The sequence below is a fragment of the Herpailurus yagouaroundi genome, unplaced genomic scaffold, assembly GCF_014898765.1.
Source record: "Herpailurus yagouaroundi ecotype Mexico unplaced genomic scaffold, PumYag 77, whole genome shotgun sequence".
Classification (NCBI taxonomy): Eukaryota; Metazoa; Chordata; class Mammalia; order Carnivora; family Felidae; genus Herpailurus; species Herpailurus yagouaroundi.
The window spans coordinates 42,490,406-42,561,971 of record NW_024412388.1 but is presented as its reverse complement, the minus strand read 5'-3'; the positions used below and the strand labels follow the sequence as shown (position 1 = coordinate 42,561,971).

The following is a 71,566-nucleotide window of genomic DNA, read 5'->3' as shown; positions in this document are numbered from 1 at the left end:
GCACCTAATCTGGTATTTGTACTGTTATCCACTAAATCCATAGGGCTGCCTCTGACAAAGGGAGCCAGTGGGGAAGTGGGCAGATTGAATCTTACAGCCAGTAAAGTTCAAGGTAGACTTATAGCTAATTGATGGATTCCAGAGCTCAAGTGGGCTTTAACTCTTGGTGCCAAATGCTTCCTGTGTTTCTCAGGTGTGCCAGGAGCTTTCCAGGCTCAGCTTCTTGTGTGCGTGGCAGGATGGGCTGAAGGTGGGGTGGGGTGGTGAAGAGCCATAGTTAGAAGGTGCTGCTCAGGGCCAGTTTCATGAATATGCCACCTGTGCATTTTCATAGAACCTTATGCTTGGTTTAATTCTCTACTGTCACTGCCTTAAAATTCTTAATAATTTCTTAACAAGGACCTCTGCATTTTCATTTTAATTTCACTGGGTCCTACAGATTATGTGGTTTCTTTATGTAGGTGCTGTGCTCTGGGGTGGGAAGCAGCAGCCCCCAACCTGCAATTGTCCTGGGACTTGTCAGAAGCTTATCGATCCCTATGGGCCAATGACTAAGTCATCAACAGACAGGAATGAGGCCGGACCAAGCCCCATCATGCAGGTCTGGCCTGTGAATGAAAATCTCTAAGAGACTGGAATGGGGCAAGGAAGAAGACAGGCTTTCAGGAGATTCTAGGGGCATGTTCTGAGGGGGATTTCAGCTCAGTGAGAGAAAGTGTTTCCTAATATTAAGTCAAAATATAATCATAATGCTTAAAATATACCTCATTAAAGATGTAAAAAATATCATAATAATGGCAGCTAACATCAACTGGGTACTTACTATGTACAAGGAGTTATGCTAAGTACTTCATTGAAAATGTGAGGGATCAGGGCTCCTGCCTGGCTCAGTCAGTAGAGCATACACTCTTGATATTAGGGTCGTGAGTTCAAACCCCAAACTGAGCATAGAGCTTATTGGGAAAAAAAAAAAAAAGAAGAAGAAGAAGGCTAGCAGAGTAGTCAAGAACACAGGCTCTGGAGATGTACTGCCTGGGTTCACTTCTGGCTCCACCACTGATGGGCTGTATGATCTGGGGCAAATTACTTGACCTCTTTGTGCCTTCTTTTCATCAACTGGAAAATGGGGATAAAAATGGTACCTACCTCCTGCGGTTATTTTTATTAAATGAGTTTACATGTGGAAAACACTTAGAACAGTATGGGACGTATGCTAAGCACTGTATGTGTTTATTGTTTTATTTAATGGCCAGCATAATCCTGTGGTATAGGTATTGTTCAGCATTATTTTCATTTAACAGATAGATAAACTGAACCTTAGAAGAGGTAGATGGCTTGCTGACTACAGAGTTGGTAAGTGGTGGAGCCAACAACTGTCAAGGAAGTTTCAAGGAGAACCCCCCCTTAGGAGTTAGGTCAGACATGGTGACCATTATGCCCAGTGCATAGACCAGAGTAAGCATCTGGTGAGTTTTTGGTAAACTAATCAAGTTTTACTAAAGTGATACTAAATCAAGTATTTATTATTTTTTTTCTCTCTGAGATTCTCAGGGAAATGTGCACTCTGCCTGGAGAAGGATTCAGGAACCCTACTGCTTGGGATTTCTTACCGATTGTTGGCCTTAGCATAGTTAAGTATCAAGTGTGTCTCCCTCCAAGCCTTCTGAAATAATTGCTGTTTGCTTCCTCCTTTCATCCTGTGGGCACTACCCAGGCTCCAGTCTCATCATCTCTCTGGACTCTGAACCCAGTACCACTATATACTAATCCTGGTCTCTCACACCTGCAGAGCACTTCACAGTGCACAGTGTTTTCACATTCAGCGATTCATTGGTCTGTGTGGCAAACAGCTCAGTGCTCATGCCAGGCCTCTGCACAGACCCCAGCTGGGCAGGGCTACCCCCCAACAGCAGGGCAGACTGCGTGGGAGGCATGTACAGTCTGGACACTGAGGGAGCTTGTGAGCTGTTATTCTCTAGCTGGTGTGTGGGGATCCTCTAAACCAAGGAGTGGACTGAGAGGCGAAAACTCTCAGCAGGGTATGTTCACGGCCACTCACACTTACGACCTCAGACTCAGATCCAGTGCTCGGGAAGAACTATCTGAAGACAGGCAGTCTCTTAGCAACTCTAGAAGTTTAGAAGGTATGCCTTCAATGAAATTGGAACTACAGAGGGCTGGGGTCCTAACCCTCATCCCTGCCAGAGAATATCTTTCCCAAATTGCTATCAGCTTATAGCCAGGATTGCTGTAGGATAGGACATACAGTGGAGTGCCAGCATACCTATATTTAACAGCAATTAGAGCAAACACTCTGTGCCAGGTACTCTTTCAAGTGTTCTATGAATATTAACCCTTAATTCTCACAACAACCCTATGGGATAGGTACTATTTTTTTGACTTACAGAAATTCAATTTTACTTGTGAGTGAAAAGAGACAGATGGGAAGAGAAGGACCAATAACATATTAAATATTAATTCATTCACTCAGCATATTCCCCAGAAGACTGTGTTAGGGGAGAGGTAAATCTGTTGTTCCTTCCATTGGTATCAGCTCTTACATGCCTCATAAAATCCTTGGTGTGTGCTCATTTTGCCACACCGTATGTGATTCCAGTGTTTAAGGCAAGGCAGTCTCTTCAGATACACCACCAAAGAAACAGCAGTCTTTTCTGTTGCTAGGGGATAATTGGCTGTGCTATTGAGAGGTGGGTTCTGTACTTTACTTCTTGAATGAATGTAAGGCTTTCCAAGGATAATTTTATTTAATTTTTATATTTATTTAATTATTTTATATATTATCTTATATTTATTTTATTTATATATTTTATTTATTTTTAATATTTTATTTGAAAAAGAGAAAGAAAGTGAGTGGGGGAGAGTGGCAGAGAGAAAAAGAGAATCTTAAGCAGGCTTCACGCTCAGCAATCCCGCAATCCTGGGATCATGACCTGAGCCGAAATCGAGAGTCGGACACTCAACCGACTGAGTCACCCAGGTGCCCCTCCAAGGATAATTTTAATTATACATGCTACTTTAGAATCTTACCATAGGTAATCTCTGACTGACCAATAGCTCACAAATAAGGTAATCAACCATCTCAGTTTGTCTGGGACCAAAGAGGCTCATGGGGCACAAGACTTTCAGTGTTAAAACTGAGAAAGTGCCAGGCCAACTGGGATGAGTTGGTCACTCTACTACAGAACACATCTCTGGGTCTATTGTGAGGGAGCCCTGTTGAGGCCATGGTCCATTACATCATTCTTTAGGAGGATCTCAAGAGAAACTCTGGTCTTCATACCAAGAATAGTTGTATGTCCCCTAAAGAGTAAGTGGTTTGTTTTTATCTCATGAACACTGTGAACTGTGTAAGTGAACAGGTTTCCCTTTTTGCCTTGGCTGCTGGAAGTCTTAGAGCTAAATATGTGGGATACAAATTTAGCTGTTGTAGGTCACTATGTTCTGCACTTTTTGCATCATTCCAGGCTCCGCTTTGTCCCTACCATGTTTGTTTGGTTTTTTTTCAGTCTTATCCTATCTTAAACTTAGATCTTGTTTTATTTTAAATGTCTTTCTGGATTAAGGCAGGGTAAAATTAAGCAGTTCTTAGCTTAGAGTCCATGGATCCTGCTGAGGGTTATTGAAAATCTGAAATGATACACAAAATGATATGTATGTATACATTTTTTTCCTGGGGAAGAAGGAGCCAGAGATTTTAAGAAATTTCTTAAAAGAGTTTGTGTTCTCCAAAATTTTAAGAGCCAGTGGTGTAAGTGAACCAAGAGACAAATAAATGGTTATAGTAGAAGGAAGTTGGAGGATTGAAAGTTCCAGTTGTGGTGCTGGTATTTGAAAATGTTGGAGTGCTGGTATGGAGGAATGTTGGTGGAGCAGAATGTTGGAATGGCAGAGAGAGGAATGTTGCAGGGGTGGAATGTCACCCATAGGGAATGGCAAGGTGACAGAATGTAGTGTGCTGGAACATCCGTGTGTTAGAATATTAGTATGTTCTGGAATGTTGATGTCACTGGGTCCCTAAAACACCACCTTCTAGATGTCCTGGCATCCTTCTTGCTTAGTTTTACCTCAGTGTTGAGCCTCTGATTCAGACTCTGATTCCCATATCCCCAGCTTAGTGGCCTATAAGGGCCCAGTAAAGACCTAGTTGGCTGCTAGAGCTTCTCACTTATGGGCATCTGGCTGGCTCTTGGGCTTCTGTCAGCTTCACACTGAGATGTCAGGGCCTGCACAGAGACCATGCCAGCCTGTGGCTACTGTATGTCCTTTCTTCTAGGGTAGCCTGACTAAGCTGCTGGCCAGCAAGCTGCCTGCAGATGGGGCTCTCACTACTGGAGTTCACCTTCTGGGGACATTAGACTGAAGGCAACTCAGGATCCTTGTAGTCGGTCAGGAGCAGGGGAAGCCAGGTCAGAGTTAGTTGGGGGAGAGTTGAGGCTTCATTATCAAAGAAACTAGATCCAAAGGCCAAATCCAGGAGTTGGGATGGAACAGAGACTGATATCCCTCGGCCTGGAGTTTAGAGTGGGAATAGAAGAGGAACTGGGGAGAGGGCTGCGTTCCTGGGTGTTCTCTCCTCCTTTTTCTCCATCCATTCATTCAGTTAGCTAACATTTGCTGACTCTTCTCTGCGGCAGACTTTTCCATACCCTGGAGTTAACAGTCTCTAATGCAGGAGACAGGGGCATATTCAATGACAACCCAGTGTGGTCACTGATGTAACATACATAGGAAAGCTGTAGGGGCTGCAGGAGGCCAGAGTAGGTTCCAACCCAGCGTGAGAATCAAAAATTTTTCCTAGGGAAATGCTATCTGAGCTGACTCTGGATGGAGTCAGGAGGGGTAGGAGGAGGGGCATCTGTGTGGAGAGAAGTCTGCTTCAAGGGCCAAGGCACGTGGAAATTTCCCAGTGTCTAGGTGTGGGCCTTAGATGAAGGCGCTAATGATCACAGACTGTCCAGCTCTTTGGGCCACACAAGTTTGATCTTGTCCAGGTCTAACCTAATTGCCTTCAGATCCCTCTCTCCAACTATTCTAATAACCCACAAATTTAAGTCTGTGTCAATCAGTTCCAACCAGGATGAGATAACTGGCTCTCAATGTTTGGAGACATTTCCTGATTATGAGAGAACAGGATTTTCTGAAGGTTCAAAGCCTCCTCCTTCTCAGCCGTCCTGCTGCTTTTTTCTGGGCCCACACCTAAGCCTTATCCCAACAGCTGAGTGCGCCATTTAACTACCCTTCTGTCCATTTTAGTTACCTCAAGTTTAAAATGAGCTCCGTAATGGTGTGAGCAAAGCTCACTAAACTGGGAGGCAAGACAACTGTATTCAAACCCTGGCTCTTGTACAGAGGCTTTATAGACAGTGCTGTGTGAGGTTGGGCAGGGCACCTCCTCTCTCTGGGCCTCAGCTTTCCCATCAATAAAAAGGGAGAAGGGTTGCAGAGTCTTGAGGCCTCTTCCTGCCTTGGCATTTGTGTCTGTATTGAATCTTGAATGTCCTGCTTTCAGCTTGCTGCTTTGAAATAAAGGCCATGTGTTAGAGCAGACCCTGGGAACAGGAGACCTGGATATGATTTGGGCTCTGACTTGTTTTGGAAGTCACAAGTTCTGAGCTTGGAACAGTCACTAAACCTCTCTGAGGCCCTGTGTTCTCATTTTGGTAAACTGAAGTAATACCTAACTCACAGGGTTTTGTGAGGCTCCCATGAACTAAATAAAGGCAATATGATGATGACGGTGATGATAATCTGTCTACACTGGAGTCCGTCTCTTGGGGTAAACTACAATTGTGAGTGTTGTTAGTGGCCAACTCTAGAATCCTAGGGAATATGAACAAGTCTTTGAAAGCCTTCCCCATGGCTGAGCAAACATTTCCCAGCAATAGCTACTACTCCGGGGGAAAAGGGAGTTAATATTTCCTGACTACCTACATCCATTCTTTTTATTCCATTCCTGCAAGGTGAGTGTTAGTGACCTGCTGGGTGACCAGTAAATAAACCCTTCAGAGACAAAGTCTCTGTAAAATGTAATATTACCTGATTCCAAGATTGCTAAAGGCTTGAGGCACCTGTATGGCTCAGTTGTTTGGGCATCCAACTTCAGCTCAGGTCATGATCTTGCGGTTTGTGGGTTCAAGCCCCACATTGGCTCTGTGCTGACAACTCAGAGCCTGAAGCCTGCTTTGGATTCCGTGTCTCCCTCTCTCCCTGCCCTTCCCCCACTCACACTCTGTCTCTCTCTCAAAAATAAACATTAAAAAATTTTTTTGAAAAAAGATTGCTAAAGGCTTTAGTGGACATTGGATGTTTTTGGCTGCCCAACATCCAGATACTTTTGTCTGTTTGGAGGAATTCCAAGCTATACAGAAGCTGAAGGGGGCAGTAACTCTTCCCCTGACCCATGTGGGTCTGGACTGAGCCAAGCTGATGCCCTCACCTGAGCCTTGAGTCTGGTGGGAGTTAGGCAGAGGGGTGAGGACAGAGATTATGTCGGGAGGCTGAGGTGAAGACAAGAGCGCAGCAGTGCCATGGTGAGCAGCAAGTGGCAAGTAGCATGAGGTGAAGTCTGTCCTAAAAAGTTCCTGTGGAGGACTTTGGCTATGCCCAGTTACCCCTGAATTCTATCTGGCTCTCTAGTCTCCTCATCATTTCAGTGAACCATCCAACAGCCTTCCAATAAAGCTCCTTTTTGCTTAGGTTTGCCAGGGATGGTTTCAGTTGTTTGCAACTGAGAATCCTGACTGATATAGAGTAAACCATGTAGCATGCCAGACACAATGCCCATTATATACTAAGCACTCAAAAAAACCACACACACACAAACACACACACAGAAACTAAGGTTCAGAGAAGTAAAATGATCTGCCTGAGGTCACATAGCTAGGCAGTGGTGCTGGTATGGGGCTAACCATGAACATCTTTGTAGCACATTGTATTTAGATATCAGTTTACAGCACAGCATGTAATTCTTGAACAATTTATTGTTGATACATTTGTTCAGAAGCTTCAGAACACCCTGTGAGGCCCACAGGGCCATAATACTCTCTTTAGACAAAGAGGAAGGTGTTAGCTTAATGTAACCCTATTATCAGTAGTGGCCTGGGAGCTGGATCTCACGTCTGCGGCCCAGAGCCGGTATCCTTGTGGTGTCCACATATATAAGCTCACATGTACCCATGTTGTGCACCTAGTGAAGCAGCCCCATCGGACTACATGGGAACCTGGTGCATTAGCCACCTGGGGTGAGTCAGCAGCCAGCTGCCTGTGAGGCCATCAGAGAGGAACACCATGTACCAGAACCTGCAGAAAGGAATGCTCCTGTAGCTACATGCTAATGGGTGTGAGGGAATAGGGGGGGATGGTGCTTGGGGTATGGGGTAAGGGGGGCTACAGGTGGAACCATCCTAGACTGGGGCCTCTTCTGCTGGGCCTACTAATTGAGGGAAGTCTTGATTCCTGCAGTGTTGGCAAAGTGGTTTAATTGGACCTAATGGAAAAATATGTGTGATGAATATGGATCATACAGGTGATGAGGCCCCAAGGCAAGTTGGCTGGAGGAAGGGTGATAAGCTGAAGACAGGTCTGAGGGGAATTAGGCTGTGGTTCCGTGGGTGAGCCCAGACACTGGACAGCAAGGACAGCTGCTCCTCCCCAGGGGCCTAGAATGCTGACCTGGGTCTTCACCCTGCCTGGCTTCAGACCTTGCCTTCACACCCGCATGGAATCAGAGAATGTCAGACTCGCAGGGTTCTGGGATTAGAATCAGGCTCAGGATTCTAGAATCATAGACCTTTAGCCTCACACATGTTAATCATGGAAAAGTTCAGAATCTAACAATCTGAAAGTTGGAGGCCCTTGGGAAAAAATTTAGGCGATCCTTCTTCAGCCTTCATTTAATAACAATAACACATCTGGTGAGCTTAGCTTATCACACCTTCCCAAGTCCTTTCACATCAGCACAGCCATCACACAGGAGGGAGTGGTATTCTTTCAGGTTGAGTAATGTGCACAAGATCAAAATGAGCAGGTTGGGACTGGAACTCAGCTTTGCAGGATGAATTCTCTTTTCCATATGCCAAGGTTTTGATACCCTTGTCTGTTAAAGTTATAGGAGCACTTAACTACTTGGCAGAATGTGTCAAAATTCTCAGGTGTTTGTTGTGTAAACTCTGCATGGTCCTGGACTGGCTTTCTTAATGCATTCTGGAAAATCGCAAGGCTCTAAGATGTGATGCTCTTTTGTTGCATCTGCATAGTCAGGGCGGGTACGTTCTGCAGTAGCTTGTTGGCAGGTTTTATCATCCAGCACTATTTCAGTTCACCAAGGACTTCAACAGCTTACCCAAGAATAGATTTGAAGTCACCAATGTAAGGACTGAACTTCACGTCACTCCAGGTTTAGTCAGAACATGTTCTGAATTTCTTAGAATAGAAAGTTAAACTACCAAAAATGCGGAAAGAAGGAAAAAGGAACAACAGGACTCTCTGGATAGGAGGGATGGTTGTGGTGAGGTCAAGGTGCGCCCCGTGCAGGAAATGAAGTGTGTTTGGGATTCTGCCACTAAAAGGCTGTGGGTAGGCTGGGGCAGGTCTCTCCCCTTCTCCGGGTCTCAGTTTTCCCCGATTTCAAACGGGGATAATAATTCCTGTCCTGGGGAAGTTCGGGCTTATCAGCCCGGAGGCGAGTTAGGGGGGAGATCTGCAGCCACAGAAGAAAAGAGCTGAGAGAGATGGAGAAGGGGGAGGGGTTCAGAACAGCAGGGAGCTGTGAGGGGCTTACGGTCTCCATGGTAACGCACAGCAGCCTTGAGGGAAGGCGGGGCTTGGGAACCCTCGGCTGGAGGTTTTGAAAATGAACGTTTCACAAAGGAAGCTCCCTCCGCTCCGGAGAAAGGCCGCCGAGATACACGTCTCGGCCCTGGAACTGCCCTCAGCGAGGGCTGCGCCGTGATTCTTGCCCCCTGTTGTCAGACTTGGAGAATAAGGCCCAGGGAGAGGACGAGCGTAGCCAGCAAGTCACTGGCAGGGCCCGCGTTTGAACCCAGCTGTCCTGACCTCTAATCGGTGCCCTTCTCTGTACCAGAACATTGTTTCTCTGAACCTTGGTTTTCCCGATTGTATAATGAGACAGCTGATAGGAATAGGTCTCAGAGGGCCCTTTGAGCTCTGACAGTTTTCAATGAAACTATTAGCAAACACACCGGAGATGGTGAATGCTAAGATGAGGATCATGTGATCTGATCCCACATGGGGCCACCATGTGGCCCACACATTGTCTGATTTGTCTCTGAATCCCCCACCCCAACAAATGTGGGGTGAGCACTGGTATTTGTGGAACTGATGTAGAGAAATGTTGGGATTTGGAGCTGACGGCCAAGGAAGAATTCTTGAGATGATTTTGGTGCAAAAAGATGGTTTTGTTAAAGCACAGGGACAGGACCCATGGGCGGAAAGAGTTGCACTGGGGTCATGAGGAGTGGCTGATTATATACTTTCAAGTTGGGAGGGGGTTAGGAACAGCCCAGGCTCAAAGATATTTTGGAAACAAATTTTCCAGGACCCTGAGGCGGCTAGCTATTGTTAGGAAAAGGTCATTTATTATAGTTTAGTAAAACCTCAGTTATGAGACTCTTCAGATGTATATGAGTGGGCCATATGCTTGGAGTATGTTTGCCAACATGCATCTTGTGGGGTGGAGATAAAGGAAGTTTCCAAAGGAATTTCTATGTTTCAAGTAGACTCATAGGATCCTGGGGGGTCAGCCTATGATTGCCTTTTTGCCCTTAGCAAATTGTCAAATGGAGGCAGCTGAACTTCTAGAGGAATGTCCTCTGCCTGTCTCAAGGACTTGTCAGTGGGCTGTAAGTTGTAAGGAAATTTCTTTTCTTTTGCCTTTGTTTCCTACATCAGAACGAGTATTTATGCAGATGGACACATTCATTCTTTTGTTCCACAGGGTTTAAAGAGCACCTACTCTGTGGCAGGTACTATGATAGCTCACAGAAGTGCTCACTCACTGAGGCCTGGAGTGTTCTGGAAGCCTTGTTGGAGGAGGGCTTCCCAGCCAAGTATGACTTTTCCTCATCCTGTCTCCAGAAGGATGATTTCATTCTCAAGTTTCCTACTGAGCAGTGGGGTATGCAGCTGGACTAAGACCTTTTCTTGGAAAAACTCAGGAAGTTCTGTTGAAGAAGAGGGTGAGGCAGGTGGTCCCTGTCAGCTTCTCCTGAGAGGTCCCACTTTATTTTTTTCTTTCCCAGTTGGCTTATTGGAGAGGTGTGTTGAGGCCATGCCTCTTCCTCATCCCTCACCTGGTATGGCAAAACAAACACTGAACCAAGAGTCAGAAACCTGGATTCAAATTCTGACTATTTCCAGCTGAGTGTGTGGCCTTCCGCAGGTTGTTTTCCTTCCCTGGTCGTCATTTGCTAAGATAGATAGGTAAATAGATAGATTGGTAGATAGATAGATAGATAGATAGATAGATAGATAGATAATCTTCATAGTGGTGTAATGAGAATGAAGTAGGAAAATGGCTATGAAATCCTTCCTACCTCCTCACCAGAATCCTATTTATCATTTACTGTGAGCCAAACATTTTACAAACATTATCTATAAACTGAGCAGCAATCCTGCAATGTTGGTATTTGTTATCCAAATTTAACACATAAGGAAACAGACTCTTCTGGAGAAGTGAAGAAATTTGTTGAAGGCCATACATCTAGGAAGCCACAGGATCAGGATCCAGACCATAGTCTTTCTGATCAAAGTATAACTTTAACAGCAAATTCCTTGGAATCTCCATTCCAAATGACATTCCTCCACCAAATGACATTTATTGAGTATATACTGTGAATTAAGTGGCAGCTGGGGATAGATTAAGGAATAAGACAGTATCATTCAGGGTGTCAGAAGGAAATAGATGGCATTCTCAAACTGGGTAATCTGAAAAGGGTTTATATATATGTATGTGTGTGTGTGTGTGTGTGTGTGTGTGTGTATAATATATACATATATATTATATATATACACACACTATATATATATATACATACACATATTAGAGAGAGAGAAACAGCATGAGAGGGGGAGAAGGGCAGAGGGAGAGAGAGAGAATCTTGAGCCGTCTCCACACTCAGTGCAGAGCCCACTGCGGAGCTGGATCTCATGAACCGTGAGATCATGACCTGAGGCGAAATCAAGAGTCAGACGGTCAACCGACTGAGTCACCCAGGAGCCCTTTGAGAAGAGTTTAATAAAGAGATTATTTAATAGAGGGACAAGGAATAGGGAAATACTCCAGGGCAAGTCGTGTTAGGGCACTGGTAACTACCCTTAGGCCTAAAGGAGCAAGGGTGGGAGTAATTGCTAGAATCTGGAGACAAAGAAAGCTGTTGTAAGGGCTACCTGATTGGAATTATATCCCTTGTTACAGGAATTACATCCCTTGGTCCAGAGATGCAGCCCATGGTGAACCTTCAGGAAGGAAGCTAGGAAAATATGTATTCTCCTAGGACTTCAGTTGGCCAGACCCTACCAAATTCCAGAGAGCAACCTAGCCTCTTTGTGTAACCCTCTTAAGGTACAGAGCAAGGTGGAGAAGGGAAGAGAGTGGATCTGGAGTGGTAAATGGAAGATATTCAGCACAAAGACAGTTTTTTTCCTCTAAGGAGGAGCTCACAGACCAATGGAGAAGACGTATACACATGTTCACAATTGTGACAAAATATGTGAAAAGACCTGTATTAGTAATCTCTTGCTATGTAACGAAGTACCCCAAAACAAATGGCTTAAAACAATAACCATTTATTTGCTCATGATTCTGTGAATTGGCACTTTGGGCTTAGCTAGTGATTCTCCCCTAGTTGATCTCACCTGGGGCCACTCATGTAGTTTCACTCATCTGGTCCCTCAACTGGGAGCTGGTTGCTCTAGGGGACCTCAGTGGAGAGCTCATATATCTTCTACATGGTCTCATCTTCCAGCTGGCTAGCCTAGGCTCCTTATGTAGTGACACTGCATTCCAAGAACGTGAAAGAGGAAGCTGCAAAGTCTCCTGAGGCCTAGACTCAAAAGTGGCACAATGTCACTTCTGCCACTTGCTATTTGTCAAAGCAAATCAATCACAAAGTTAGCGAGAAACAAAGGATGGGGAAAACACATGCCACTGCTTGACTGAAGATGTGAGAGAGTTCCACTGCACTAATGTAATACCATGGTATACAATGTAATACCATGTAATACCATGTAGTAATACAGTTAGCATAACCATCTTTCAACTGATGAATGAACAAAGCACTTTCCACTATACTGTAACTGTCTATTTAAGTTATCAGTGTTCTCCAATAGCCTGAGAACTCCTTGAGGACAGGAATTTTGACTGATTCATTACCTTGTTCTTAGTGCTCAGGATGAGGCCTGGCACACAAAAGATATTAAGTTTATGTTTGTTGAATGACTATGGTTGGGATAGGGCTGGTGAATGTTCTACCTTGTCCAAAGCCCTTGGAGCCACAAGTAGTATTCTGTCTCTCTGTCTCTGTCTCTGTCTCTGTCTCTCTCTCTCTCTCTTTTTTTTTTTTTTTGCTTTTTTTAAAGTTTATTTATTTTGAGAGAGACAGAGACAGTGTGAGTGGGGAAGGTGGGGAAGGTGCAGAGAGAGAAGAGAGAAAGAGAATCGCAAGCAGGCTCCACACTCTGAGCGCAGAGCCTGATGTGGTGCTCAAACTCATAAAACTGTGAGATCATGACCTGAGCCGAAAGAGTCAGATGCTTAACCGACTAACCCACCCAATTGCCCCAGTAGTATTTTCTTTAAATATAAAGTTGACATTATAGAACACTTTCTATACCTCACTGAGACCCTTCAAATATTACCATGATCCATCAAGGTCAAACTCAACACCTACTTTCTCCAAAAAGGCTTCCAGACTGCTTATTTTCTTCTATTGTAGATTCTCTGCAATTCTAATGGCTCTTAACCCACAGCTCTGCATTTGCTTTTGAATTCTCTGACTGCTCCCTTGGGGTTTTATGGGTGAAACTTACTTTTCATCCCTAGTGGTGAGTCCCCAAGGGATGAGCTGCATCTTCTACCCTAAAGGGCTCATCACAGTGCTGAGCCCACAGGATGTCCTCAGTCAATATTCCCTGAGTGGACTGGCAAAGAGTTTGGATGGCTTTGATCCTGTGAGGTATGAAGAAGGCATGCAAGGAGCCATTCATACCCTTGTTAGTGCTCTGCACATGAGAGTCTCCCAGGTCTCTAGGACAGAGCAAAACAATGCTCTTCTGGGCTCTGGTCTATGGCCTGGGCCTTGGTTGTACCAGGCTCTGGCCCCTAAGCTAAGTGGGCAAAGACCAGGAAGAACGGAGTCATATATGACAGTGGAATGGCCTCCTCCCCCTGATAAGAGTCCAGGGCCTGAGGCACTTCTTGTGGACATGGGAGCCATCACTGTCCTTCACACTTCTGAGGTTTCAGGAACCAAAGGGACTGGTGTTCAATAGGCCCCCAAGGCAGAGCTCCTGGGTAACAAATTTTACTTCAGTGTCTTGAAGAATATGAAAGCAAGCTATCACATAAGGTGCCAAGTTCCTTCCCATGCTAAACTCTTTGCCATCACTTCCCTTGCCCTCAGGATAAAGCCTGAGTCCCTTAATATGGCCAAGGCTTCAGGACATGGCCCACTTAGCCTTCCAACTTCATCTCTCACCATCCCACCTTGATTCTAGTGTCTACTCAAAGTGAACTATTTATTGTCCCTTGAAACACCATATGCTCATTCCTAGCTCTGGACCTTTGTGTATACTGTTCCCTGTGCCTTCCTTGAATGCTGTTCCCCGTCTTGTACCACAAACCCCCTTTCACCTGTCACTGGGTCCTTCAAGACTTAATTCAGGCCTCGCTTCCTCCAAGAAGCTTCCCGAAGCCCTTAGCTGTGTTAGGGATCTCCTGTAGATGCCATAGCCATGAGCTCCTGAGGACAGGGACTGGGACTTCATTTAGCCCAGATCCTGGCAGAGAATTGTGGTCAGTCAATGTTGAAGGAATAAACAAATGAGAATGTTTGAGGAGAGGTTGGAAAACCAACTGATAGGAGTATTTTAAAGGCGAGTGCAAAGTTCTAGTATTTCTGAGTTCTAAGATTCAGCAGTTCCCTAATTCTTCGCTGAAGATTCAGACTTGGGCTCCCCTTCATTTAGAGCCCACTCCCCAGCTAGCCACCTTCACCCTATGGCTTCCGAGTGTTTGTTCTCAGGCAGGCACACACGCATGTTCTGAACATAACCAGGAAAGCAATTTACAAGAGATAATTGCTGGTCGATGTGTGCTTGGGAGCAGCGGTGAGCTCAGACTATTTCTGTCTGTGCGTCAGCCCACCCAGCTTCCTTCCTCCTCAACTGCCCTGGGGGGGGGGGGGGCTCCCACTGCAGAGGGTGGGCAGTTTGTTTCTGACCTCAGACTCAGACAAGCCAACCCCAGTGAAAGCCAGCTCTGAGGATTGATTAAATTCAAAAGGGAGAACCTTAAACATGGGGGATGGGAAGAGCTTTATGGGGCCTGGGATGTACAGGTCAGCAAAGGCAACACACAGTCTGTTTTCCACCTATCCGCAACCCATCCATACAGAGTCCTGCTGGGGGATGTTCTCCTAGACCTTCAGGGCCCTGCTCAGTGTGAGGCTGGCTCTTAATCTCTCCAGCTGATTCCTCTTTGTTTTTCCTGGCCAGTCATGCTCAAAAAGGTGGACCCAGACCAGCAGCAGCAGCATCACCTGGAACCAGTTAAAATTGTGGGGACTTCTTCCAGAACTACAGATTCAGACACTCCAAGGTAGGAAAGAGGTGGGAGAGAGGCAGACCCAGCAATCTGTGCTTTAACAAGCCATCCGTCTGATTCTGATGCAGTCTGAAGTTTGAGAACCACTGCTTAGGCCACTGATGACCACTTGAGTTTTTAGAATTTACCGATTATGTCCCCCTGTCAGACCATGAGCAGCCTAAAGGCTGTATTGGATTCTCCCTTGTAACCTCCCAGAAGATCGAGCACAGAAAGTTCAGAGGAAAACTGAAATTTACTGATGGGGATACTAAGGAGAGAGACAGGATCTGTCCTGTGAAAGGTCATACAAAACGTCAGTGACTAAACCTCCCGTCTGTCACCCACTCCCACTTACACACACAAAAAAAGTACCCTAAGCTCTCGCTCCAACATATGACTTGCAGTTCCTGAGATGTGCTAGGCTCTCTCTGTTTTGGTACAGGTTGTACTCTGAACATTATGTCTTCTGACCTTGTCTCACCTGGAAACTTTGACTCATCTTTGATGATTCAGCTCAGACATCACTTATTCCTCACTCAAACTGCATAAGGGGCCACCATTGGGCCCACTGCCCTTTTGTGTGCTCTCCTTGCTCTCCATGTGAGCCCCTTGAGGTAGCAGCTGTGGCTGATTCCTTTTTGTTTCCAGTAACCTGCACAGTTCTTGGCACAGAATAGATGGATGTACATACAGTAAGTGGACAGAGATGCTGGGTTCAGAGTGCTAATAATAAAAGACACATACATACCCAAAATAAAATACACATGCATGCATGCATGTGCACTCACATAGACATATACGCAGGCACATGTGCATGCACACATACCTACCTATGTGTGTATACATACACACAGGACAACAAATGAAGACCAGAACCGAGGTCTCTTGACTTTCAGTCTAGGGCACTTCTGAAGGTGACTCACTCTGCCTTGCCACTCCACCATGTGCCCTTGGCTGGCTCAGGCCCCATGAACAAATATCTAAGAGTGGCTATTTCACTGTTGCCAAATCTAGCAGCAGTTCATGTCACTCTCAGAAATGTCAAGAGCTGCTTTCAGTGGCCACCGAATCTCCTCGATGCTTACCTTGTGCTCCCAAGGCAAAGCCTAAAGCCACTTGCAAAGTTAAGATAAAGAGAACAGCCAGGAGAGGAGTGGAAGTCAGCCATCCCCCCTAAGATCCCTTAACAATAAAATTAATAATAATAATAATAATAATAATAATAATAATAATAATATAATGGCAATAGCTAATACATAGTGCTTTCCATTTGCCAACACTGTTCTAAGTACTTTGTATGGACTAAGTGATTTAATCTTCCCCCAAACTCTATAAGGCAGGTCCTACTATTATACCTGCTTGCATAGATGAGAGAACTGAGGCACAAATGTCACCTAGGAAGTAAGGGCAGGGACAGGATTTGAACCAGATATTTGGTTCCAGAGTCCCTGCTCTTACTCATTATATTGAAAAACACCCAACTGTAGTTTCAAAAGTCTTTGTAGCACTTTCATATTTATGAAGGCAGAACATAACCATCATCTCATTGAACACTCACCATAACCCAGCAAGGGAACGGAGGCTCAGGGAGAGTTAGGGACTTTATCAAGACCACATGAGGACAGGAGGTGGCTGCGTCTACACTGTGCAGCCTGTGTTCAGTCTGTTAACCATACATTCCCTCTCTTGTTTATTCACTCTTTCATCCAACTAAGAAATTAAATGATATTAAATGTGGCTGGGCCCCGTGTACTCTACACTCCCTCTCATTCTGTTCCTTGGGGCAGAGCTGCAGGAGAGGTAGAAGTCACCTGCTTCTGGGTCCCAGCCATCTTTCCGGGGCATCCTAGGTATACCTGCTCTGTGACAGGAAGACCAAGTCAGACTTCTCTTGCTCCCTAAGTTGGGTAAGGGGCTCCTCTGAGCCTCCAGAGGCCTCAAGCTTCCCTCTGATTGCATGGAGTTATTACCGACCATTTCTCTGGGACTCATGTCTAAACTGTCTTTGGCCCACAGTAGTCCAGGCACAGCAATATAAATGGGTGCAAAGCAAGGCCTGGGTGGGATTTCTGGGGAAAGCCCTCATGTATCCCACTGGACTCCAAGGTCCCTTTGATCATCCCCACCCCCATCTTTTATGGAAAAGAGGCTCCAGAAAAGGATGATGTAGAGACATTTATTCGATGTTTATGGGGCTGGTCCACGTGGGTCTAGATTTGGGACAGGGGCCTCCTCAGGGCTGCCTGGAATGTCGCTGACAGTCACTGTGGCCATGAAGCAGTGCTGGAGAAAGCACTTGGGGTCCATAGCCTGCTCCTCATTGCAGTCCAGCCGTGGGTTCAGGAAAGGGTGATTCTGCCCAAGAGCGCTCACTCCTGGCACTTCCATCAAAGTGCCTGTATTCCCACCTTGGCAGTCAGGGGGCGCCTCCTCCTTGGGGTCTGGAAAACAGCAGGCTGAAGGTATGGGGTTTCCTCATGCAGACCTTCCTCCCCCACAGTCCCATACACCCTGGCTAACTTCCCTGAGTGCTTACCTGGGGTAGGACTATGCTTATAGTCTTAAATTCATCATTTGCTTAACAAATATTTATTAACAACATACTACATCATTCACTAGGAGCTATCAGTGTTTGTTTTTTTTTTTTTTTAATTTTTTTTAACATTTATTTATTTATTTATTTATTTATTTTTAAATTTTTTTTTTCAACGTTTTATTTATTTTTGGGACAGAGAGAGACAGAGCATGAATGGGGGAGGGGCAGAGAGAGAGGGAGACACAGAATTGGAAACAGGCTCCAGGCTCTGAGCCATCAGCCCAGAGCCCGACGCGGGGCTCGAACTCCTGGACCGCGAGATCGTGACCTGGCTGAAGTCGGACGCCTAACCGACCGCGCCACCCAGGCGCCCCAACATTTATTTATTTTTGAGACAGAGAGAGACAGAGCATGAACAGGGGAGGGGCAGAGAGAGAGGGAGACACAGAATCTGAAACAGGCTCCAGGCTCTGAGCTGTCAGCACAGAGCCCGACGCAGGGCTCAAACTCACGGACCGTGAGATCATGACCTGAGCCAAAGTCGGACACTTAACCGACTGAGCCACCCAGGCGCCCTGAGCTATCAGTATTTCTAATGAAGTTAAAGTCTACTCGGGGAGACGGACAATAAACAATTGTTAGGAAAAATGAAGACTTGACCTTGACCATAAACCCATAAGATAGGTACTACTGAAAACTCATTTTATAGATGAAGATACAGGCTGACTACATAGCTAGCATGCAGAGAAGTGCTGGAAAATTTTAAAAGATACATTATTCTCTTCTTTAAGAATAGATTCCACGACTCTCTTCAGCTACTGCTTTATTCTCTCTTTTTTTTTTTTTAATTTTTTTTTTTTCAATGTTTATTTATTTTTGGGACAGAGAGAGACAGAGCATGAACGGGGGAGGGGCAGAGAGAGAGGGAGACACAGAATCAGAAACAGGCTCCAGGCTCTGAGCCATCAGCCCAGAGCCTGACGCGGGGCTCGAACTCCCAGACCGTGAGATCGTGACCTGGCTGAAGTCGGACGCTTAACCGACTGCGCCACCCAGGCGCCCCTATTCTCTCTTCTTATATATGAGCTTGAAAGGAGGCTCGCTTGGCCTTAGTATTCCCTATTTCCCATTCATGACTTATTCTGCTGTAATTGACTTAGGTACTTCCCCCAACTTGCCTCAAAATGTTTTGTCACTAAATCCCATGGTCACTTACAAATCCTTATCTCCCTTGACTTATCAGGAGCATTTGACACAATTGAGCATTCCTGCTTTTTTTAATAAAAAGTGCATCAAGTGTTCAGGGGCACCTGGCTGGCTCGTTGGTAGGGCAGGTGGCTTTTGATCTTGGGGTTGTGGGTTCGAGCCCCATGTTGGAGGTAGAGATTACTAAAAAAAAAAAAAAAAAAAAAAAAAAAAAAGTGTATCAAGTATTCAAGCCAGAAATGTGAGTCCTGCAGATTCCACCAATCACCATCTTCCATATTCACCCATTTCTTTACATCTTCAAGGCCACCACCCTCAGTCACATCTTCTTCCTCCTAGACCAGTGGAACAGCTTCCAGTTAGACCCCCTCCAATCTATCCTCTAGTTTGTGGCCAGAGAGAGCTTTCTAAAGTCAAGTGAGTCCACGTACTGTTTTTTCTCAAAAGCCTTCAATGTCTTCCCATTACCTGCGTCCTTGGGGTCGTGTTCAAGGATCTTTATATACTGGCCCAATCCCCCTTCTCTTTAGCTTCATTACTCTCACCCTTCCCTTAAGAATTCTACACTTTGGAAGGGGCGTCTGCGTGGCGCAGTCGGTTAAGCGTCCGACTTCAGCCAGGTCACGATCTCGCGGTCAGTGAGTTCGAGCCCCGCGTCAGGCTCTGGGCTGATGGCTCAGAGCCTGGAGCCTGTTTCGGATTCTGTGTCTCCCTCTCTCTCTGCCCCTTCCCCATTCATGCTCTGTCTCTCTCTGTCCCAAAAATAAATAAACGTTGAAAAAAAAATTTTTTTTAAAAAAAAGAATTCTACACTTTGGGTTACCAAGGTTTTCATTGTTCCCTAAACAGTTTCATTCCTTCACATCTCTGGTTTTTTGCTTATGCTATGTCTTCTGCTTGGAATGACATTTTATACCTTATCTGTCTAGAAAACACCTATGCTTTAAAAGACCCACTGATGGGGGATGTCCAGGAAGAATGATGCCTTCAAAACTAAGGGAAGAGTGAGTTTCAAGAAGGAGGTTGTATTGGACATTGGAGTTGGCTACCTAACATACATCCCACCTCTTCCCACCTGTTAATAGCAATTATATTTGGGTGGTATTGGCCCCATCCCAGCTCCAGTTGTGGGGCCTGGGTGGTCTGAGCCAATCGGGTAATCCCATTCCTTTGCCACATGGATTGGCAATGGGTGCATAGCATTTCCCTGGGCACAGTGATTGGTTTAGGGTTGGACACATGACCTTAACGGTCCAGTAAGAGTAGAGCTCACACCTTCCCCCTGGAAAGAAGGGATAGTTCCCTCTTTCTTCTCCTGGCTAGAAGGAAACAAAAAGCTAGTGGTCCCAGGGACTGCTGGTAGTCAACTTACTACCATAAGAAAAGTCAGCCTGAGGAGTAAGCCAACACAAAATAGAGGGTAGAGCCGAGAGAATCTTAGAGGATGGAGACACAAGCCTAAGGACATAGTGAACTTCTATTCAAACCATCCAGAAAGCCCACCTGACTTTTGGACTTCTCACCCACAGAGCCAATAGATTTCCTTTGTTTTCTTTTGACCTTTCTATTTTTTAACTAATTTAAGACTCATAAGAAGTTACAAAAATAGTAGAGAGTTGCAGTTTACCCTTCACCTAGCTTTCCCCAATGGTAAAATCTTAAATAACCACAGAATAACTTCAAAACTAGGAGACTGAGGGGCGCCTGGGTGGCGCAGTCGGTTAAGCGTCCGACTTCAGCCAGGTCACGATCTCGCGGTCCGTGAGTTCGAGCCCCGCGTCAGGCTCTGGGCTGATGGCTCAGAGCCTGGAGCCTGTTTCCGATTCTGTGTCTCCCTCTCTCTCTGCCCCTCCCCCGTTCATGCTCTGTCTCTCTCTGTCCCAAAAATAAATAAACGTTGAAAAAAAAAATTTAAAAACTAGGAGACTGACATGGATACAATATGATGAACTAAACTACAAATCCTGTTCAATTTTTACCAGTTTTTATATGTACTTTTTTTTTTTTTTGGTGTATGGTACTATCAGAGTTTATCACATACATAGTTATATAATCACTGCCACAGTCAGGATAAAGAACTGTTTCATTACCACAGAAAAAACTTCTTCATGCTATGTCTTTATAGTCAGACCTTCCTCCTAAACCTAACTCCTGGTAACCACCAACCTTTTCTCCATTACTATAATTTTGTCATTCCAGAAGTGTTATATAAATAGAAGTATATAGTATACCACCTTTTGAGATTGGCTTTTTTTATTTGACATAATACCCTTGAGATCCATTTAATTGTTGTGCATATCAATAGTGCATTCCTTTTTATGGCTGCATATGTGCCATTGTATAGTTGTACCATCTGCTCATTGAAGGACATCTGAGTTTTTTCTAGTTTTCATCAATTACAAATAAAGCTGCTATGAACATTCATGTATAGGCTTTGTGCAGACGTACATTTTCATTTCTCTAGGATAAACACCTAGGAGTGTGATTGCTGATTTGTATGGTATAGTGGGCTGAATGGTGGCCCCCAAAGATATCAGGTCCTAATCTCTGGAACCTGTGAATGTTACCTTATATGGTAAAGTTTTGCAGATGTGATAAAATTAAGGGTTTTGAGATGAGGATATTATCCTGAATTATCTGGGTGGGCCCTAAATGCCAACACAACTGCCTTTATAAGAGAAAGGCAGAGGGAGACGGACACACGCAGAGTGATGTGAAGACACATGTAGAGTGTGTGATTGGAGTGATACAGCTACAAGCAAAGGAATGCTGGCAGTCACCAGAAACTGGACAAGGCAGGGAATAGATTCTCCCCTGGAGCCTTTGATTTCAATCTAGTGAAACTGATTTGGAATGTGAGATAATTAATACATCTCTGTTATGCTAAGCCACCAAGTTTGTGGTCATTTGTTACAGGGGCTGTAGGAAACTAATACATATAGTAAGTGTATGTTTAACCAAGCTGATGGATGATGAGAATGGCTGATTAATGATCTCCCACCAACACCTTTTAGAGGGAAAATTGAACTCTTGTCTCTCATTTCCCCCCCTTTTTTTTGTCTCTTACTAAACGTACCTAGGTCGGAATATCACCTCTACACTTACCTCATTCACCTCATCTGCAAAATAGGGTTGATAATAACCATTTGGCAGAGTAGTTGAGCTGGTTAAATGGGATAAGGTGTTTAAAGCATAGCACCTAGCACAACAGTAGGAACTCAGTCACCCTTCTGATCAAGCTAGTTCCTCACAAAGTACCAGAGTAAGAAAGTTATGGTCTTTGTTGCATCCTGAGTTTGGGTGATGGGATTGGTGTGGGTGTGATGGGATAGTACAGAATGCCTGAGCAGCAGAAAGAACCTATTTTCAGAAACTCAGGTCCATTCCCACTGTGCTCTTACTAAGGTTCTCACTCCCTACACTGCCCGTGTCCCCATAGTCAGATATCATGGCCCCAAGATACAGTGCAATAATCGTAGTCTTTAGAGTCTGGGAGATTGGGCTTGATACCTCACCAACACAAGCTCACTAGCTGTGTGGACTTGGCTAATTCACTTCCCTTGGCTAAGCCTTGGTTCCTTCTGCTGTAAAGTGGGGCTGATGATCTCTCCACATGTCCTACCAGAGAGGGAGACAGAAGTGAAAAGTCTTTCTTTGTGAAGGGTAAAGCTCTGATGAATGTAAGATAGTGGGCTTATAAACTGTCTCAGATGCAGATGGGGTGTCTGAGTGGCTCAGTCAGTTAAGCATCTGACTTCAGTTCAGGTCATGATCTCACGTTTCATGGGTTCAAGCCCCGTGTTGGGCTCTGTCCTGACAGCTCAAAGCCTGGAGCCTACTTTGGATTCTGTGTTTCCCTCTCTCTCTGCCCTTCCTCCACTCATGTTCTGTCTCTCTCTCAAAAATAAATAAACATTAATTTTTTTTTTAAACTGTCTCAGATGCTGGAGAAATGAGAAGCTCCTGGTTAAACACTGTGCATTCAGAGGAAGGAGAGCATAGCACTTAATGAAGAAGGGGAGGAGCTAAGAGTTGAGTTTGGGCAAAATGCAGAGAGAGCTGAAAGCTATCACTTAATAAAAGGTCAGGAAATGCATTTTCCATCTTAAAAATAAGCAAGGGGCGCATGGCTGTCTCACTCTGTTAGAGCATGTGACCTTTGATCTCAGGGTTGTGAGTTCAAGCCCCACATTGGGTGTAGAGATTACTCAAAAATAAAATCTTAAAAGAAGAAGAAGAAGAAGAAGAAGAAGAAGAAGAAGAAGAAGAAGCAGCAGCAGCAGCAGCAGCAGCAGCAGCAAAAAGCAAGAACACAACTGCCTCAAACCCTAGCGACTGAATAATCTACCTGGTGGCTGAGCAGTGAAAAGTAGGAGGGTGGTTTTCATTCACACGGCCAAAGAATGAACTATATCTCCTTTGAGTCAGAAAGGTTTGGGGGATAAAACAAGGAGAGGTAAGAGAAGCAGGTCACAAGCAGGAACACCTCACACACCTGGCCTGGCAACACAGAAAGAGTAGGACTTGGGAGGCAGAAAGACACATGTATTTGAATTCCAGTTCTACAGTTTACAAGCTGTAAATCCTTGGGCCAGTCATCTAACCTCTCTGAGACCTGGTGTTCACATCTGTAAAAGGGGTCCCACAACCACAAGATCATGACCTGAGCCAAAATCAAGAGTCAGACACTCAACTGACTGAGCCACCCAGGCACCCCGCAGTAGTTATATTCTATAAAGTCATCACAAACACTGAATTAATGAATACTGAATCATTGCTCCTGGGGAAATGCTAGGTTAGGTTCCTGTGAGCCTCTGGTCACAACAGTTTTGTCATCTGACCAATACATGAATTTATTTTGTGTGTGTTTCTGTTTGAAGACACATTATTTAATATACATTGTTGATTCATTAACATTGAACTCATGACCAACAGCATTATAACTCCTGCCAAAACAAAGTTTAAAACACATGTGTTTTCTCCACAGGGCACAGCAGCCTTCTTATGCTTAGGAACAGTAGACAATAATACTTTGGCACTATATTTGGGGGCATTTTAAACAGTGAAATTAACAAAAATCACAAAAATGCAAAAAACATGGCACTAAATATATACTTGTTTACAGTATGAGAGCTGAAAACAAGAAGGCAGAGTGTAGCCTTGTTTAACCTCAGCTGGGTATGTGCGTGATGGGCAACTCAAACTTTTTGCTGCTCTGCACATGTCCACATCCACAAATGACCTCAAAAACACTGTAAGTATTGATTTTGAGGTTACAGATAAATTTTAGCAAGTACACAATTTCACAAATATCAAATCTGTGAATAATGAGGATTGTCTATATGTGTGTATTTATTTTTATGTTTCTAATAACTTTGCAGTCCACCACTTGTTTTGTAATGTTATTTATAATGTCTTTTGTCTTTTTAAAAACAATTTTTGTAAGTTCATTTATTTATTTTGAGAGAGACAGAGAGAGCATGAGCAGGGGAGGGGCAGAGAGAGAGGGGAAGAGACAGAATCCCAAGCAGGCTGCACGCTGCCAGTGCAGAGCCTGACACAGGGCTTGAACTCACAAAACTGTGAGTTCAACCTGAGCCAAAACCGAGAGTTGGACGCTTAACTGACTGAGACACTCAGGCATCCCACTTTTATCTTATTTTTATTTCATGTCTATTTGGATTTGATGAAGGCAAATTTGCCAATTTTTCCCTTAAGAAAATTTTTTTAAGTGTTTAATTCAAATTCCTACATTTTAATCAGTCTGTTTCTGGACTCTTTTTAAATCTAGGGTTTTTCAACATTGGCACTATTTAATTTTGGGTTGCATAACTCTTTGTTGTGGAGTGTTGTCCTCTGTATTGTAGGATGTTTAACAGCATCCCTGGTCTCTATCAAGAGATACCTTCCCCAGTTGGAACAACCAAAAATGTCTCCAGACATTGCCAAATGTCCCTGGGGGGCAAATGTACAAATTAGCACTGCATTGCTAATTCTGTCTGTTAATTGCTGTGCCAATATCAAGCAGACAATATATCTTCTTAAAATGTCTGTTATCTGATAGGGTAAGTCCCTCATCTCTTTCTTTTCCCTTTTTTTTTTTTAATTTTTTACTGTTTATTTATTTTTAAGAGAGAGAGAGACAGAGTGTGAGCAGGGAAGGGGCACAGCGAGAGGGAGACACAGAATCTAAAGCAGGCTCCAGACTCCAAGCTGTTAGCACAGAGCCTAATGTGGGGCTTGAACTCACGAACCATAAGATCATGACCTGAACCAAAACCAAGAGTCGGATGCTCACCTGAATGAGCCACCCAGGTGCCCCTCTTCTTTCTTTTCCAAAATTGTTTTGTTTAGTCTCTCCCTTTACTCTTCTACATTAATTTTAGAACTAATTTGACAAATTCCATGAAACATTTTGTTGGGATTTTTATTTATAGATTAATTTTTTAAGATCTGATATGTCTATGATATTGAGCCTTCCTATCTACATACATGCTATATCTCATGAGATAGTTTCTTTCATGCCTTTCATTAACTTCTCTGATCTTTCTCTGGAAAAGTTGAAGCCTGGGCTGTCTCTGGTCTCCCTGAGCTGTCTGGATCTAGGCTCAGGGCTTTCTTCCTATTCCCTGCCACTGCCTCCCATATTCCTGACTACAAGGGGAGCCAGAAGAATCCTTCCACCCTCATCCCTTCTGCTTTTCATTGCTCAGCAGCAGCAGGATTATTCATTGTCATCAGGTTCGGAGAAGGGTTCTTGTGCTGTTGTTTGTTGCATAAGTTGTTAAGTTGGAAAATTAATCTTTTACAACTGAAAAAACCTCTATCTTCTTCTGAAAGTTAGCTACTCCGCACCTTTCTACGTCCCTGATAATTGCCGCCCTTGCTTCTGCTTAGCTTAAATTCCTCAGGTCCTGCCTGGCCTTATTTCCTATGGGGCCCCGTGATAAATGAACCAGTCACTGCATAGCTCTTACTCAGAATTGCCCACACACTTTTACCCATTATTTACTCTAACCTGGAATGCCTTTCCTCCTTTTACCCAACCAACAACTTTGCTAACTCAGCACTCATTCAAATCTACTCTTGTTTGGGTGGGCAGAAGAGCATGATTTAAGGTAGAAAAACATGAGCTGAATTTCAGCCTTACCTTTTAAAAAATTGTTTTCAATTTATTTTTTTAAAGTAGGCTGTCCACCTAATGTGGGGCTTGACCTCAGGGCCCCAGTATCAAAAGTCACATGCTCTACCAACTGAGCCAGCCAGGCATCCACTCACCCTTACCATTTATTGGCTGTGACACTTTGAGTTAAGTCATCAAATCTGTCTTAGCCTCGATTCTCTCATCTCTCATCTCATCTATAAAGTGGAGATAATAATACTCATTTTGAGTGTTGTTTGCCAAACCATACAGAAAGATCATTTGCCAGTAGGGACTTGTATCTTTCATAGTACCTTGCAGAGGTCATAAAAATGTGTGCAATAAAGACTTATGAAAAAGCAATACTATTTTTTTGGGCAGGGGGCCTTTGAGGCTTTAGATGGCCTGTGCTAATGAAGGAAGGGGTAGTCCAAAAATTCAGATTATCGAAAAATAACTATTTAATTTCTGAACAAACTCAGTTTTTCTTATTAATTCTATTTTGGGACAATATTAAAATCAGTTTTCACTCTCTAAGGCTAGAATGAAAACATTATCTTAGCAAATCCACAAGATGGATTAATCTTTGTGTGACAAATAGAATCTTGACTATATCAAATTATTTTGATAAACATTGAGCACATGAAGAGCTTCGGATGAAAATGTTCAGATCATGACCCTCTTAAAAAACGTGTTGCTGCTTCAGGATATTCTAGGAACACTCGTGAAGCAAATATTTCATACGTCACTTCTAAATATCTCCCCTCTGTAAAGGTGCTAGCCTGTTCAATACACAGAAATCCTGAGGCCTATTTCTTACCTGTAGGCTGTAAGCTTAAGCCTGGGTCCAACTTCGTGTGGGGCTTTGAGCTGATGAACAGGTAACAGAGCACACAGGCAGTGACAATGAAGGCCAGGAGAACCACTGCTGCTATGGACAGGCCCACAAGGGCTCCAATACTGGGGAGAGAAGACAGGAGGGAGCTGAGTGTCGGGAAGGGACTTGGGAGGCAGCCTGTTAGATGCGAAGTATTGTAGATATTATAGGAATCAGCTGGCTTCAGCTTTTGTTCTGTCTCTACTTGTCTCAGACTTTCTGCACCTAAGCATGAGAAAGAGCATTAGCTATACGCCAAGTACTCACCATACATGTAACATGACATGCTTCAGTGCAACCACGTAGTTGGGACTCAGTATGTATTCCCCTTCTTCTGTTTGCCTTCCCTCCCTACTTTCTTCAACCTGCTTCCACCCCAGGGAGCTGGAGATGGTCTTAAAGAGCCCTCCCCACAAGGCTGTTTCTTAAAAAATCAAGACAAAGAGCAAGCCTTAGTTAAAAATCAGCTGTCCTTCCAGCCTCAAAGTAATTTCTGACCCAGCCTCCAGTGGGTCATTGCACCAGTGTGGATTCCACATCTAGAATATCTCCTCACTGCTGTTCCTTCACCTCACCATGGCTAAATAAATTATTTAGTCAATTATTACTTTTAAGTTTATTTATTTATTTGGGGGGAGGGGAGGAGGGGCAGAGAGAGGGAGAGAGAGAGAGTCCCAAGCAGGCTCTGCTCTGAGATGCGGGGCTCGAACCCACAAGCCATGAGATCATGACCCGACGTGAAACCAAGAGTCGGACACTTAACAGACTGAGCCGGTGCCCCTGGCTAAATAAATTATTGAACACCCTGCAGTGGAATCATATAGAGCCATTAAAAACATATTTTCAAATATTATTTAAGGTCAAGAATAAATTCTGATGGGAAAATGTTAAGTGAAAAGACTAGGACACACTACTAAATATATAGCATAATGCCAACTTAAATAAACATAAACATTTACATAATTATACATCTGTAAGGTCGGGTAGAAATACATCAAATTGCTAACAGGCTCTCTCTGGGTGTAGCGCAGGCTGTGGATGTCCTGTCTATGTCCCATTTGGTCTTATAATTATAGAATATTCTGGCCAGAGTTTCAAATGCCAGCATCTGCATCCTTTTGCCTGAAAGCTTTCTTGGGCCAGAACAGTCTTCGTCTGTACATCAAGCAGGTCATAAGTACAGGAAAATTAATGCCTCCCTTCTCCCATCAGCACACAACCAGTGACTGACAGAAATTGGTATATAAATACCCTGATACACAGATTCCCTGGCATATATTCCCTATATACTCTGGTATATAAACTGGTATATAAATTCCTGGTCCTCAGGTGGGATGACTCTGAGGTATAATTTCTGCAATGGCTGGCAGAGTTCAGCAGGTTTAAGCTCCTGTGACCCTCAGTGGTGACACACCATTGTTTGCTCCTACCCTTCCCTGCCTCTCTCCCCCACCGTCTACCCATGTTTTCTAGGATGCCTTTCCATATAAACTACTTGACCTCAAATTCTTGTATCTGAGTCTTTGGGGGGAATCCAAGCTAAGACACCTGATCTCCCATGATTTCTTTCCTTTTTTGTTTCTCTTGTCCCTTCCACATTTTCCACAGTGAACATGCAGTACCTTTTGGTTCTCATAAGTACTTTAAACATTATTTCCTCTTTTGAGATATGCTCACTGTTTATAAGGAAGGCTTGTGCTCCAGTTGGGACCCTATACTTTCCATGGGACATCTGTGGCCACCTCTAAAAGTAGGGTCCTGGGGCGCTTGGGTGGTTCAGTCGGTTGAGTGTCCAGCTTCGGCTCAGGTCATGATCTCGCAGTCTGTGAGTTCAGGCCCCACGTCGGGCTCTGGGCTGACAGCTCAGAGCCTGGAGCCTGCTTCAGATTCTGTGTCTCCCTCTCTCTCTGCCCCTCCTCTGCTCATGCTCTGTCTCTCTCTGTCAAAAATAAATAAACATTAAAAATATTTTTTAAATAAATAAATAAATAAATAAATAAATAAATAAATAAATAAAAGTAGTGCCCTTTGAAGAATGGGTGAGAGAGCTGGGGGAATACATCCTAGATTAGCAGCCAGTCAGGGAGCGGGCACTGTCTCTGATGGTCTGTCTGGGAATAGAGGAACCTGCCCCCAAGGATAGAGTCAGGAATGCCAGGGGAAGCTCTAAGGGGGAAATCTGTGGTTGGTATAAGATGAACTTCAAATGATTAGCATTGTCCCCAGGTGAATGCACCGCCTCAAGAGGTGGTAAGCTCTCTATTATTGCACAGGTTTGTGAAGAACACCTGGATAAGTACACTTTTCAATGAAGTTGGAGTTTCCTGCCCTGGGTGGGAAGCTGAAGAGCTGCTAGCCTTGTAGGATTTCACAGATCTACAAGTCTGAAAGATCACACTGTGTCCTCTAGGAAAGAATTGGAGGGGTAGTCTAGCATTTGGTAGGGTTTTTGAGTCGGGCAGTTCTAAGTTCAAATCTGGGTTCTGTCACATGTAAACTGAAAAGTGCTGCATCTCTTGACCTTCATTTTCTTTATTTGTAAAGGTTCCTTTCTCACCAGGTGTCCATAAAGATTAAATGAGGTGGTGTATATCCAGTGCCTGACACCCAGTTCTGTCCTGCTGCAAGGCTGCTGTCTTTTGGCTCACATTCTGGTTAAAAAAAAAAATATGGAGCTACTGATAGAGGGTGTTTGGAAAGAGGACCAGACATGTGATAGCACCAGCTGCTTCTCCACAGGGAGTCTTCACTTCCTGAGACACACTTTTAAAGACAGCAATTCTCCTTGAGCACTATATAAGGAAACAGTTGTTTACCTGGAGATTTTTATGTTTTTGAGGGCCAACTTTCATGAAAAAGGCCAAATGGAGTCTAGAGCCAAACAAGGTCTCCACCCTGCTATGGTAGGGCTCTGTGGAGCACACCAGAGGGTTGTTTCAGGGGTTAGAGCACACTGATTACCTGGATGTCCTGGGGACCCTCAGTTCCTCTCCTCCACTTTGCAACTGTCTGTGATGTTTATGAACCACATTATGTCCAAGCCTAGGAAGAGTCAGCCCTGCACGCTAAACCTTTCAACTGCTCCTGATGTCACAGAATTGGAGGGTTAGTGAGTATCTTTTCAAATGATCTGAGTAGAGCGGGTTATGAGAAAGCCAGGCTAGATTTAAACAGTTGTGCCACAGGACAGACCTGGATGTGGGTCCAGACAGGCCTGAGTTTTCATCCCAGCTCTGCCACTTGCTCTCACTAGGGCATTCCCAGATAGGAACTTAGCTCCTTGCAAGTTTTCTCATCTGTAAACTGGAGAAAAGATGTGCCAGGGTTGTGAATGTGTGAATTCATCTAACTCTTGGTTGATCCTAGGTACTGTTCTTTAAACCTCAGTCTGCCAATACATTGCTAGATGGTCTTGGACAATTCACTTCGATACTCCAAGCTTCACTTTCCCAACCTATGAACCAGGGAAAGAACCAGTTCCTTTTACTGAACATCTGCAATATGTATTAGTCACTCTCACATGCATTATTTTATTTCACTAAATCCTCACAACAATTCAACGAGATAGGTATTCCTATTGCTATTTTGAAGATGAAAAAAGAGACTCAGAGGGGCGCCTGGCTGGCTCAGTCAGAGCAGTATGTGACTTGGGGTCATGAGTTCGAGCCCCATGTTGGATGTAGAGATTACTAATAAATAAATAAATAAATAAATAAATAAATAAATAAATAATACTAATAAATAAATACTAATAAATACAAATAAATAAATAAATAAATAAATAAATAAATAAATAAATAAACTTAAAAAAAAATACCACTCAGAGGTAATTGCCCTAATTCACATAGCTATTAAGTGACAAAGCCAAGGTTTGGACAGCCTTCTAATCATCCCCAAAGTTCTATACTGTCTCTATACCTCAAAGGGAGGTCAGCACTGACATATTTCAGCACCCAGCTCAGTGCTAAGTACACTCAGTCTTCAGCAAATCCTCCATTGTTATACTCTAGGTGCATGACATATCTCTCTGAATGGACTATGAGCTCCTCGGGGGCAGGGAATAATTGATTTCTGTGTCACTATTGCCTAGCATTGCACCAGGCACAAAGCAAAGGCTATAAGGAATGAATGAATATATGGGGGAATAGAAAATAAATTAGTATAATTCCTCAGGTTACAGACAGCAGCCAAATGTGCAGGATCAGAAAACTTGGCCATCTGAAAATGGTTTCAGAATTACAGATTAATCAGTCTACAAAAAGTGGTATCTGTAATTGTCAGTGGCATATGCCAAGTTGATTTCACCTCTATCTCATTTGGTCCAAGTCAGAAATTGGGGCAATCATTTATCATGCTCTTCATTTGATAGATGCAAAGACAGAGGCTCAGAATGGGTTCTGCAGCAGACTGTCCTTTCCCACCCAGAGGGTATGCAGCCTCCGGTCACATACCTGCAGGAACAGAAAAAATCACTATCTACTGAGATGGCCCACGCCATTTTTGCTGATGTCTGTTTTCCAGAGCAGGCTCAGGATCACGTCCTATTTTCTGGGTGAGGCCTTTAGAGACAGAGAGACACTGAGACCCATTGCCCTCTCAGCACCACACTTAGGCTCCAGGAATGTCAGTGCTGTCCTACCCACCCCCTCCCCTGAACAGGCAGGGAAACTAAGGTCCTACGAGTGAGGATCCACCCAAATTACACTTCTATTAATATAGCCTGAGCTGGCTTCTGCTGTAGCATTGTGCCACTGATGAACTTGGAGGCATCTCTAATCCCTTGGTCTTCTGCTTTAGCTCGGGAGTGGAGTACATCCCCAGTACCCACTCCAGGGCCTGGCACAACTAAGTGCTCAGTAAGGGGTAGCTGAAAGAATAAGTAAATATGAGGGGGAAGAAAGAGTTGAACCTGGACTGGGCTGGGATTGACTAGGGATATAGTATGAGATGAGGAGTAGGACTTGGGGCTGAGGTCTGGGTGTAGGGCTGGACCATGTTTGGAGTCAGGGTTGGGAAGAAGAGCTGAGGTGGGTTGCCTGGAGGATTCAGGGGGAGGTTGGGTCTGGTGATCAGTATTTCGCAGTGGGTAAAGTCAGGGAAGATGTCGAGCTGATGTTAGGATGGGGACCCTGGTTTGCATTTGAATGAGGGTGGAGTTTGGGTTTCCAGTGATTGTGGGAGAAGAGAGTGTGGTGTCAGGAAGAGGGTTGGTATGTAATCTGGGGCTGGTTTGAGGGTGGTGGAGTATGACGTTGGGAGTAGGGATGGAGTTGGGGTGTGGTTCAAGCTTAGATCTGAATGGAGGAAGAGGTTAGTGAGGGAGTTGGGTTGGTGACGGGATGAGAGCAAAGGTCAGGATTGGGCCTGAAGGGCTAAAGGGCCGGTGGGGTCCATGCTGATGTCGGGGTGGGCATTTGGGTGAGGGCTCAGGGTTTACCCCGCGCTGGGCCGAGGGGCTAGGGCTGGAGTGGGGTTCTAGCTGGGGTTAGGGCCACGGCCGGCCGGTACCTGAGCCACCACATGTAGCTGTGCTCGTAGGGAAAGAAGCTGTGCGGGTCGTCGCAGCAGTACTTGTGGTCGCGGAAGCCGCAGCAGAAGACGGCGGCCGCCTCGCCCCCCGGCCGCGGGCAGCTGAAGCCACGCACCACCTCCTGCTCGGCGCTCACGTAGCTCGTGCAGGCGCCGCTCATCGCGCCCCGCGCCGGGCCCGCTGCCGCCTCGGGCCACCAGACGGCTGGGCGAGGGACGAACGGAGACAACACCGAGCCTGAGAAAGACAGAGCCTGAGGGAGAAATAAGCGGAGAGAAGCAGCGAGACAGGGAGAGACGCGGCGAGAGGCGCGCAAACGCAGCGGTTAGAGCTCTAGACTCCCCGAGGACCCAGAGAGGCAGCCAGGTACGCGGACGGGCGCAGCGGGAGGGGCGTGGAGGAGGAAGAGGAGAGGGAGGAGGAGGGCGGAGGAGCGGTGGGAGTGGAGAGCGGCTGGAAGCGGGGCGGGACCCGGAGCCCGAGCGCGAGCGCGGGGCGGGGGTTGGGGGGGCCGGATGGGAGGGCGACCGGCGGAGCCAGGAGGTGGGAGCAGCCCGGGGGAGCCTCCTGGGCGCGGGTCTTGCCCGCACTTCCCCTACCTGCCCTGCTGCGTTCCCAGGTTATGCACGGGGGTGCTGGGTGCTCAGACAACACAAGTCCAGGGTGGCAGGGTGGGCATGGAAGCCACCGCCGTGGATTCCACACTTGGCGCTTGGGCACCCGCCTGGTGCTGGGCACTGTGCTCGACGCCGGCAGTCTCAGGGCAGTTCCAGGCTAGTACGCGCCTCCGCGACCCCTCAGTAGCGTCAGTGTGGGGTGATTCGTACACTACTTAACCGTCACACCAACCCGGAGGGCCAGAGATTTTCAAACCCACTTTATAAATGAGGGCTAAGCGCCATAGAGGTCGTTTCCCCCAGTCCTCAAACCCTGAGATTTTAACCTGGGTCTGTCTAGTCCCCAAGCCCTTGTTCTTTTCCAGTGCGCCTCTTTTCCAGTGGACTTAAAAAAAAAATCATTTTGGTTTATTCATTTGAGAGAGAGAGACAGCGAGCAGGGGAGGAGCAGAGAGAGAGGGAGACACAGAACCCAAAGCAGGCTCCAGGCCCCATACTGTCAGCACAGAACCCGACCGGGGGCTGGAATCCATGAAGCACGAGATTTATGACCTGAGCCAAAGTCCAACACTTAACCAACTGAGCCACCCAGGTGCCCCTCCAGTGGACTTTTAAATATCTTCATCCTCTGACTTCCTTGCCTGTCTCTGCCTTCCTTGAGCAGCTAATTTATGTACTGACTTGTTCACACCCTGATCAGACTCCCTGCCATACTGGCCTAGGACAGGGGAGCTACACAATGTCCCAAATTATAATTCCACCCCCCCCCACCCTCCCACCCCCGCCCCTGCCAGGAAGCAAAGCCAACACACCTTTCTACTCTCAGAAGTTATTTATAGATTACAAGAGCAACATTCTCACTAGGATCAGGGAACCACAGACTAAAGGAACCATATGTGGCCCTTAGGAATTGCCTGTCTGTCCTCTCAGGGTACACTGGGGAAACTGAGGCTCTGAGAGTTACACAGCTTTGCCCAATCACACTGATCCAGGACTAGAGACTCCTGAGCTTTAGCTGTCCTATTTTATTTGCGAATCATGCCCATTCAGCTAGACACAGGGTATTGGGGTTGAAAAAGACTTGTGGGGCATGTAACCAGTTACTGAGTCACAGCAAGGTTTAAAAAATAATAATAATTGAACAGAATAGAAAAAGTGCACTGCAGATAGTAAAACTAAGTGTTCTTTCATAAAATGTCTCTTTCAGTTACATATGTATGTATGCATTATGGACCAGATCACAATGTAAAATGCATTTCTTACTTTGAATCAGGTCAAAAAGGCTTGAAAGCCACTGAATCTGACACCTCCCACTGGACAGATGGGCAGGGGCTAACTCAAGATTACAAGATCTTTAGCTCTTTTCATTTTTCACAGGAGTGGGTAGAGGAGGAAATAGTTATTGTGATGCCTTGAAACTCCTCAGTTCCTCCATCCCTTGCTTTGGGTATATGGGGGATATATCATGGGCATCAGGTGACCTGGGTTCAAGCCCTAGCTCTACTCCTTCCCTGGTTTTTCTGTGTTTCAGGTCACCTTTCTTCATCTAGGCCAGCTTCTAAGACGCTAATGTGTGCCATGCTTTTTAATGTTTATTTATTTTTGAGAGGGAGAGAGACAGAGGGCAAGTGGGGGAGTGCCAGAGAGAGAGGGCGACACAGAATCTGAAGCAGGTTCCAGGCTCTGAACTGTCAGCACAGAGCCCAATGCGGGGCTCAAACCCACGAACCACAAGATCATGACCTGAGCTGAAGTCGGATGCTTAACTGGCTAAGCCACCCAGGTGCCCCTGTGTGCCATGCTTTTGACCTGAACACTGGAGTCCCTGAGGGGGTCAGATCTGGGTCTGCCCTTGAGAAACACACAGTATGGTGGGGGAGTCACACAGATGATCATAGGACAGAGCAGTGAAAGGGGAAATGTAGGGACCATGGCCACAGAGGGGTCACCATCTGAAGGACAGAAGAATAATTTTGGAAGGGGTAGTGTCCTCAAGGGTCACTATAAGGTCAAATGTGAAAACTGGAGGGAATCGTTATTATCCCCCAGAAAACATTTCCACTGAGCTATGGATCTCTGCAAACTGGGAGCTGGATGGCATACCCTAATGAAGGTGCACTTTGACCTCTTTATTTATCAGATGGAAAGTAAAGGGGGTGGAGTGGAATCCCGTGGAAAGGAGAGAGGTTTAACTGAAAGGTAAAAAGGACTGTACTCTGACTTTTGGGAAAATTGTGAAGCTGCCAACAGTTTCCAGAAAACTTTTCCAGCCAAGAATTAATTTGTTCCTCCCAACAACCCTGTGGGATGAGCCAAGCAGGGATGATTGTGCCCCTGAGAAATAACAAACCCAATGTCACACAGCAGCCAATGGCCCAGGCATTGATAAACATGATAAACGTGTCTGTTTATCCAAGGGTTCCTTTAGTGGTCTGATGAAGACTTATAGACCACCCCCCCCCCATCAGAAGACTATTAAAAAAATTTTTTTTAATGTTTATTTATTTTTGAGGGAGAGAAAGAGACAGAGTGTGAGCTGGGGAGGGTCAGAGAGAGAGGGAGACACAGAATCCGAAGCAAGCTCCAGGCTCTGAACTGTCAGCACAGAGCCCAACAAAGGGCTCGAACTCACAAACTGTGAGATTGTGACCTGAGTGGAAGTTGGACACCCAACCGACTGAGCCACCCAGGCGCTCCTGGAAGAATATATTTTTTTTTATATTCTTTTTTTTCTTAATGTTTTTATTTATTTTTGAGACAGAGAGAGACAGAGCATGAACAGGGGAGGGGCAGAGAGAGAGGGAGACACAGAATCGGAAGCAGGCTCCAGGCTCTGAGCCATCAGCCCAGAGCCCGACGCGGGGCTCGAACTCACAGACCGCGAGATCGTGACCTGAGCTGAAGTCGGACGCTTAACCGACTGAGCCACCCAGGCGCCCCCCTGGAAGAATATTTTTAACTACAAAGAGTAAATTACTTAGGATAAGAAGAATACTAGTTATATAGGATCATTATCGAAATATTTATTTTGTGTCTTTTTTAAACATTAAAAAGCAAGATCTAGAGATTGGTCTATTAACTATTGTAATTTTGAGGTGGTGAATGAGTGTAAATAGTATTTCAAGATATTGCTACTGCAATGCAATACAAAACTATCTAGGATTTCTATTGGTGACAAAGTCACAGGTACTGATAAATAGTACTGGGGCTTGTTCCTTACCTGCATGACAGAAAGAAATGCTAAATTCCAATTAGAGGTTAGTGAAAACAGGATGTAATTTTTTTTCATTCCAGGTTCATAGACTACCCCCCCCCCACCCCCCCACCCCGCCCTGAACTCCACCCACGGACCCCCTGGGCTCTGTGGACCATATGCTAAAATCCTTTAGTTTTTCTGGCCTACCTCCTACTGTAATGCTTATTCTTCTTGCAGGCACTTATTGTAGACCTACTAAGTATCAGGAAGTTTTCCATCTTGTATGTCATACAGTCTTATTCTTCTTGCAGGCACTTATCAGGAAGTTTTCCATCTTGTATGTCATACAGTCCTTGAAAACTTCCTTTGAGATCAGTGTTACTCTTCCCATCTTGCAAAGTAAGAAACTCAGGGAGGTTAAGTGATTTACCCAAAGTCACACAGCCAGTGTGACTCCTTCCATCAATTCCTTCCTCCCCAGCTGAGGTCTGGGGACCAGAGTCTCCAGTACCACAAGGGAAAGAAAGTATAGGAGGGAAGGGTGAGCAGGGAGAATTCACATTTATGGAGAAAACACTGTAATCTAGAGTTTGTGTTCTGTGCTTTTCATCCTCTTCTTTAACCTTCCCAACAACCCTGTGTACTATTACTCTCCCGGTTTTAAATAACAAAATATATACATATTCATTATAAAACAACAAACTAGAAATTATAGTAAGTTAAAGGAAACAATCAAAATCACCCATAATCTCATCACACAAAACAAATACTTTGGTATGGTGTCTTCCAGATACACAGACACACACACCACACCTTGGACCCAAACAGGTTAAGTAGCTTGCCCAACTATATGCAAGGAGTAAGTTCCAGTCACCTGCAGTGTGACCTTAGGTCGGTCACTTTTTGCCTGTGCATTACATTAGGGCAGTAGTTTATATTACTGGAGATGGAAGCGTGTGTCCCCTGGCACCCAGTGAGCCATAACTGGAAGCCTCTCCTGCGTGGCTCTCAAAGCAGTGCCCCTAGACCTCAGCACCCTTGCTCCAGGAACCCAGTCCCCTCAGAGAGGCTCTAGAAAGAAATGGCCCCTCGCTGGGGTGGGCCACGCAGTGCGGTGATCTCAGTCAGCAGTGGCTGAGAGCCCGTGTGCAACCTGAGGTTGAGTATTCACTGCTGGGCTCAGCGCGTGTGGGCCCCGCGGGCAGTGTCTGCACTCGACACCGCTGAGCACCCCTCTCCCCTTGCCCTGCTTCCTGCAGCTGTGCCCACCCTGAACCCATCCCCTACACACCCCCATCCTCACCTTCGGGCCCCCACCGAGCTCTGGGGTCAGCTTGCAGTTCACTGCAGCTGGAGAAGCAAAGGAAGGAGGCACAGGTGCATTATTTCCCTCTAAGTGCCAGTTCCTCTCAGGGCCTCCCCCTTGATGCCCAGTACGAATCCTTCCTTTCCTGTCCATAATGATGCTCTTGTGTCTCATCCTGAGAGAAGTGACTTTACCACAGTGGAACACCTTGATGACATCCAGGGACAAATGACATCCAGGGACAAATTGGGACCTAGGCTCAGAGCTCCTGATACCAGCCAAACTCTTTCCTGACTCCAGGTGTAGAGTTTTTGTTAAGACACATTAAACAACATAAAGGATAGTATAAGGACCACCCATGTACCCTCCACTCAGCTTAAGAAATACAAACATTGATCAGTCCTGTTTGAAGCCCCCTGTGTACTCCTTCCTGCCTGCCCTCTCCTCCCCCAGATAACTGCTCTCCTGAATTTAGTGTTTATCATTCCCATGCTCTTCTTCATGCATTTATCACATAAGTATGGATCTTTGAGAAATTGTAGGGAGTTGCTTTACTTGTGATAAAACTTTAAATAAAAATCATACTGCATGTATTCTTCTGGAACCTGTTTTGTTTTTTTTTTTCCACTCAGTTGTGTGTTTGTAAACTTTGTACTGATGTGTATGCTCAATCTGGTTCATCCAATTTTGCTGCTATGTAGTTTTCCATTTAGTGAATATGTGATGATTGATTATCCATTTTCTTCAACATTTAGGTTCCTTTCAATTCTTTTATTGCTATACGATGATGCTGCTCTTGAGGGTTTTTTTCTTTTAAAGTCAACTTTATTGAGGTGTAGGGGCGCCTGGGTGACTCAGTTGGTTAAGCGACTGACTCTTGATTTCGGCTCAGGTCATGATCTCACTGTTGTGAGATGGAGCCCCACGTCGCAATCCATGCTGGGCATGGATGGAGCCTGCTTAAGATTGTCTCTCTCCCTCTTCCTTTCCCCCTCCCCTGCTCATGTGCTCTCTCTCTCTCTCAAAAAAAAAAAAAAAAAAAAAGATTTTAGTTTTTTAAAGTAATCTTTACACTTAACATGGGGCTCGAACTCACAACCCAGAGACAAAGAGTAGTATGCTTTACCCACCAAGCCAGCCAGCTGCCCCTCCCTTCTCATTTTTTTAAATGCATTTTTCAAAAAGCAGAAATTAAAATTTTAGTCTAATTTATCACTTTTTATCTGTTAAGATTAGTGTTTCTTGTGTTCTATCTAAAAAAAATCTTTGCCGGGGCGCCTGGGTGGCTCAGTCGGTTGAGCGTCCAGCTTCCGCTCAGGTCATGATCTCGCGATCTTTGAGTTCGAGCCCCGCTTTGGGCTCTGTGCCGACAGAATGCTTCGGATTCTGTGTCCCCCTTTCTGAGTGCCCGTCCCTCACTCATGCTCTGTCTCTCTCTGTCTCAGAAATAAATAAACATTAAAAAAAAATTTAAAAAAATCTTTGCCTACCTCAAGATAGCAAAAATTTTCTCCTATGTTTTCTTCTAGAAGTTTTATGTTTATGCTTCTGAGTTAGTTTTTATGTGTAGCGTGAAGCAATGGTTGAAGTTCACTTTTACATACACATATCCAGGGGTACCTGGCTAACTCAGTCAGGAGAGTATGCGACTCTTTTTTTTTATTTTTTAATTTTTTTTTTTTCAACATTTATTTATTTTTGCAACAGAGAGAGACAGAGCATGAACGGGGGAGGGGCAGAGAGAGAGGGAGACACAGAATCGGAAACAGGCTCCAGGCTCTGAGCCATCAGCCCAGAGCCTGACGCGGGGCTCGAACTCACGGACCGTGAGATCGTGACCTGGCTGAAGTCGGACGCTTAACCGACTGCGCCACCCAGGCGCCCCGAGAGTATGCGACTCTTGATCTCAAGGCTGTGAGTTCGAGTCCCATGTTGGGTGTAGAGATCATTTAAATATAATAAATAAATTTTTTATTTATAAAAAAAAATATGTGGATATCCAGTTGTTCCGAAAATCATCCCTTGAAAAGATTATCCTTTCTCCCATTGGATTAACAGATTTTCTGAAGGCTTCACTTGATCTGTTGAGTTGTCCCAGTGATTCCAGAACCTCTAAAATCTGAACTCTCCCTGTCTCTTCAACTATACCTGCCTCTTCTTTCCTACAGGAAGCTTCCGATTTAACCAGTCTGACCTGGGAAAGGAACCCCCTCTCCCAAGTTTTTGCTCATGTGGTTCCCCCCCCCCCCTTGTACTTATCTAAATCCTCTCCACCTTTCAAGGCCAGGCTTGAAATAACCCCTTCTGCTGGACGCCTTTCTGTGGCCAACTCTCAGGACATTGTACTTTTCTGCAGTATCTGTTGTCCTGACTATATATGTACCATTCATTGAGCACCTTCCATGTGTCATCATCTCACTTGGCAATTACAGCTTCAGACCACAAGCTCCTCTATGACAGAGGTAGTGCCTGCTTCAGCCCCAGTTTCACTGCAGTTGGCTTAGGGTCTTCTAGAAGGCAGGACTGCTGCTTTGCACTGCCTTTGTTCCTTTGTGCATATTAGGAAAAAAGCGACCTTTCCCGTGGCCTGATGTAGCTCCATGCCAAAGGTAAGGCTGGGTAATTAGAGTTCAGGCCAGATTTCAACTCCCACCTGTCCCTTCTGTTGCATATCTTTAAAACCTGCATGGCCATAAGGGTCAACTGTACCTCAAGGGAGGAATTAATAACTGAACAAGTCATTCTGAAGTATGGGTATTTTATATATAAATATGTAGACAATATATCTATCAAGCCTCAGAGAAGTTAAACTACTCACCTGAGTAGTTTAAATCCCAACCTGGTATTTGCCCAGCTGGGATTTGTCCCAGGTCTGTTAATCCCCAAAACTCAAGGAAACACTGCCTTTGCCTACCTCCTTCTCTGGTCTCAACATGAGTCCAGCTCTTCACGTGTTAGTAAGCATTTTTCATGTTCACAATTCTTTTTCAGCCTGAGATCAGCCACTCCTGGAATTTACTCTAAGATTTCTGCACCCTGGAGTGAATGTCTTGCCTTCTTCTAGGATCATGTCTCTAATCCTAACTGCTCCCTCTCCATCCTAGCTGGAGTGTCATTAGAGTCCAGGAAACAGAGACTAGGGAAAGGCAAGGACTTTGGTACCGGATCAGCCTATCAATACTTGGCAATTGACTTCCTGGGAGAATTTGGACTTCTTACTTAGCCTCATCTGTAAAATGGAAGTCAAAATACTGACCTCATAGGAATGAGATAGAGGTACATGAGCACTTGGGAAAGGTTAGTTCTCCCCTTCCTTCCACTTTGCTGAGAACAAGGATTGTGTCTTGTGTTAGGTCCACACACAAGAAAACTTCAGCATTTATTTACAGAAGATTCTTAGTGACATTTGTCAACCCTATGACTGGAACTGCCTTTTCTGTTAACCTTGGCCAAGTCTGTTCCCATCTCTGAGCCTCAATTTCCTGTTTTTTTTAATGGAGACAATAAATTTAAATAACCACAAGAAGAACTATCATTTACTGAATATTTACTATGTATCAGGTACTTCAGTGGTTTGTGGGTGTATTAGCATTTATCATCATAATAGGCTTATGCATTAAATGCTATTAATATCCCCCATATCCCAGAGGGAGACACTGAGGCCCAGCAAGGTATAGTACTTTGTTCACGAGTCACCCAGCTGCTAAGCAGCAGAGCTGGGATTGTGACTCCTGCTCTGCAATACTCCAGACCAGGATTTATTAACCTATTGACATTTTGAGATAATTCTTTGTTGTGATGGACAGTTCTGTGCAGTATAGATGTTCAGCAGCATCCATGGGTTCTACCCACTAGATGCCCATAGTACCCATCCCCTAGTTGTGACAACAAAAAATGTCTCTAGACATTGTCAAATGCCAACTAAGTATTGATTAATAATTAAGGCTTGGCAAATAGCTAAACCACTAAGTGCTAAGATAAAACCTGATAAAGTATAATGCTTATAAAGAGTTAGAAGATAACTAAAGTGTAAGTAGAAAATCAAATATTAACTACTCAAGTATTAGTTGATTTACCAAGGGATTAATTTAAAACTAAGTTGTTAGCAGATACTGGTTAGTCAATGACGATTAAGGTAACAGTTGATAAGGATTTAAAGTGAGATTTTTTTTCCTCTGGGACTCTTGCACATTCGAGGGGACGTGGGGACAGCAGAAAGCTGATAAAGCCTAGGAATGAAGGTCTAATTGGGACTACAAAATCAGCTGGACTCTAAATTTCTGGGGGAAACTGACAGCACAGAGCTGGTGCTCAAAATGCTTACCTTATAATTAAATGTAATACTAAGAGCCAGGCACTGTGCTAGGGAGAGAAGGGAGGGCAGTCACTTAAACAATAATACTATAGTGAGCGAGTGGTGTGTGAATGTAAAGGCTTTGGGGATTTGTGAAGGCTGAGTGGAAGGGAGAGAGGTATGTCCAGGAGAGATGATGAGTTTAGTTCCGGACATGTTGAACTGAAACGTTTGTAGACATGCCCAGTAGGCAAGTGAATAATAGGTGAATAATATCTATCCAGTGTAGATGCAAGGTAGAGATTTGGGTGTCAAGAGAGCATGGGTGGTCATCAAAACCATGAGAAACAATGAGGTGGCTGCAGAAGAGTACATGGTGTGAGAGAAAGGACCAGCCTATTACTCCAAAGAAGACCAGTAGCAAAGGAGTGGGCAGGGGGAAGAGACATTAACAGATACTGAAAGGTAAAAGCACTCAAAGAGATTGGGGTGGAATCAAGAGAAGATAGTGGCATGAAAGCAGAGAATGTGTCAGGGAGAAGAGTGTAGTCATCAGTGTCAGATGTGGCTAAGAGGCTAAGCAGGATAAGCCAGAGAGACATCCACTGAAAATGTCGTTCTGGGGGCAACTGGCTGGCTCAGTCAGTAGAGTGTGCAACTCTTTAAAAAAATTTTTTTTGGGGAGCCTGGGTGGCTCAGTCGGTTAAGCGGCCGACTTCGGCTCAGGTCATGATCTCACAGTCCGTGAGTTCGAGCCCCGCGTCGGGCTCTGTGTTGACAGCTCAGAGCCTGGAGCCTGTTTCAGATTCTGTGCCTCCTTCTCTCTCTGACCCTCCCCTGTTCATGCTCTGTCTCTGTCTCAAAAATAAATAAACATTAAAAAAAATTTTTTTTAAGTATACTTATTTATGTTGAGAGAGAAAGCGAGTGGGGAAGGGACAGAGAGAGAGGGAGTGAGAGAGAATCCTTAGCAGGCTCCATGCCAACAGTGTGGAGCCTGATGTGGGGCTTGAACCCACGAACTGCAAGATCATGACCTGAGCTGAAACCAACAATCAGATGAGAGAGAGTGAGCATGGGAAAGGGGCACCCAGGTGTATTTTTGAGAGAGAGAGAGAGAGAGAGAGAGAGAGAGAGAGAGCCCATGGGGGAGGGGCAGAGAAGAGAATGTGGTTCTGAGGTGTCCATCACAAACATTTCTTTGATTGCTGCATTTCGTTGCGTGTGTGTATGTGCACGGCATATGCAGACCTGGAGCTTGGAGCAGGGTGTGTTGTGTAAAGGCAGGCTTGGAGGCCACGATAGAGGGACTTGTGGTCGGCTTACAGAGAGCCTTCTTTTATTCTGGGTAACTTTTGAGAAGGACCGTTAAGGGACACTGCAAAAACTGTAAGCACAGTTCAACCCTTTCATTGTCCAGTGGCAAAATGGAAGACAGCAGAGAGGGAACAATTTGCTCAGTCTATGAGTCAGGGACACAGCCAGGACTTGAATCTGAGTCTCCCTTCTAGAAGAGTGACCTTGGGAGAAGTGGACATGAAATTCTTATTAGCCAGTGAATTACTGATCGGTGACTTTGCTCATCACCTCAGTTTTTAGCTGCCTCTTTTGATATTTATATAAAAGCGAAATACATAGTTTATATACAAAATTCAAACATTACAAAAATACTTAACAAAGACAGTGAAGGACTCCTGTTATGCCCTCTTTGCCCTGACTCGCTCATTGACAACCACCATTAATAGTTTAGTCTATATTCCTCCCTTCCTCTCTCCCTCTTACTTAACATTGAAATTTTTGATAAAAATATTATGCTTGCTTACAGTGGATTTTTTAAAAGATTTTATTTTTTAAGTAATCTCTGCACCCAATATGGGTCTTGAATTTACAATCCCGAGATTAAGAGTTGCATGCTCTACTGACTGGGCCAGCTAGGTGCCCCTCTACTGGCTTGTGTGTGTGTGTGTGTGTGTGTGTGTGTGTGTGTGCACCTGTATTCATTCTGTTTTACAACTTGCCGTTTTTTTGCTTTTCGAAAACTTATTATGGTAGTATATAGAATTCTGATTCATTCATTTTGGGGCACCTGGCTGGCTCAGTGGGTAGAGCATGTGACTCTTGATCTCAGGGTTGTAAGATTGAGCCCCACGTTGGGTGTAGAGATATCTTAAAAATATTTTAAGACAAAAATCTAATTCATTCACATTAAGAACTGTATTAGTGAACTATTTGGATTTGTACACTAATTTATTATCAGATCATATTGATGGACATAGAGGTGCATCCAATTTTCACTATTTGAACAGTAAACATACATATTATTGTACATATATATTTACACAGTTGGGGAGACTTCTAGGATGAGAAATGATGGATCAATGGGCATGAGCATTTTGTCTTAAAAGACACTGCCGGGGCACCTGGGTGGCTCAGTCAGTTGAGCATCTGACTTCAGCTCAGGTCATGATCTCACAGCTCATGAATTCGAGCCCCGCATCGGGCTCTGTGCTGACAGCTCAGAGACTGGAACCTCCTTCAGATTCTGTGTCTCCCTCTCTCTGCCCTCTCCCAACTCGAACTCTGTCTTTCTCTCTCTCTCAAAATATAAGTAAACAGTAAAAAAAAAAAAAAAAAAAAAAATTAAAAGATACTGCCAAATCACCATCCAAAAACTTATGTCAGCTCATTGTCCCACCAACAGTTACTATGAATGCCCATTTCCCCACATCCTTACCAACTATGAGTATTATCATTTAAAAAATCTTTCCAATTTTAATGAGGCTGAGCATCTTTTCATATCCTTATTATCCATCTACATTATTCTGTGAATGATCTCTTCATATCTTTTGCCTATTTGTTATTGTAGTGTACTTTTGGTCAGTGCATTCTTACTGGGCAATAATGATTGGCTTGATAAAAAAAAAAATTAGGAAGTCTTTGTACCAGATTCCTAACAGTGTTTACTTACCTCCAGGGAGTGAGATACAGAAAACAAGGGAGATACTTTCATTTTTAAAAAAACTTTTTAAATGTTTATTTATTTTTGAGAGACAGAGACAAAGTGCGAGTAGGGGAGGGGCAGAGAAAGAAGGAGACACAGAAATGGAAGCAGGCTCCAGGCTGAGCTGTCAGCACAGAGCCTGATGTGGGGCTTGAACTCACGAACTATGAGACTATGACCTGAGCTGAAGTTGGATGCTTAACGGACTGAGCCACCCAGGTGCCCAGATACTTTCATTTTTATTTATTATCATCCTGTATTATTTTACAATCTATTTGGATTACTTTTTCAATTAAAAAAATAATACAGAGGAAAACAACTACAACAACCAATAAATCTTTGGCCTGGATTCTCAATGGCTGGAAATTCATGTTGGGTGCAAGTTTTTATTGATTACAAGTTATTTTTTGGTTCATATGCAAAAAACATTTATTGAATGCTCCTAGTGAGCTGGCACTGCCCTAGGCACCTTTCATAGGTTGTTCATCCTCATCCTCACAACAGCCCTGTGAGGTAGGAATTGGTCCCATCTTATAGAGTTCTTAATAGGCAGCAGATTATTGCTTGATATACTTCTATTTGCCACATGTTTTCATAGGCTAGAGGTGCTTATTGGCTGGTGATTCATTGGTCAAGAGCTCTCACTGGCCAGGAGTTCCTAAAGGTTGTTCTAAGACTCAACTACAAAATACCAGATTTTTCCCTCATAGGAAGGATAGGGTACATGGGATAAAAGTGGAGGAAGGAGAGTCCACAGGCCCTCCCTCCGAGCACCATTGAGCACGACTGAGTTTGCTTTGGTCATCATCCAAGGTGTAGGGTGGGGGGAATGGGACAGTGGGAGAGGAGAGAAAGTGGTTATAAGTCTTCTCGCTTCTTCAGGATGAGCTTCCTCACGAGTGCTGTGATCTGGGGCCTGATTTCCTCCACCGACACAGTTGGGTCCCAAGCCCCTACTACCTTTCCATCTGGGGCCACTAGGTACTTCCAGAAGTTCCAGGTGGGCTCCTTCCCAGAAGTCTCTAGAGAAAAAGGAAGAAGGAAAGCAAAATGTGCTTCCCTGTGTCCACTCTCCTGGAATTCCATTATCGGTGTCCATCCTTCCCTTGAAGCAGTTGTTCCATTATTTAGAATTAACTAGAGAGCTTTTTAAAATCCTGATGCCCAGGCCACACCCCAGACTACTTAAATCAGAATCTCTGGTGGCAAGTCTTAGGAATCAGTAATTTTTTTTAAGTTTATTTATTTATTTTGAGAGAGAGTGCAAGTGGGAGAGGGGCAGAGAGAGGGAGAGAATCCCAAGCAGGCTCCATGCTGTCAGTGCAGAGCCCAATACAGGGCTCGATCCCATGAACTGTGAGATCATGACCTAAGCCCAAACCAAGGGTCAGATGCTTAACTGACTCAGCCACCCAGACGCCCCCAGGCATCAGTATTTTTTTAAAAGCTCTCTAGGAGATGCCAATATGGCCCCAAGGTTGAGAACTACTGCTTTAGGATTCTGTGAAGTACTTGATAAAGTAGTATCAGATCCTCCTTTCTTAATGATCTCAAACTACTAAATAGTCTACAGCCTATTCTCTAAGGAAATCTTAATGGTTTCCAAATGTTAGTCTGTGGACTGGTTGCATCTGAATCTTGGTGGTGGGGGTGGGGGGAGGTACTTAAATAAATTCTTGGGCCCTGCTTCAGTAGGTCTCAGACTAAACCACTTTTAAGAGTTCCCAGTTGCTTCTAAAGCACAGTTAGGTTTGATCTATAACTATGGGAACTGGAAAGGTACTAATAAAAACACACAGGGGAAAAAAAGCAAATATTAGGATTGACCCATAGGGCAAAATTCAAATCTGCATCAGTAAGGGATTTTTTGTTTGCTACACTGTTTTCATTTACTCCTCCAGGTAAATGGGTGGGGGGTGGTAGTGAGGGATGTGAAGGCAATCAGATATACAGCATAGATGGCAAAAATGGAGCCTCCAAAGGAAGAGAAAGGCCCAAGGAAGGAAACAGGACCATAATGATAAGCTTGGCCCATGACCTCATTTTGTAGTTCTGAAGCTTCTGGGGATGCAGAGGGGACCTATTTCTGAAATAGTAAGATCTGGAATTTTTGCTCTGAAGGTTTCCCTCCATGGTATATGGACGTTGCCCCTAACTCAGGACAGGAGATAACCTGTCAGCCATCTTGGTCAGCCTTCTCCAGACATGTGGCATCCTCTGTCTGCCCTTGGTGTCTCCATCCGAAATCCATAAGCTCGACTAATTCACATAGACTAAATCTGAGGGCCTCAGTCTCCTTTTAAAATCCCTGTGTATGAAAACAGGACCTCAGAGAAGTCTGCTAGAGTGCCCCTGAGGGGGAACTTCAAGGCAGCAGGGGTAGAGGTATCCTCAGACAGGAATACCTCTCTCTTCATCCTCAAAGATGAGTGCTCGAACAGACCATGAACCTATATGCAGGAGTCTGGAAGGGGCCCCAGGTCACCCAATCAGCAAGTAGTTTCTGCTGCCCAGGGAGCCATGACCTCAGCCAGCTGAGGGAAAGTAAGGGAACAGATCAGGACTCACGGATCAGGTACTTGAAGGCAGGGTGGGCACCAGTGCCAGTAACTGCGACCTTGCTAAACATGGGGAAAGAGACACCATAGGTGCGGCGGGCGAAGCTCTCGATCTCCTTGTTGCTATCGGGCTCCTGCTGGCCAAACTGGTTGCAGGGGAAGGCAAGCACATTGAAGTGATGGGGCCCCAGGTCCCGCTGCAGCTGCTGCAAGGCTCTGTAGTGCTGGTCTGTGAAGCCACACTCGCTAGCCACGTTCACTACCAGGGACACCTGGGTGGCAAAAACAAAACCCAGATACATACACAGCCCAGTGAAGAGTCATGCACTTTCACATGCCAGACGTGCCCACACGGTGACCACCCCCCAAAAATTAATGCTTTCTCATATATTCAAGAGCACAATGTATACATATATAAATGTGCAATGCTCTCACAAATACACAAACACATGCACATAGGCACAAATGAAATCAAACATTCAGGGGCTTGCAGATATGTATGCATACACATACATGAACATCCATGAGAATAAGCATACAATATACATAAATGGGGATGCATATGCCCCATGATGCAAAAATATATTAGCACACATCACACATGCCCACAAACACACACAGCACGTTTACACAGAGAGGCACACACACTGGTGAGCTCACATCAGGAGGTAATGTGGGGGCACCTGGATGGCTCAGTTTGTTAAGCATCTAACTCTTCATTTTGGCTTAGGTCATGATCTCATGATCGTGAGATCGAGCCCCATGTCGGGCTCTGTGCTGAGCACATGGAGCCTGCTTAAGATTCTCTCTCTCTCTCTCTCTCTCTCTTCCCCTCAGCCTTTCTCCCCTGTTGGCATGCTCTCTCTCTAAAATAAAAAAATAAATAAATAAACAAAATTTAAAAAAACTTAAAAAATAAAATTAAAACAAAAAAGGAGGTAATGTGGGGGAATGGAAAGGCAGACCTGGGTTCAATTTCTGGTTCAGTCAACTGGCACTCATCACTTTACATGAGTAATAAACCCTTCTAAGAAACCCACTATGAACCCGTTGAAGGCAGGAGCCATGTCCTCTTCAGGTCTCAGAAAGTGCTAAATGAATAAGTAAATGTACACATATACACAATCACATGGATATAGAGACAGATGTAGGTTTTCTTCATAAAAGGACCCCATGGCAATCCCTTTCTGCGCCTCTTTTGTATTGGCACACAAATACCACTTTCTTGAGTCACTAGACTATTCCTTAAACTTCTTACCACCTTATAATAAATGCATTTATTTATAGCCTTTAGGTGATACATACAAAGCTGGCTGATAAATACAATTGCTGACAAAACAGCAAGTAGGATTTTGGCACCAATGCTGTATACATTGTTAAAGAATTCTTAAATCTTACCCTGTGTCTGTGGAGCCCAGCCCTATCTCTTTGGCCACTTTTTTGGAAGAGCTGGGATTATACTAGCTGGCTCCATAAAGAGAGCCACCTCCCAGAGACAGCCTGGGGCACTGGACATACACTGGCACAAACTGCTCAGGCTAGACAGGCTTTTTCAACCTCAGCACTATTGACATTTTGGGCCAGATCATTCTTTTCTTCCTTCCTTCCTTCTTTTTTTTTTTTTTTTTTTTTTTAATTTATTTATTTTGAGACAGAGCAAGAGAGCACAAAGCGGGGTAGAGGCAGAGAGAGAGAGAAAATCCCAAGCAGGCTCTCAGCTGTCAGTGCAGAGCCTGAGATGGGGTTCAATCTCATGAACCATGAGATCATGATTGAGCCAAAATCAAGAGTCGGTGCTTAATGGACTGAGCCACCCAGGCACCCCACTGGGCCAGATAATTCTATTATGCAGGGGCTTTCCTATTCATTGTAGGATGTTTAGCAGCATCCCTGGCCTCTACCCACTAGATGTCTAGCTTTAAAAAAAAATTTTTTTAATGTTTAATCTATTTCTGAGAGAGAGAGAGAGACAGAGACAGAGCGTGAGCAGGAGAGGGACAGAGAGAGCTGTCAGTACACAGCCCAATGAGGGGCTCGAACCCATGACCCGTGAGAGTGTGACCTGAGTTGAAGTCGGACGCTTAACTGACTGAGCCACCCAGGTGCCCTGATGTCTAGTTTTGACAATCAAAAATGTCTCCAAACGTTGCTGTATGTCTCCTGGGGAGGAAAATCACCCCCAGTTGAGAACTACTGGGCTGGATGATGAGAACTGTTGAGCTGTAACTCCCCTACCCTGCCTCTACCAGATGAGGAAGGACCCATTCTATGGGGCCACAGGCCATTAGAACAACCTCCCCTATCTGTGTCAGCATGTCGTACTTTGCTTGTGGTGCTGAGAAACTGGGACCCTTAATTCCCTTCCTTAATTGGGGGTCTTCCTCTTTCTTTTCTGCTGGATCCCTGGACAGTGAAAGCATTAAAAGTTGCTTATTTTTAACCTATGTCTTGTGCGTCTGCCTACCCTTAGGAGGGAAATCCTGTTTCTAGTTCCATACCTGAAACCAAAAAGTTTCTCCTTAAACTGATCAAAGGATGGATGGACAGAGACACCCACATATACATAGTTAATTTACATATGTGCATATCAAAGCCTAGATACAGACTCAGGCGTGCACATAGAAGCAAGGAAACAAATAAACTATTTGCATGCATACTACACTGAGGCCTGCATGTACATAAGCTCACACCGTAGACAAGCACATTCCCAGGTAGTCACTCATTCATCCATACTCAACACTGGTCTAAATGACTGCCTTCCAGTTAGCCACAGGGCATAAACTATACAATCTTGCTCGTGGTTTTGTCTCCAGGGCTAGACTCAGTGCCAGGCATGTAGTGGGAGCCAATAAATCTCTTTCAATTTTTAAAAGACAGTGGTAAAATATACATAATGAGCCAGTAATTATTTACAGGTGAATGAATGACCAAGTGGTAGTCCTAGCTTGGATTAACTCAACAGAATCATTTACAGCTTCCCTGGACTATTTCTGGTTTCCCTGTAAACCTGGCAGCTAAGAGCTTGGGCTTTGGAGCTGGACTGCCTATGTTCAAATTCTCACTCTATCTCTTAGCAGGTGTGTGACTTTGTTCTTTTCTTTTTCTTTTTTTCATTTTCTTTCTGATTGATATCTTGGCTTCTCACGCCTATGCTTTTTAGGATATACCAGTAACCAAGAGTATGAAAACACTCAGAATTCTGGGATCACTTCTCTGGGTCATTTTTCTCCAGGATTTCTGTTCTTCACATCCTGGGTGCCTTATTACTTCTGAAAATAAATAAAATTTGTTCTATTTCCATCTTAGCACTTATTACCACTGTACTGGGAATTACCTTGTTCGTTTCTGTTCCTGTTTATTGTCTCTCTCTTCTCCATTGCATATAGGCTCTATTGAAGTGGAAACTTATCTTTTTTGTTCACCACTGTGTCCCAAAGACTGGCCTAGTACTTAGTGTACAGTAGGTACTCAATAATAATGAATGAATGAATGAATGAATGAATGAATGAATAGCAGAGCTAGTCAAGTGCTAAACCTAGAGCTCTCTGTTAAGCTGCACTAGAAGGAAGGAAAGGCCTAACTGGGAATGGGCCCTACTCTTATTGGCTCTTTGTCCTCAGTCCTGGATGAGTTTCCTGCTGGAGCCCACCAAACACAGGTACGGAGCACTCTACCAAGAGCTTCCACACTGTCATCTCATTTGAAATTCACAATACCTTGGGGGACAATCAGGACAAGGAATACTGCCCCCAGGACTACCAGCATATTTGAGCATTTTCAGGTTTAGAAAGTACTTTCTTCACTAAAGACTCGCTCCCAGGAGAAGAATGCTGATAAGCCATTTTTGTGTGGTCCATCCAAATCTGGATGCTGTACCTATGTGTTCATTACCAATTCCCCACCTTTCCCACATTAAGGCCCTAGGGCCATCTTGAGAAATGGGGCTCAGAGTGCTCTTCATTATACACAGTGTAACATCTAGGCCTCTGAATATACTGTTCAAGGCCCCTCTCGGTCCCTCCCTACCATCATCAGCCTCATCTTCCACCACTCAGCCTCATGCTTTATACTCCTTCAAGCAGATCTGCTTGAAGGCCACCCACTCCTCCTCCATCCTTCTTGCTGTTTGTTTGCTTTAGAGACTTGGTATGAACAGTTCTTTGCCTGGAAAGCTCTTCTTGGTCTTGCCAAAACTCACTCTTGTTTCAAAGACTCACCCAGGTACATTTCTTCTCTGAGTCCTCTCTGAGAGACTTGGTAATGAGATAGCAGTTAGCCTGGAGGGCTCTTGTATCTCAGCCCGAGCTGCCATCTTAGGAGTTTGCCTAGAGAAGTCCACAGATGGATGGGTAGTTCTCTCCAGGCTCTGTGCTTTCTAGAGCTGTATGACCTTTCCTCTGGACCTTCCTGTCCTCTCTAAAGGATGGTCTGTGTAAAGGTCGCCGTGCATCTTAACTAACTCCCCCAGCACTGCATATCCATATCCACGGGTTTCTCATTGGACTCAGTATCAGCAACAATCCCAGTTCCAGAGCGGAAACGGGGGATGGGAGAGACAAAGGCGGCAGGATGCTAGGGTTGCCTTTCGACCGGTGCTTGACAAAGGCCTAGCCGAGGCAAGCAGCCTCTGAGAGAGGTCGGGCTCCACTGCCCAAAGTCGCTGCGAGGGAAATCGGCGTAGGCTGGAAGAGTTTCGGGTTTCACTGCGCGCCGAGGCCGTGCCACGTAGTTGCGGGATAGGCTCAGCGCAGGATCTGGGGGCGCCGCACCCCGGGGGGAAATAGCTGGGGGAGTGGGAGCCAGGGAAGGGCTGCGGAACCCCCTCGGGGCCACACTCGCAGGGTCCCGGGCTGCGGGGTTCCCGCAACGGGCCCTGCCCGGGCGGCTCCGAGGCCCCGCCGGCGGACACTCACCGAACCGCGGTACTTCTCCAGCGACACCAACTTGCCCCGGATGTTGACCGCCTTGAAGTCGTAGAAGTCCTGCTCCCGCTGCGCGCAGGCCGCGGCCGATAGGAGCAGCCACGCCAACACCAGTGCACCCAACATGACTCGCTCCCGAGCTGCCGGCTCTGCGAGGGCAAAATCAGGCGGGGGGACCCAGCGTGGGGGGCGGGCGGAGGCGGCACCCGCGCCAGGGGGCTGGCGAGGCTGGACGCGCCCCCTCGCCTTCTGTCCCGCTGGCGGTGGAGCGCGGGGCTCTGGACCTCAGTCTCCCCATCTGCACCGTGGGAGCGTTGGACTGCGCGCCTGTCTCCGACCCCAGAGTCGTGGGTTCAGGCGTCTGACCACTGAGACCGTTCCGACCAGTTGCAGTGAGGCTCCGTCTTGTTTCAGGATGCAGCGACTTGGTAGGGAAAGAGGTGAAAAATCCGATTTGAGAGTTCAACTTTTAATTTGCTCAGTGGCCTTAGGCTGGTCAGGCCACTTCTCTGGGCTTCAGCTTCTCCATTAGTTCAGTGGCGCTAGCCTCCCTCCCTGACGCACCTGGGCAATATAGAATGGGAGTAATAGAAAAATTGGAGGTGAAACTGATGGGAGAAAAAAGAAACAAATGTCAGGCTTCATGCGGCTCTCAGTCTCCAGGCAGAATTCCTGAGGCTTACAAATTGTAACACTCCCGCAGCTCTCTCAAGGACTTCCTTTATTGCTTTACCTCTGTAGCTTTGCTCTTAATAGTGTTACTTTCCCTGATAGCTGTAAACACGCCCCGAGATATATTTGCAATTACCTCCTGAGCATATGGCCCACTGATACACATCTGAAGAGTCCCCAGACTGGTGTTTTACTAGGCACTAGTAAATAACCTTATCGTAGCAGCAGCAGCCCCCCCAAGGTCCTGAAAGCTTTACTTCCAAATTCCTTGGAGATTTAAGCTATCCCTAACCCCCACTAACTAAAAAGTGTATAGTCAGTGAGTCTTCACAATCCCAGTGCAGCTCTTTCTGCCCACGGGTCCTGAGTTGTGCTTTGATAAGAGCACTTTTTGCACTGAAAACGTCTCAAGAATTCTTTCTTGACCATTTACTCTTGGCTCACATCACATCTAAACACTTTGTCTGCTGAATGGTGCTTACAAATTTTAGAGGAATGAATGTGTACGGTCCCTGAAAGAGATGACACAGAGAAAAGGAAGAGAGGACAGAGGGTCTGTTGCAGGTTGGGTGCCAGGGAAGCAGATTCTGAGATAGAGGTTGCAGTGCAGGAATGTACGAGGGAGCCTCCCTGGGATCAACACCTGTGGAAGGGAGGGAGGGAACAGGAGTGGGCACAAGTCCAGAGCTCCATGCAGGTCCAAGGACAGTCTTGGTTGATCCCATGGGGACACTGGAGCTAGAACGGCCCATCAGAGTAGTCCCCAGATAAATGAAAATGGCCAGGCCAAGACTTTATATTCCTGCTACACCTGTCTTTGGATGTGAGGCCATCTGGGAAAGGGTGTGATAGGAGCAAAGGTGACCCTGTCCCTGGAGGGGCTGACAGTTAAAGGCTTTCCACTGACAGCACTCCCAGCAGCTGGTGTCTCAGGTCTTCACTGACGGGAAATCTGGGCAGCACATTACAATGTCTCCCACACTCAGAAAATGTGTTCTTGTTGAGGCCACTTTTAGACAAAGAGGCTTGAAGGATGGAATGTAGAAAGGGCCACAGCAACCACCTGGCTGAATATAGACAGGCCCATCAGGCGACCCACTTCAAAATACCCATGGGCCCTAACTGACCAATGGGCTACTTACAACTAGCCACAGTTACCAAAAAAGGGAGAATTCCATATCTGGCCATACTTCTTCATCTTTCCCCTTTAAAAACAGCCCCCACTTGGGGGGGGGTTCAGTTGGTTAAGCATCCAACTCTTGATCTTGGCTCAGGTCATGCTCTCACAGTTCATGAGCTCAAGCCCCATACTGAGCTCCACGCTGACAGTGTAGATAGAGCCTGTTTGGGATTCTCTCTCTCCCTCTCTCTCTCTGTCTGTCCCCTCCTCACAATACATAAATAAACCTTAAACAAACAAACAAAAATAACAGACCCCACCCACTGCCTGTTTGCTGTTCACCCAGCCGCTCCATTGCTGTGTATTCAATAAACTTCTAGCTGGGGCGCCTGGGTGGCGCAGTCGGTTAAGCGGCCGACTTCAGCCAGGTCACGATCTCGCGGTCCGTGAGTTCGAGCCCCGCGTCAGGCTCTGGGCCGATGGCTCAGAGCCTGGAGCCTGTTTCCGATTCTGTGTCTCCCTCTCTCTCTGCCCCTCCCCCGTTCATGCTCTGTCTCTCTCTGTCCCAAAAATAAATAAATAAACGTTGAAAAAAAAAATTAAAAAAATAAATAAATAAATAAACTTCTAGCTGCTTTGTTCTGCCTCCGGTAAATTCTTTCACCGCCTGTGCCACAGGCTTCCACCCTATCGTCACCCCACATTTGGGGGTCCCATCCCATCGGACAGACACACCATTTAAACACCACATTGCTGAGCCGCACCAAATGCCAAGCATGGTGCTGGGTGTGACAGTGTAGCCAGGATGCAAGGGTACAGAGCGCCAGGTTCCAAGGGTCCCAAATAGACCAAGTTTGGCCACCCGTTACTGACAAAATCCAAAGGCAGAAAGACAAGTGGTGGTGAAACAGGAAAGGAATTTATTTCAGTGAGGACAACACCAGGAAGACAATGGACTAGTGCCTCTCAAAGACTGTCTCCAAAGTGGCAAAAATACATCCAGGTTTATATAAGGAAAATGTAGGACAAAAGTGGGAGGGCACATGCGGATGGATAGGCAGTGACAGTCAAATTGATCATTGTCTTGGAGTCCATCACAGGCAGGGTCTTGCTGGCTCAGGGCAGTCCTGACTACTTAAGAAAGTAGTTTGGGGGCACCTGGGTGGCTCAGTCGGTTGAGTGGCCGACTTCGGCTCAGGTCACGATCTCACGGTCCGTGAGTTTGAGCCCCGCGTCGGGCTCTGTGCTGACAGTTCAGAGCCTGGAGCCTGTTTCGGATTCTGTGTCTCCCTCTCTCTGACCCTCCCCCGTTCATGCTCTGTCTCAAAAATAAATAAACGTTAAAAAAAAAAAATAAAAAAAAAAAAAGGAAAAAAAAAAGAAAGTAGTTTGGGTTCCCACATTCCAAAGCCAGGGATGCTTTGCCTGCAGGGTCTTCCACCTGAGCCAAGGGACGAACTGGATGAAAAACCCAACTGGAAAATTTGAGACCGAAATGGAGGCAGCCAACGTCCACTTTTATGAGAAACCAGGTAAACTGGAGATTTCATGTAATGTGGTAAGGGCTAAACATTCCTACAGTCATTCAACAAACACTTATTGAGCACCTGGTCTATGCCAGGTTCTGCTTTAGATGCTTCTTGTGCAGTGATGAACAAGACAGCATGGTCCCTACCCAGGGGGAGACAGGTATTAAACAATTCATAAATAGGTCTATAATTACTGCTGTGTTAAGTACCACCTAAACTAACCTGGTAGGAGAGGCAGAAGCAGGCTAGGAGGGCTTCCCAGAGGAAGGTCTGAGCTGCATTCTGAAGAATAAGTAGAAATTGGGCAGGTTGAAACAAGGAAGCAAGTTCAAAGATCCTGAGTGAGAGAGAAACATGGTGCATTGAGAAACAAAGAAGGCTAGTCTGGTTGGAGCAGAGAGAGCAAAGGGTAAGGGAAGGTAGTGAGGCAGGTAGGGGTGAGGCCACACAATACCTAGTAGGCCACAGTCAAGATTATGGTCTTTAAGGCAAGAAATGAGGGTGGTTTGTTGTTGTTGTTGTTGTTATTGTTGTTGTTGAAAGCAGAGTAGTGGTGGTGAGTCCTATGATGTAGGTGTAGAAAGGTACCTCTGGCTGTTCCAAAGAGAGTGGATAGAAAGGAGAAAGAGTGCATGTGTTCTAGATGCTGAGGTAAAGGAAACTGTGCGTTTTTGAGGCCTAGAGGTGGTTGCTAACCTAGTAGTCAGGAAAGTCTTCTTGTAGGTGGTAACACTAGAACCATGTCTTCAAAGAGGAATGGGAATTCTCCAGTTTGGGCAAGGGGAGGGCAAAGATGTTGGCCTGAGAGAGCAGTGTCTATGAAGGGGCACAGTCTTCACAAGGGTCTGCTTGGCTGTTGGGATGAGAGGGTGGAGCGTAGATGAGGTGGGAACAGTTATCAGGGGCCAGATGGAGAAGGGTCTTGAGTGCCAAGCCTAGGAGCTTGGACTTCACTCTCCATGCTGTGGTGAGCAAAGTTTGAAGGTGGGCACAAGATTACACAGTTAATGAAACTTAAATCCAGGCCTTCAGACTCAGAACATGGAGTCTTTCTGTACTGCCAGTGTGGCTCTCTCTTCAGGAGCAGACAGCGTTATCGGGAGAAGAGGAAGACCAGAGAAAATGTGCTCCAGACAAGGGCCAAGACAGGAATAAAGTGCTCCGGCCTTCCTACTCCCTCCTCTGCCCCACCTCCGTGGGAACCTTGAGCCTGTGATGCTTCTCTGGTATTATTAAATGGCTCCCGCTTTACTCTGCCCCACAAAGATGTTGATCTCCCTTCCTGCCATGTGTCCCTTTCACTCAGCCTTTCCCTGGATGTCCTAATAACCACGAGTTCTCAAATTCTGCTCCATACAGAGTTTTGCAAGCTTGGCCAAGCTGTTTCCTGTAAAATCCAGATAGGCAGGCATTTCTACTAAGCAGAAAAAAAAAAAAAAAAAGTTAGAGGTGAAATGTTTCTCAGTTGTAAATTTCTCTTCTGGGGCCTACCCGTCTCCCCTATTCATGCTTTGGAACCCAGTTCAGATATCACCCCCCTGTAGTACTAAATCACTCTCTCTTCTCTGATGCCTTTGTACCTAGTACATTTTCCTCTCAGTGGGCTGATGATAATATTGTGCAGTTGTCCATTTCTGTGGCTTGGGGGCAGGCTGGACTATATCTGAATCATCTTTGTCTCCCTGGTATACATTAGCTACTCAGTAAATATTCATTTTTCATAAACTTTCTTTCATTATTTGTCTGTGCTGGAATCTGATATGAGATGCTATTGATTTTAACCATCAGTGTATGTTTTGTCATTTTATTTTCAGTCCACTATGAGTTTTTTTGTGTTTCTGAAAGAGCACACCTATTCCCAAGTGGTCTATCTGTACAAGTGGGAGACCCAAGGGCACTGACAAATGCACATAAAATTCTTAGCTGAACACCTAGAAGGGTGAGGGACTCCCTCCTGGATCTCCTGTAAAAGCTCAAAGAAGCTTTTAATGGGCATTTAGAATACTCATTAATGTTTTGTTTGTTCATCAAATTGTTGAGAACCTACTATCTACAAAACACATTTTAAGGTCTAGGAGTATAATAGTTAATAAGACAGACAAAAAAGACAATAATTCTTGAATTTACATTCTAGCAGGGGGAAAAGAATAATAAAAATTGATAATAGGAAACATACATATAACACATTAGATGGTGATAAGCTGGGGAGAGGGATGGAGAATGTGGTGGTAGGGTGGGGAGATTGCAATTTTAATTGAATGATCAGGAGGCCTCCCTGAGAAAGTGGCATTGGGCAAAGACCTGAAGAAAGAGAGCAAACAATGGGAAAACAAGAAGCAACATTCCAGATAGCGGAAACAGCAAGTACAAAGGCCATGAGGCAGAAGCATGCATAATGTGTTGGGAGAACAACAAAGGGCTAGCATAACTGCAGTGGAGTGAGTGGGGGGCGGGGGGGGGGTACATTAGGGAGGTAATAGGATGGGAAGGGAGCACACACTGTAGGGCCTTATAAGCCATCGTAAAGACATTGGCTTGGAATCTGAGATGTGAAGCTATTAAAGAGTTTTAAGCAAGGGAATGGCATTTCTAATTCATGTTTTAACAGAATCGCTCTGACAGCAGTATTGAAGTAAGGAGGCCATTCAGGAGGCTCTTGCAATAATGGATGTGAAGGAAAATGCAGGCCTTCACAAAAGTGATGGCGGTGGAGGTAGTGCAAAGTAGTCAGATTCTGAATATATTTTGAAAGTAGAGGCAAAAGGGTTTCCTGATTGTTGAATGTCACGGGTGGCTTTAAAGTTTTGGCCAGAGCAACTGGAAGAATGAAGTTCTGCTGTTAACTGAAATGAAGATGCCTACAGAGGCAACTGGTTTGGGATGGAAAATCAAGAGCTCAGTTTTGGACCTGTTAAATTTGAGTGGCTTACTAGCAGTGGTATGCTGGTAAACGTTTGACAACTTCTGCGCCAAGGGAAAAAGGTGTGTGTGTGTATATGTGCGCATACACCCATATAAGTGTATTATAAAGTTTACGCATGGCACACGATTCACAAATACTAAAATTTAGTAGTTCTCCCCCTGTCTACGTGAGATATGTTCCAAGACCCACAGTAGATACCTGAAACCATGCATAGTACTGAACCCTATATAAAGCTATGTTTTCTCCTATACATACCTGAGAGAGTTTAATTCACAAATAGGCACAGTAAGAGATTAATAACAAGTGCAAATAATAGAATAGAACAGTTGTAGCGATATAAAAGTTATGCGAATGTGGTCTTTCTCTCTCTATCCAAACCCCTTGTACTGTGTTTGTAACCAGGGAACCGGGGTGCAAGAGCATGTGGCTTCAGGGTCCCCAAAGAGACCAAGTTCAGCCACTGGCAGCTGACAAAATCCAAAGGCAGAGAGAAGGGTGGTGGGGAAACAGGAAAGGGATTTATTTCAGTGAGGCCAACACCAGGAAGACAATAGACCAGCATCTCAAACACTGTCTCCGAAGTGCCGAAAATAACTTCTAGGTTTATATAAGGAAAATGTGCGACAATGGTGGGTGGGTACATGCTGGTGGGCAGTAAAGGTCAGGTTGATCATTATCTTGAGGTCAATCATCATGGGGTCTTGCTGGCTCAGGGCAGTCCTGATTGCTTGAGGGGGTATTTTGGGTTCCCATCAGAGGATGCTTTGTCCACAGAGTCTTTTGCTTGAGTTAAGTAAGAGAAAGCTGGAAAGGGTTCCTGGGTGGCTCAGTCGGTTGAGCATTCGACTTCGGCTCAGGTCATGATCTCATGGTTCATGAGTTCAAGTCCCGCCTCGGGCTCTGTGCTGACAGCTCAGAGCCTGGAGCCTGCTTTGGATTCTGTCTCTCTCTCTCTCTCTCTCTCACTCACTCACTCTATCTCCCTCTCAAGAAATAAATAAACATTAAAAAAGAGAAAGCTGGAAAAAAGAGCTTAATGTGTGAAAGTACAGACTGAGGTCAAAATACGGGTAGTTGGAAGTCCCCTTTTCACCCTTCTTGTGATTATGTGAGAAAATAAAATGCCTGTAGGATGAGAGGAGGTGAGGTAAACAATTAGGCATTTGTGATGTAGCATTAGGCAAAAATTGACCTTTTGGTGGTACATCAGAAGGAGGACTGTCTAGGGTGCCTGGGTGGCTCAGTCAGTTAAGCGTCGGACTTCAGGTCAGGTCATGAGCTCATGGTTTATGAGTTTGAGCCCCATGATCTTGCAGTTCATGATTTTGAGCCCCATGTTGGGCTCTGTGCTGACGGCTCAGAGCCTGGAGCCTGCTTCAGATCCTGTGTCTCCCTCTCTCTCTGCTACTTTCCCACTTGGCACTTTGTCTCTCTCTCTCTCAAATAAATAAACATTTTTAAAAATTAAAAAAAAAAAAAAGGAGGACTGTCTTTTTCTAGACTGCCTTTGACCCAGGATAAGTGAAAATGCAAAGGCAAAAACTTGGATGAGGGAAGACTACTTTATATAATATTTCCTATCACAGGGGAGCCTCGGTGGCCATGGTTTGTGAGTTCAAGCCCCACATTGGGCTCTCTGCTATTAGGGTGGAACATGCTTCAGATCTGCCCCTGCTCGCCTCCATTTGCTCTGTCTCAAAAAATAAATAAACATTTTTAAAAATTAAAAAAATGCTCTTTATCATAAATTCCAAATTTGTTCTAACAGAATGTTTTTATTTTTGCCAAACTTTTTGTTTTTTAAAGTAATCTCTACACCCAACATAGGGCTTGAATTCACGACTCCAAGATCAAGAGTCACAGGCTCTACTGACAGAGCCAGCCAAGCACCACGATTTCACTAAACTTGTATCTGTAGCCATTTAATGGTTGCAAATTGCTGAACAAGTATAGTTTCAAGGCTCAGCCATAAAAAAGAATGAAATCTTGCCTTTTGCAAGGATGTACAATGACAGTGACCTCTAGAGAGTGTAATGCTAAGTGAAATAAGTCACAGAGAAAGACAAATATCACATCATTTCACTCATATGTGGAATTTAAAAACAAAACAAACAAACAAGGAAAAAAAAAAGAGACAACCCAAAAAACAGACTCTTAACTACAGAGAACAAACAGATGATCACCAGAGTAGGTGGGTGGGTGAAGGGGTGAAATAGGTGAAGGGGATTAAGAGTACACTTACCATGATGAGCACTGAGTAATGTATAGAATTGGTGAATCACTATATGTACACCTGAAACTGATATAACACTATAGTGGAATTAAAACAAAAATTGAAATTTAAGAGAAGTATAGTCCAAGGTGAATATTGGTTGATATTTGTTCACATTAACAGTAAGATGGGGGGGTGCCTGGCTGGCTCAGTCGGTAGAGTATGTAGCGCTTGATGTCAGAGTCATGAGTTCAAGTCCCACAGTGTGTGTAGAGCCTACTTAAAAACAAACAAACAAAAACCAAATAGTAAGATGAAAGTGAAACAATAAAGACTAATGTTGGAACTTCACTAGTCAATGACACACATGATTGCTTTGCTGACTCAGATAGTTTTTCAATATTAGAAGAATAATTCCTCAATTTTTAAATGTTATTTACAGTGTAATAGCTACAGATACAATGCAGTCTAAATTTAATCTGCATTATTAATATGTTTTACATCACTTTCTTAAGTATAGGCAATCAACATAGTAATAGGTCAAACTCTGGTAGTATTTTGCCAATTTCTGTGGTGTGATACTCTTACTATGGCTGGTTTTGGAGCTACCAACATAATGTCACTAAATGTGGAGTTAAGAAAAGATGTAAGAATACTACACCATTATATAGTATTTCCACAATACAGAGAGAATAGATGTAAATAACACCAAGAGCATAGAAAATAATAAAATAAAGTAATTAGAAAATGATGAGTTTTGAATTTTACCTTATACTATAATTTATTTAATTTTAAGTTTACATAATTTAAGTGTTAGTAATGACTGTGTTTAACAAGAGGCTGGAAAAATTCCTGAAAATATAACAATTGGCTCTAGAACACTACTCCTTTCTCTAGTTAGGTTGGATATCTCAGTCTGGACTTGGAGGAGAGCTCTAGGTCAGAGGTATAAATTTGGGAGTGGATAGCATATGGAGTACTTAAAGCCAGGATACTGAATCTTGATGGAGAGTTGGTGTAGATAGATGGGAGAACTGAGAACAGTTCTTGGGACTCCACCATTCAGCATCGGGGAGATGAAGAAGACATCAGAAAAGTGGGAGGGAACCAGAAGAGGTGACTTAACAGAGTAGCTAGAAGAACAGGAACCAATAGAGTGCAGTATCATGGGGGCCAAGTGGCAAAATTGTTCCAAGATGGAGCTTTTATTTATTTATTCATTTATTTATTTATTTATTTATTTATTTATTTACTTGTATCTTTTGGTTTTTTGTTTTTTTTTAATTTTTAATTTAAAAAAAAATTTTTTTTCAACGTTTTTATTATTTATTTTTGGCACAGAGAGAGACAGAGCATGAACGGGGGAGGGGCAGAGAGAGAGGGAGACACAGAATCGGAAACAGGCTCCAGGCTCCGAGCCATCAGCCCAGAGCCCGACGCGGGGCTCAAACTCATGGACCGCGAGATCGTGACCTGGCTGAAGTCGGACGCTTAACCGACTGCGCCACCCAGGCGCCCCTTTAATTTTTAATTTTTAAATTTTATTTTGTTTTGTTTTACCAAGCAGTCATTAACTAGTCAAATGCTGCTGATCTAGTAAGATTAGGACTGAGAAGTGAACATTGGGTTTAGCAATTTGTTCTTAATAAAGAGAATCAAACAAAAATACAATATTTTCATGCCTTTTTGGCATTACTCATGCTGCTCTCTCTGACATTTTTCCCCCTTCCTTATCCTTAGAGCAAGCTCCCATCTTGCTTCCAGGCTTTATCAGTCAGAGTCTCAATAGGAAACAGATGACACACTCAGATTAGGACAATTAGACAAAGGTTTATTTACAAAGGGACTAGTTTAAAACATGTGGGTGGAGTATAGAGGAAGACAAGGGATAGTTCAAGAGCTATGTGATCTGTTACACCCCTTGACCTGAAGGGTGGGGAGGGGGAGGAGAGATTTCAGAAACTGCAAGAGTACTGTTCATCTAGCCATCGTGAAAGGGACACTTACTTTCAAAAAAGGTTCACAGCCAGGGGCACCTGGGTGGGTAAATAGGTTAAGCATTGACTTCAGCTCAGGTCACAATGTCAACTGTTCTGGAGGTGGAGCCCCACATGGAGCCCAGCGTGGAGCCTGTTGGGCTCTGTGCTGACAGTGAGGAGACTGCTTGGGATTCTCTCTCTCTGCTCCTCCCCTGCTCATGCACGTGCTCTCCCTCTCTCAAAATAAATAAAAACAAAACTTAGAAGAAAAAAAAAGGTTCACACCACAAAGGAAACTTGCAGGAAGTAGTCAGGGAATTCATTATCTAGCCCTCCCTCTCACCAATCCCCTGCAAGAGTGTTGGCCCAGACCTAAGTGGAAAGTGGAAGCCAGAGAGCAAAGGAGCCAATTGACCTGGTCTCCACAGGTTCAGTGTACTGGGCAGACGGTGGGTGGACAGTGATCTAAAAGCCAAACAGAAGGTATCCAGCACACAAACCCAGCTCAGAAAACAATTTCTGAGGCTTTTCTCAACATTTGTTTAAAAATTATTTTTATTTTTAATTCTTTTATTTTAGAGAGATAGCATGCAAGCAGGGGAGAAGGGCACAGGGAGAGAGGGAGAGAGAGAGAGAGAGAGAGAATATCTCAGGCAGGCTCCACACTTGGAGCATGGAGCTCGATGTGGGGTTTGATCCCACAACCCTGAGATCAGGACCTGAGCTGAAATCGACTTGAATGTTCAACCAACTGAGCCACCCAGATGCTCCTTTTTTAATTTTATTTTTGAGTAATCTCCACACCCAACCTGGGGCTCAAACCCACAACCCTGAAGGTCAAGAGTTGCATGCTTCACTGACTGACCAACCAGGCACCCACCCCTCTCAACATCTTTAGGTAGTTAGGAGTGCCTATTCTAAGCCTCCCTTTAACATAGTACTTAATGCTGTATTGCAATCCTGGCTGCACCTTAGAATCACCCAGGGAGTTTTTTAAAAATATTGATGTCCAGTCCCATTCCAGACCAATTGAATCAGAAAGTCTGGGGGTAGGTCCTCAACATTAATGCTTTTTAAAAATCCTCCAGGTGATTCTAAGGTGCAGCCAGGATTGAGAACCACTGCTGTGTTGTCATTGCCTACCTACCTATGTTTCATTGAGGAGTGTCTGAGTGCTTTGAGGGTAAGATCATGTCTTTAACGTGCAGCATGGAACCTGATACAGGGCAGGTGCTCAGGACATGAAAGTTCACATTACAGAGTGTGAGGACTTCACATTTGTGTAATTTTGTTAGGATTGTGGTATATATGTCACCTACGGTATTGTTTTCAATCTGCAAGTTGCAACCCCTTAGTAGGTCATAGACCAGCACGGGGGAAAAATTGAATACAAATTCAAGAGTAGGTGACATATAGTAAGGGTTAGTGTAGTGTTGTGAAACAGGTATGGGTGATCCAGATTGCAACATAAACTGTTTCTGCTGTGAATTGCATTCACAATGCTTGAAATCCAGTGACCTAGGACAAGTAATCTCTCTGTGCTTCTGTTTACCTGTCTTTTAAAAAAAAATTTTTTTAACGTTTATTTTTGAGAGAATGAGACAGAGTGTGAGTGGGGGAGGGGCAGAGAGAGAAGGACAGAATCTGAAGCAGGCTCCAGGCTCTGAGCAAGCATTTGCCACAGAACCCAACATGGGGCTTCAGCCCACGAACCTGAGATTGTGACCTGAGCTGAAGTCAGATGCTCAACTGACTGAGCCACCCAGGCGCCCCTCCCTATCTTTTAAAATAGAATCATAGTACCTCCTATCTCATGGGATTGTAATGAAGATTAAATGAAGTAATACATGTAAAGTGCTTGGTGTCTAGCAGAGTACATAATCAACAGTTTTTCGACAACAAAAACACTTTTTAAAAGCAGAATATAAAATTTTAGTGGTGCCTGGGTGGCTCAGTTGGTTGAGTGTCCGACTCTTGGTTTCAGCTCGGGTCATGATGTCATGGTTGGTGAATTCCAGCCCTGCATCGGGCACTGCTGAGTCTGCTTGGGAGTCTCTCCCTCCTTCTCTCACTGCTCCTCCCGTGCTTGTGCTCGCTGTCTTTCTGTCTCAAAAATAAATAAACTTATAAAAATGTTTAATAAATAAATAAATAAATAAATAAATAAATAAATAAATAAATGAAATTTTATTTATCCTGCAATTACTGCTGTACAATATTAGGCATACAGGTAGATAAGAGCTTTTTTTAAACTCAGTTATTATTGGAAAATGCTACGGCAATAAATAACTTTTTACAAATAGGAAGCTGTGTACCCCACCGCTTTCCTTTTCTTGAGGTCAGGAATGTTGTGGGGCCTGATTGGGGTGGTGGAGGTGCTGCCTTAGATTCTATCTGTGGCTAGGTCCTATTAATATCTCTACTGCTTCTGACCGGTGCCCACAGGCTATCTCTGCACCTGCTCTTGGAAAATTAGTACAGCTCTGTTTAGAGGTCTTAGGAGTAGGGACTAAGCAGGGCTTACTTGTTTGAATATCCAAAACACTTAACACCATACCTGTTACTCAATAGATAGGCTAAACTATTGATAACTGTTGTGTGACCTTGATCAAGTCACACACTCTGCACCAGAGTTTCCTGTGTATAAAGTGAGAGAGACTGAATGGAGGTTAGAGATAAAAGGCACCTCTGATTTTACAAGTGAGGAAACTAAGACTCAACTAGGGGAAGGGACTTATGCAAGTTCACATGACAAGTTGGTGGAGAGGCAGAGGTTATAGTTGAAGTCTCTCCGTTCCATGGTAGAGCACTTTCTATGGTATTATATTGTCAATCCAATTGTAAAATCCTGGCATGCAGTTAGAGTCAACAAACAAAAGATACATATAGCAGCAGGGATAGATCTTGAAAAATATAGTGTGTTGTGCAAAAGTAAGATACAGAGTGGGATACATAATTCGATGCCATTTACATAAATGTAAAATATGTGCCCACAATATGAAAATGCACATTTTTCAAGAACAATATAAACCAGTTGCACAGTCAATACTTTAAAGAGTTACCTGCAGGGGTAGGGAGAGGAAAGAGGGTAAAAGAGAATCGATAGGGGCATCCGGCTGGCTCAGTTCAGAGAGCATGCAATTTTTGATCATGAGTTCAAGCCCCATGTTGGGTGTAGAGATTATGTTAAAAAAAGAGAGAGAGAGAGGGAGAGAGGATAAATGAATGAATGAATGAGTGAATGAATGAATAAGAGACAGGCCTTCAAGGCCAAAGAAGACAACTGAGTAATACGTTTACCTCAACTATCTGCACTTAAAATTTAAAAATAAAATAAAATAGGGGCTCCTGGATGGCTCAGTTGGTTAAGTGTCAGACTCTTGGTTTCTACTCAGGGCATGATCTTATGGTTTGTGAGTTCAAGCCTCGCATTGGGCTCTGTGCTGACAGTGTGGAGCCTGCTTGAGATTCTCTTTCCCCCAGTCTCTCTGCCCCTACCCGACTCATTCTTGCTTTCTCTCTCTCTCTCTCTCTCTCTCTCTTTCAAAAATAAATAAATAAACTTAAAATAAAATAAAATACTATAATTTCTGCCTTTTGGGGGGATTTTATTTCTAACAGTATATGTAAAATGTAAAGTAGATAGGTGTCATTGATTTCTTTCTTTTTTCTTTTTTTTCAACGTTTATTTGATTTTTGAGAGACAGAGACAGAGTGTGAGTGTGGGAGGGGCGGAGAGAGAGAGGGAGACACAGAATCCAAAGCAGGCTCCAGGCTCTGAGCTGTCAGTACAGAGCCCGACATGGGGCTTGAACTCATGAGCCATAAGATCATGACCTGATCTGAAGTCAGATGCTTAACCTACTGAGCCACCCAGCCTGTTTTGTTGTGTTTTGTTTTGTTTTTTAGAGGAGAGAGCGAGCAGGTGAACCAGGGAGAGGGGCAGAGGGGGAGAGAGAGAGAGAGAGAAAGAGAGAGAATCTTAAGCAGGTTCCATGCTCAGCATGGAGCCCAATGCTGGGCTCAATCCCACAACCCTGGGATCATGACCTGAACTGAACAAAATCAAGAGGTGGACACTCAACCAACTGAGCCACCCAGGTACCCAAGTGTCATTGATTTCTAAAAATCTTCCCTTCCTCTCCTTAGCCTCTATCCTCAATTAGGCCTCAGTGTCTCTCATTTGGACTCCTGGAGCAGCTTTCTCCTTGGTCTCCCTGCCTCCACTTTCTCCCCATCCAATCCAATGCAATTTTCCACAGAGAAACCAGAATTATCTTTCTCACACAAAAATCTGATCATGGTTCTCCTTTGTTTAAATACTCTTCAGTGACTTAGCCTGTGACCAAACAATATATCTTTTTCTATCTAGCTTCTTTCACTCATCATAGGCCATTTGATTATCCATTCTGTTACATTATGAGTTTTTTTGAGGAAAGAGACAGTGTTTTATTAATCTCTAAATCTCCAATAGCTAGCCCAAGGCTTGGCACTTGGTGGGAGCCCGGTGAGTATTTGAGGAATGAACGGATGCATGATTCCCCTGAGACTTTGTAATTAAACTGGCCATTTCCCCATCGTCAGTGGGGCCCCAGCTTCAGATCCCTGGGTGATGCAGGTGAGTTGCTAGGCAACAGCATGAGGTTGGCTCTGGGGTCACAGTGGAGAGTGTGCAATGGAGGCCGAGGCTGAGGTAATTAGAAACACTTCTATTCAGCAGCCTCTGAACTGCCTCTGGTTTTGCCCCTCCAGCCCATCCCCCACACAGCTGCAGGATAGATCTTTCTAAAACAAGCATAGACCATAGCACTCCCCTATTCCAAAACCTTTGGGCTGCAGTTGAGGAAACTAAGGTTCAGAGATTTGAAATAACTTGCCCAATGTCCACATAACAAATAAAGTGCAGAGCTAAACCCAGGTTTTTCTGATTCAAAAACCCGAGACCTTTCCAGTATTTTGATTTTGGACGAGTTAAATTTGGGGTGCTCATAAGTCATCCAGTGGAGAGATCCAAGAGTCCATGGGTCACATGGCTGCCCTTCCCATTAAAGCCTTCCATGGAGTAGGTGCTTCAGCAACAAACAAAACATATAAGGCTAGGAGACCAGTTCCCTGTCAGAAAAGGGATAATCTTGAAGGTTCCATCCAATTTCTTATATGGAGTTTCAATTAGTGTGCTTTGATCCAGAGAGCAGCAACATCAGGACTCCAGAGCCTGTCTCCTGACTTCACTGATCCCAGAAAGGCACAACAGAGTGGTAAGCACTTGACTCAGACTGGAAGAACAGAGGAGAGTTGTCAGGAAAGGATTCTAGGACAAAGGGATGTTTTGAACAATGAGTAGAAGACCAGGTAAAGATAAGGGGAATGTGATAGGGACAGTTCAAATGTCTGGATGTGTACATTTAGGAGAGATTTGATAATGCCTACTTTTCTGGGTGAAATTATAGTTCTTTAAAGTATTCATTCAATAATTCATTCCACAAATATTTCTTGGTTGAGCCATGTACCCTATACTTCAACCACACTGAATTTCTCACTGTTCCTTACACAATAAACAAAAGTGATGTCCCTCTCTAACATTTGCATACACACACAGTTCTATGGGAAACCATGGCAATAAGTCTTAGTCCAGATGAAGGAAGGAAAAAGGGCGCATGAAGGAAGGCTTCCAGGAGGAAGTATCTTCCAAACAGATGCCAGAAACGTGTGTGGGGTGAACCAGTTCAGGAAAGGGGAGCAGGGAACTGGTCTAATTAGGGGGTCAACATGTGTAAAAGCTCAGAGGCAGCCTGGCGCATTTAGACTGGAAGGAGCTTCTCATGGCAAATTCCTGCACATTCCTCTTTTCCACTCAAACATGTCCCCTGTCCTTGTGGAACTGCTCCCAATTATCCCAGGGACACTTGCATCCTTTCCTATTTCCTGAAGCCTTACAATGTCTTTTCTTAGAAGATTCATTACTTTATATTATCATTTATCTAAATTGTAATGTTTTGTCTATTCTCCTAAAGACCAGGAGACTATGTCTGATTCTGCTTTGTGACAGCAAACGGTGGCAATTAGTAAGTGTTGTTGAATGACTGAAGGAATTAACAAACTCTTTATATGTCTTTCTTCTCCACTGAACTATGTGCTGCTCAGGGGCAGGGATCCTATCTAATACATCTCTCAGAACTCTTTAGCTTTTGAGTATAGTGAAGAGTGCACAGGCTTTCTGGGACAGACAAGGGGCAGATGTCATTTGAATCAGGTATTAGCCATATGACCTTAAACTTCCTTGCCTTCAGTTTCCCAATGGTCAAGTGAAGCAATAATTCCATCCTCACAAGGCTTTTTTGAAAGATGAGTGGAAAAAATGTGTATGACATGCCTAGCATAATACTCAGCACATAGTTTTATTTTTCCCCAATGTTTGTTTGTTTTGAGAGAGAGAGAGAGCACAGGGGAGGGGCAGAGAGACGGGGGGAGAGGGGGAGAGAGAGAATCCCAGTGCAGAGCCCAATATGGGGCTCATCTCACGATCCCCATGAAGTCATGACCTGAGCTGAAATCAAGAGTTGATGTTTAACTGAGCCACTCAGGTACCCCTACTCAGTGCATAGTAAATGCTGGTTGCATGAATGGGCAGATAGGTGTATGGCAGTGGTTGAAGAGAAGGGATAGGAAAAGAAAAACAAGGAAAAGATGATTCCCTTCCAACCCCAGATGAAAGAGGCTTATTTTCCCCTCATCACTGAGAGATGAAGCACTGTGCCTCCCACTCAGGGACCCCAAATTCCAATTTACAACCCTCTAATTCAGTGTTACATGCTCAGTCCCCTTTAGACCTTCCCACTTTCCCCATTGTCTTTTCATTCTATCTCTGAGTGTGATTTCATCTCCCCACACAGGAAGTCCTTGGCAAACAAGGATCAGGATGGATTAATACCTTTGGCTCCTCAGTGCCTGGTACAATGCCTGGCACATGGGGAATGAGTGTGATGAAAAGACAACCTACTGAATGGGAGAAGATATTTACAAATTATATATCTGATGAGGGGTTAATAGCCAAAATATATAAAGAACTTATACAATGCAACACCAAAAAAATTAAATAATCTGATTTAAAAAATGGACAGAAGGGGCAGCTGGGTGGCTCAGTCAGTTGAGCGTCTGACTTTTGATTTCAGCTCAGGTCATGATCCCAGGCTCATGGGATAGAGCCTGCTTAAAATTCTCTCTCTCCTTCTGCTCCCCCCCCCCCCCATGCTCTCTCTCTTGCTTGCTCTAAAATAAAGTTTTAAAAACTAAAATAAAATAATAAAAAATGGACAGAAGACCTGAATAGACATTTTTCTGAAGAAGATATACAGATGGCTAACAAACATATGAAAAGATTCTCAACATCACTAATCATCATGGAAATGTAAATCAAAACCACAATGAAATATAACCTTACACCTATCAGAATGACTAGTATCAAAACAACAAGAAATAATATGTGTTGGTAAGGATGTGGAGAAAAAAGAACCCTGTGCAATGTTGGTTGGAATATAAATTGGTACAACCACTGTGGAGAACAATATGGAAATTCCTCAAAAAATTAAAAAGAGAAAAAAATTAAAAATAGAAATGCCATATGACCCAGTACTTGCATTACCCAAAGAAAATGAAAACACTAATCCAAAAAGATATATGCACCCCTATGTTTGTTGTAGCATTATTTACAATAGCCAAGATATAGAAGAAACCTAGCTGGGAATGCAAGCTGGTGTAGCCACTCTGGAAAACAGTATGGAGTTTCCTCAAAAAACTAAAAATAGAACTACCCTATGACCCAGCAATTGCACTACTAGGCATTTATCCAAGGGATACAGGTGTTCTGTTTCGAAAGGACACATGTACCCCAATGTTCATAGCAGCACTATCAACGATAGCCAAAAGATGGAAAGAGCCCAAATGTCCATCGATGGATGAGTAGATAAAGAAGATGTGGTATATATATACAATGGAGTATTACTTGGCAATCAAAAAGAATGAAATCTTTCCATTTGCAACTATGTCGATGGAACTGGAGGGTATTATGCTAAGTGAAATTAGTCAGTCAGAGAAAGACAAATATTATATGACTTCACTCATATGAGGACTTTAAGACACAGAACAGATGAACATAAGGGAAGGGAAACAAAAATAATATAAAAACAGGGAGGGGGACAAAACAGAAGAGACTCGTAAATATGGAGAACAAACTAAGGGTTACTGGAGGGGTTGTGGGAGGGGGGATGGGCTAAATGGGTAAGGGGCACTAAGGAATCTACTCCTGAAATCATTGTTGCACTATATGCTAACTAATTTGGATGTAAATTAAAAAAAAATAAAAAATAAAACAAGTTAAAAAAAAAAGAAACCTAGGTGTCCATCAATAGATGAATAGATAAAGAAGATGTGGTATATAAATGGAATATTATTCAGCTATTAATAAAGAATGAGCTTTTGCCATTTGGGACAACATGGATGAATCTAGAAAGTATTATGCTGAGTGAAATCAGTCAAAACAAATACCATATTGTTTTACATACATGTAGAATCTAAAAAACAAAACATGGACAAAAAAGCAGAAACAGACTAATAAATACAGAGAACAAACTGGTGGTCACCAGAGGGGAGGGGAGTAGGGGATGAGCAAAATGGGTACAGGGGAGTGAGAGAAACAGGCTTCCAGTTATGGAATGAATAAGTCACAAGGATGAAAGGTATAGAATAGGAATAAAGTCAATGGGATTGTCATAATGTGTGGTGACAGATTGTAGCTACATTTGTGGTGAACATAACATAATGTTAGAGAGTTGTCAAGTCACTATGTTGTACACCTGAAATTAATGTAACATAGTATGTCAACTATACTTCAATTTAAAAAAATAAAAGGAGCGGATTAAAAAAAAGAGTCTGAAAAAAAAAAGTCTGAATAATACATTCAGGGTGATTATGGGCTCTAATTTAACTCAAAGACATCCCATTAAACAAAAATTCTTCTTCCCTGGTAGCAATTTTCTATCTGGGCCCAATGACTTGGTTTATTGAAAGACCTTAAAGTGTTGTCGATCTGAGCCAAAGAAGGTT

General features: G+C 44.3%; 2 protein-coding genes across 2 annotated transcripts; both read right to left on the bottom strand.

Moving 5' to 3' along the window:
* Positions 1–17,005: 17,005 nt before the first annotated feature.
* SHISAL2A (shisa like 2A) lies at positions 17,006–32,539 on the bottom strand. Its single transcript, XM_040470259.1, has 3 exons — positions 32,114–32,539; positions 26,549–26,688; positions 17,006–17,286 (listed from the first exon to the last, which is right to left on the bottom strand). The coding sequence occupies exons 1-3, from the start codon at positions 32,293–32,295 to the stop codon at positions 17,033–17,035; spliced, it is 576 nt and encodes a 191-aa protein (XP_040326193.1). The 5' UTR covers positions 32,296–32,539; the 3' UTR covers positions 17,006–17,032.
* Positions 32,540–44,771: 12,232 nt separating this feature from the next.
* On the bottom strand, positions 44,772–52,224 carry GPX7 (glutathione peroxidase 7). Its single transcript, XM_040470260.1, has 3 exons — positions 52,021–52,224; positions 47,118–47,379; positions 44,772–45,571 (listed from the first exon to the last, which is right to left on the bottom strand). The coding sequence occupies exons 1-3, from the start codon at positions 52,153–52,155 to the stop codon at positions 45,408–45,410; spliced, it is 561 nt and encodes a 186-aa protein (XP_040326194.1). The 5' UTR covers positions 52,156–52,224; the 3' UTR covers positions 44,772–45,407.
* Between the last annotated feature and the right edge of the window lie 19,342 nt (positions 52,225–71,566).

Excerpts from the sequence above, each read along its gene's own strand:
- GPX7 (XM_040470260.1), bottom strand. The coding sequence starts at position 52,155 with ATGTTGGGTGCACTGGTGTTGGCGTGGCTGCTCCTATCGGCCGCGGCC. Across the intron at positions 47,380-52,020 it reads TGGAGAAGTACCGCGGTTCG|GTGTCCCTGGTAGTGAACGT; the intron begins GTGAGTGTCCGC and ends TTTGCCACCCAG. Across the intron at positions 45,572-47,117 it reads TGCCTTCAAGTACCTGATCC|AGACTTCTGGGAAGGAGCCC; the intron begins GTGAGTCCTGAT and ends CTTTTTCTCTAG.
- SHISAL2A (XM_040470259.1), bottom strand. The coding sequence starts at position 32,295 with ATGAGCGGCGCCTGCACGAGCTACGTGAGCGCCGAGCAGGAGGTGGTG. Across the intron at positions 26,689-32,113 it reads AGCTACATGTGGTGGCTCAG|TATTGGAGCCCTTGTGGGCC; the intron begins GTACCGGCCGGC and ends TTCTCTCCCCAG. Across the intron at positions 17,287-26,548 it reads CTTAAGCTTACAGCCTACAG|ACCCCAAGGAGGAGGCGCCC; the intron begins GTAAGAAATAGG and ends GCTGTTTTCCAG.